The 72089-nt window shown below is 40.6% G+C and overlaps 1 protein-coding gene across 2 annotated transcripts; it reads right to left on the minus strand.

Moving 5' to 3' along the window:
• Positions 1–37149: 37149 nt before the first annotated feature.
• On the minus strand, positions 37150–47630 carry LOC140205521 (uncharacterized). Of its 2 annotated transcripts, XM_072273142.1 has the most exons (3): positions 47553–47592; positions 44153–44252; positions 37150–38324 (listed from the first exon to the last, which is right to left on the minus strand). In XM_072273142.1, exon 3 carries the CDS (start codon positions 38303–38305, stop codon positions 37424–37426), a length of 882 nt encoding a protein of 293 aa, XP_072129243.1. In that variant the 5' UTR covers positions 38306–38324; positions 44153–44252; positions 47553–47592; the 3' UTR covers positions 37150–37423. The 2 variants fall into 2 exon arrangements, with proteins under 2 accessions (XP_072129243.1, XP_072129244.1); XM_072273143.1 differs by lacking the exon at positions 44153–44252 and having other exon boundaries at positions 47553–47630.
• Between the last annotated feature and the right edge of the window lie 24459 nt (positions 47631–72089).

A 72089-nucleotide genomic window follows, 5' to 3' on the forward strand; every position in this document is an offset into this window, starting at 1 on the left:
GGGAATGAATTTTATTTCCCTTGGTCACATTCATCATATATTTTAAAAACTCATCTTAAATTCTCATTGCATTCATTATATAGTTGTCAAATAACATGCTCTGTTTCACAGACATGCTCAATAATTCCACTGTAATTGCCATTTTTGAATATTTCCCTGAGTCATTCACTTCCTCTTATAGTAGTCCAAATCCTTGTGTTTCTTTCTACCTTCCTTAAACTATTTTATATTTTGCTATATTATTTTGCTTTTAGTCAGTGTCACTTTCCACTTCAGCATACCCCTGCAAGGTATTGTGAGATTTTTTTTCTACATTAATAACACCATATAAAGGCACATGGTTTATATGGTCATAGAGATCTTCAGCGGGAAGGAGCATCCTATCCTTGAATGTTTGGCAATTCTCATAACAAGTTGGGGAATGAATTTGTTGAAATTGACGGAGCATGTAAGTGTAACAAGTTGCAACAAATAAAGTTGTTAAAAGTCAGTCTTCTGCATACTGAACTAACTCACAATGTAAAAAATGATTAAGTATAATGTCTTGGAGCTTCAAGGTGTGGGAAAGCAGAGGAGGCGGATGAAATAGTGGTATCAGTGTTGAGGCATGATTTTACCGATGGCTGCTATCAATTATTCTCAGGTCAATTTCTGCACAAGTCATGCTGACAAATTAATCAGCATTATGTTTTGAGAGCATTATCTTGCCTCTATCTATTATATATTAATGCATTTATTTTTAAATTATTGTTTTGTCAAAGAGTAACAAACTACTCCTAATATACAAATGGAGGTTCCTTAACAGACAGTCATGCATTTATTTTCCGTGGTGATTCAATTAGGTTTGAGCCTTCGTGTTGCCGTCCTAGTGCTACATCTTAGTTGTCATTAAGTGGGAGACTCAGGTGCAGCGACGGACTATTCTTGTTCACTACATTTATTAAAGAATGGACATAGCATTGCAAGTCTAAAATTACTTGTTATAGCTGGAGCCTGTACTGAGAAGGCAGTAGTTCATGTCTGAGTTAATGCGAATGTACCAGAAGGATACTTGAAGGAGATGATGTGGTCTATTGGAGCTGACATCTCTTGAATTATTTCAGTGAAAAGACAAATTTAAACTCCCTGATGGAAAACAGCATCGACAAGCCCTGATGAATTCTGAAGTAGTACATATCTATCACTCAACCAAGTGTCTTTAACCTGTTCAGCTTATTCCCCACCCTAGTAAATCCCAGATCTGACAAATCCTGACAGAATCCAAGATGAAACAGAGTATTTTTAATGCACAATTATTTTTCTTTGAGATAGTAAAGATCCCTTGCCTCTGCAGCACAGGAGAGGGTCGAATAGAGCAAGCTGGTATTGACATACTCATGTTCAATTCTGCTTGTTACAAGAGTTGCAAGTGGTCCCTCTTCAAAATGTTATTTTAAGTCCCAGGGTGATGAACTCTGCGAGGGTTTTGGCTGGGTTATGACAAACTGTTCAATGTTTTGCTACTGCCAATCGCCATCCTTTCATCTTCAGGGAATGCAATTGTTAATTTAAAAAAAGGATAGTACAATAAAATGCCTTTAAGGAAAATGAATATACACATTTCAGGCATGTATCCAGATCTCCATCTGCATTGTCAATGGATACTCAAAAGAACCCAGCTAAAAACGAGGCTCACTTATGCAATGTACCCAATGTCCACCAATAATCCTAAATTTTCATTGGAAAATCATAAGAAATCTATAGAAATTACTGTAAAATGCCAATGTATTGCCTGAGTGAAAGGGAAGGTTAACAACAACCACACCTGATGTTGAAGTAAATAATTACACATCAGGATTGAATGAATGCCACTTCTTAGGAAGTCAGTAGACTAAGAAGACTGAATTGTGGCCTCCTGCATATCGGTGAGACCCAACGTAGAATGGAAGACTGTTTCACTGAGCACCTATGCTCCATCCGACAGAAGGAGCTGGATCTCCCAGTGGCCACCAATTTTAATTCCACTTCCCATTCTGATATGTCAATCCATGGCCTCTTCTACCATCACGATGAGGTGACACTCAACTTGGAGGAACAACACCTTATTTTGCATTTGGGTAGCTTCCAACCTGATGGCATGAACATCAATTTCTCAAATTTCCGGTAATGCACCCCCCCCGCCCTTTTCTTCACCTGTCCCATCCCCTTTTCCCTCTCTCACCTGATGTCCTTGCCTGCCCATTGCCTCACTCTGGTGCTCCTCCCCTCTTTTCTTCTTTCCATGGCCTTCTATCCATCAGACTCCCCCTTCTCTAGCCCTGTATCGCCTTCACCAATCAACTTTGCAGCTACTTACTTCATTCCACCCCTTCCCGGTTTCACCAACCACCTTGAGTTTCTTTCTCCCCTCCCCTATCTTTTAAATCTGCTACTCATTTTTTTTGTCTCCTGTCCTGTCAAAGGATATCAACCTGAAATGTTCACTGTAGTATTTTTCCATTGATGCAGCCTGGCCTGCTGAGTTCCTCCAGCATTTTGTGTGCATTTCCTGAATTGGAAATTCATTCTTTTCTCAAACGATTTCAAATTTGGGATCAGGCAAAAGTAGTAGTTGGCAAAAACCAATTAGCTGCACATGCCATATATACCAGACCATATGGAGCATATGCAGCTAAATTAAACCCAAAATTATCACAACTCCACACTCCCCTGCGTGGTTGATTTCTGGTCATGAATTTTCAAAAACATTTCACAAGGGCCATTTGATTTTACATCATCAGATCTTATATTTGCTACAATTTGGCTTCAAGATTTTAGATTCATAAGTCAGAGTGAAACAGCACCCTTGGTGGATTGGGGCTGGCCCCTCACATTGGTGCTGCTCTCCAGTGTGTGCTCAGTGGAAGACAAGCTGGATTACATGCACACATTCGTGCTTGAGTGCATGTGTACATTTGTCTGTGAACTATCGTCAGCTGCACGAGCAGTTCTCAACATCCCATCACCATCAATTTTCAGGACTGTCACTCAGGGACCTGGGATATATCTGCATCTCGGTCCCGAAGGCACGTTATTTCATTTGGCTGTATGGTTGAACAACAATTAAACTTGAAGTTGGTTGCAACATCTTCCCTATTAACGCTTTCTCAGGATCAACTCACTCTTTCACTGGTTTCATGAATGTTGATACATGAAAGCATTTGGTAATCAATGTGTAATGTTTTGTTGTTTCAACCTTCTGATATTTAACCCTCCCGGGCAGATATGAGTGACTTGCTTGCAGATGGCTACCTCATCTTGTTCTCCTTCTATCTCTTCTACTTTTCCCTCTTCTAGAGATGGACAATGAGTCCATCCGTATTTATCTAGTTGCAAGCATTCTTGGCTGCTCCCTCTTTTACACTGTGAGATCTTATATTTGCTACAATCTTCAAACCATAAGACATAAGAGCAGAACTCGACCATTCAGCCCATTGTGTCTGCTTTGCCATTCCATCATGGCTGACTTATTATCCCTCTCAACCCCATTCTCCTGCCTTCCCCCTGTAACCTTTGATGCCCTGATTAATCAAGAACCTATCAATCTCCACCATAAATATACCCAATCACTTGGCCTGAACAGCGGGCTGTGGCAATGAATTACACAGATTTACCACCCTCTGGCCAAAGAAATTTTTCCTCATCTCTGTCCTAAATTGAAGTCCCTCTATTCTGAGACTGTATCCTATTCTGGTCCTGCACTCCCCCACTACAGAAAACTTCCTCTTCATATCCACTTTATCTAGGTTTCAGTGAGATTCCTCCTCATTCTAAACTCCAGAGAGTACAGGCCTAGCACCTTCAATCACTCTTCATTTGTTAACCTTTTCATTCCTGGGAACATTATCCTGAACCTACTCTGGACCCTCTCCAATGCCAGCACATCTTTGTTTTTAGATTAGGGGTCCAAAACTGTTCACAATACTCCAAGTAAGTTCTGACCAAATAAAGTCTCAGCATTACGTCCTTACTTTTGTATTCTAGTCCTCTCGAAATGAATACTAATAGTGTATTTGCCTTCCCTACCGCTGACTCAAACCGTGATAACCTTTAAGGAATCCTGTACGAGGACTCCCAAGTCCCATTGCACCTCTGATTTTCGAATTTTCTCCTCATTTGGAAAATAGTCCACACATTGATTCTTTCCACCAAACTGCATGACCATGCACTTTCCCACACCATATTCCATCTGCCACATATTTGCCCCTTCTCCCAATCTGTTCAAGACCTTCTGCGGATGCCCTGCTTCCCTGAAAAATCTTGAAAATTTTGTTCCCCAAGATTTTACATTCATAAATTCCATTCACTAGTTTACTTTGAAGTACTTTAATTAGTTACTGATCTCATTGCATATTTTCCTGATGATGTGAATTGTGATATGAGACTAATGCAACTCTGTGTTTTTGCCAGTTATTTCCTGTTCCTAGATGTTCTAATATTTGTAATAGTTTCTCATCTAACATTTTATGTACTTAATTTCATGCTTTTAGTTTATTGCCCAGCACAACATGCAGAGGCCTACCTGGAGGTAATATTGACACTTGCAGAACTGTAAATGACATTGACATGTCAACTAAAATCTCTGCCATTTAATAATAAGTGACCCCTGGAGAATAAGAGGGATCAAACATCATGGTGCACTCTCCATGTCCTGTGCTCCCTGACTCGACCATGCTGGTGCATGGTCCAGTTAATCTCTGGACCAGTTATCTCCGGTTAATCTTTACTTTGCCAGCATTATAGTATAGGGGTTTCTAGTTTGTGTGTCTGTTCCCTCTAAGCTGTGCGATGTACAGCCATGCAGTAACTAAAATGCTTTATTGCCACACAGATTGTTGCCAGTAACTAAAATGCTTTATTGCCACACAGATTGAACTTTCTTTTATAGAAAGCTTTATTAAAATGCCACGCAGCTTTCAGGCTTGTAAAATATTCCTGATCAGAGCGATGGTTGTTCCGTGCGGCTGTAAAAAAAAATTGAGGGAATGTTGTTTGTGTGTAGCAATATTCTAAAGCAGGAGTTCTCAACCTTTTTAATGCCATGGACACATACTATTAAGCCAGGGGTCTGGGGGTCCCAGGTTGGGAACCCCTGTTAAAGGGAAAGATTTTATATACTTGATTCAGTGAAAAATTCAACATTAGATTTTCATCAAATAGAATCCATATGGGATTTTTGTAATGTAGACATCTGTAGAGATTCTTGGTTTTCAGAATCATTAATCTTGATAATTTTCTGTATGAGAAAATTATATCTTTAGTGTTAAACACTGAGGGATTTGCCTAGAATTTCCAAACTAGTGTTCTCTGGACCCAAGAGAGTACTCAAAGGTTTAAAACGGGCAAAAACATATGTTCTTTGAAACCAATTTTCAAGGCTATCTAAGTGGAACCACTTTCAGCTTTACATGGGTGTAAAGCATATGATGAAGTCAGCATAAAAATTAGAAAGATGAAGGCAATTAAAGTGATATATTAAAGAGCCAATGCAGATAAGGAATTTGGAGATCTTCAGTGTGGATAGTGCTGTAAAGCAAGTACAACAACCAAAGTTAGTTTTCACTTTTGAGGGCAGTCAAGAAAAGAGGCAAGTCTCTCTCCACTAATGCAAGGGGAAAATCTGCTTGGGTGGGTTTTTCTATGTATGTGTGTGGGTGGGGGGGGGGTGTGAGATAGAGGGTTGCTAGAGGTGAGGATAGTTACCAAACAGTTGCAGAATCTTTTCATCTGGGGATTCATACCTCACCAGTGTAACCAAACAGACATTAGCAGTATGGACAGTTGTAGACACACTGAGTCAGCAGGTACTATCCTTTTTCCATCTCCACTCAGATAAGTAAAAGAATGTTGTGTATTGTGAAGAAGAATTCTAGAAGCAAGTTAGTGGCTTGGAAAATACACAATTATATCAAATAAGTGTTGAGGCAGGAGAATTTCCATAGAATTGCAATGAATATCTCTGAGAATTACAAACAATATCACCCAAGGAGAGAAAGCTTGCCTTAACAGAGCTTCAAGAAAGGATCTGACGTGATTCCATACAAACCATGGATGATACTGTCACTGTGCAGATTTAGATCACTAACTAATACGTTGTTGTAATTTAGCACCAAATAATCTGGCAGGTATTATCCATGACTATAAAGTATTCTGCCAATCTTCACTAAGTAGGTTGGCAGCCAAATTGTGGAAGTTATGTCTGATATTCTGTTCTGTTGCAGAGTGGCTAACTTCTGAGCTCAGTAGGCAATCTTTTGCAATTCCATCTGGGGTCCAAAGCCTAGAAAATAATGGCCAAAATCATCACAGCTCCAAGAGGGATCGATGCAGCCTGCTACTGCCTCTTCTGAAGCCATCTCTAAATCACTCTACTGAATAAAATCAGTAAGAAGCATAAAATAAAGCCATTGCAATTCAAAGATTCGAAGTATATTTATTATCAAAGAAGGTGTACAGTATACAACTCTGAGATTCACCCTCTTGCAGGAAGCCATGACTGTGTGGCTAGGCATAGCTCAAACACCATCTATAAATTTGCTGATGATACAACCATTGTTGGTAGAATCTCAGATGGAGATGAGAGGACGTACAGGAGCTAGATATACCAACTAGTGGAGAGGTGTCACAGCAAACAACATTGCACTCAACATCAGTAAGACAAAAAAGCTGATTGTGGACTTTAGGAAGGGCAAGATGAAGGAACACATACCAATCCTCATAGAGGGATCAGAAGTGGAGAGAGTGAGCAGTTTCAAGTTCCTGGGTGTCAAGATCTCTGAGGACCTAACCTCGTCCCAACATATTGATGCAGCTATAAAGAAGGCAAGACAGTGACTATACTTCATTAGGAGTTTGAAGAGATTTGGTATGTCAATAAAAACACACAAAATTTCTACAGATGTGCTGTGAAAGGCATTCTGACAGGCTGCATCACTGTCTAGTACAGGGTGGGGGGGAGGGCTACTGCACAGGACTGAAAGAAGCTGCAGAGGGTTGTAAATTTAGTCGTCTACAAAGTGCCCAGGACATCTTCAAGCAGCAGTGTCGCAGAAAGGCAGCATCCATTGTTAAGGACCCCCAGAACCCAGGGCATGCCCTTTTCTCATTGTTACGATCAGATAGGAAATACAGAAGTCTGAAGGCACACACTCAGCGATTCAGGAACAGCTTCTTCCCCTCTACTATCTCATTCCCAAATGGATATCGAACCTGTGAATACTGTCTCACTTCTTTGATATATATTATTTCTGTTCTTGCATGATTTTTAATCTGTTCAATGTACATATACTGTAATTGATTTACTTATTTATTTATTCTTCTATATTATGTATTGCATTGAATTACTGCTGCTAAGTTAACTAATTTCGTGACACATGCCGGTGATAATAAACTTGATTCTGATTGGGAATTAAATATCCAAGGATATCAGATAATACGAAAGGATATGCAGGAAGGTAAGGGAGGTGGGGTCATGCTCGTAATTAAGGATGAGATCAGGGTGCTAGTGAGTGATGATAGAAGATCAAAGGAACAAAATGCTGAATCTATCTGGGTAGAGATTAGGAATAGTAAAGGGAAAACATCACTGGTTGGAATTATCTATAGGCCACCGAATAATAACATTACAGTGGCACAGGCAATAAACCGAGCAATTCTGAGGTATGCAAGAATGGAACAGCAGTTATTGTGGGGGACTTTAATTTGCACATAGATTGGGTGAATCAAGTTGGTTGAGGCAATCTTGAGAAAGTAAATGGAATACTGGCGTTCATTGCTAGAAGGATTGAATTTACAAGCAGGGAGGTTATGCTGCGACTGTACAGGGTACTGGTGAGGCCGCATCTGGAGTACTGCATGCAGTTCTGGTCTCCATACTTGAGGAAGGATATACTGGCTTTGGAGGCAGTGCAGAGTAGGTTCACCAGTTTGATTCAAGAGATGATGGGTTAGACTATGAGGAGAGGTTGAGTTGCCTGGGACTATACTCACTGGAATTCAGAAAAGTGGGAGGAGATCTTATAGAAACATATAAAATTACAAAAGGGATAGATGACATAGCCTCAAGATTCAGGAGAGTAAACTTAGGATGGAGATTAGGGGGAACTGCTTTTCCTAAAGAGTGGTGAATCTGTGGAATTCTCTGTCCAATGAAGCAGTGGAGGCTACCTCAGTAAATATATTTAAGACAAGATTGGACAGATTTAGATTAGATTATATTATAGATTATGAGGATACTCAGTCTTCTTTTATTGTCATTTAGTAATGCATGCATTAAGAAATTATACAATGTTTTTCCAGTATGATTCACAGAGACACATGACAAACCAAGACTGAAAAACTGACAAAAACCACATAATTATAACATATAGTTACAACAGTGCAAAGCAATACCGTAATTTGATAAAGAACAGACAATGGGCATGGTAAAATCACAGAGTATCTCAAATGTCCCATCATCTCACGCAGACGGTGCACCTTCAGTGCCTCAAACTTGCCAATGCAGCATCCCAGAAGCATCCGACCACAGTCCGACTCCGAGTCCGTCCGAAAAACTCCGAGCCTTCGACCACCTATTCGACATCGAGCACCGAGCACCATCTCTGCTGAGCGTTTCGACCCCAGCCCCGGCAACAGGCGATACGCAAAGCCGAGGATTTGGGGCCTTCATCTCAGGAGATTCTTGATCGCACAGTATCAGCAGCAGCGAAGCAGGCATTTCAGAAGTTTCTCCATATGTTCCTCCGTGCCTCTTCACATCTGTCCCCATCAAATCAGGATTGTGCACCGCACCCTACTTCACAGATACGATATCAATTCGGAACGGCCGCACACGCTGCATCGCCCCGCCATCTTCTCCTCCCTCCTTTTTGCATAGTAGGGGAATTATGGGGAACAGGCCGTAAGCTGGTGATGAGTTCATGGTCAGATCAGCCATGATTTTATTGAATAGCGGAGCAGGCTGGATGGGCCAGATGGCCTACTCCTGCTCCTATTCTTATGTTCACGAGTTGGTCGCTGGCACCATTTTTTCCCCTTAGATTATACAACTGGACATAAGACAAAATCCCATATTGCTTTCTTATGATGCCACATAAAAGTTATTGAGTAAGATATCTTTCCCATTAATGCTTTCTCAGGATCAGCTCACTCTTTCACTGGTTTCTTGAATGTCGTTACATGAAAGGACATAGTGATGAATGTGCAATGCTTCACTGTTTCCACCTTCATTATACAGTACTTAGCCTTTCGAGGCAGAAGTCCCTTGTCTTCTCATCTTATCTCATTCTCCTTCTATATCTCCTCCATATTTTTCCCCTTTTAGAAATGGAGAATATCCAATTTTATTTCTGCAACTGCAAGCCCTCATGGTTGCTTTCTCTTGTTCTCCTCTTGTTAGAGCAACTGCTCCATATCCCACAGCTCACTGCGGTGGATAGTGCTGACATCCTCATCTCAAGTACTATGAACCATTTTATTACACCTCCCATCCTGATCTTTCCATGGATTTGTCTGAACCTAGACAAGAGCTGCAAAAGGTGTGGTTATATTCAGATAGGGCAGTAACAAGTTTTGGTACTTATCCAAACCAATGCTCACACATGCCTCTCTTTCTTTGGATAACTTTCTAAGTAAACCTACACTGTTCTGGTGAATATAGAAATCAATTGAAATTAATTCCAGAATAACATTATTGTAGTATATTCAATATTTCTGGCAATATTTGAGTAATATTGTAAATATAGTATTTAATTACACATTCTTGTTTCATTACAGATTATATGTAACAAGTATATGAATGGGATATGTCATTATGCTTCCACGTCATATTTCAGCTTCTTCCTAAAAGAGAAACTAAATACACACATTTTCCTGGCTCCATTGTTTTGCTTTCATTTAGTTTCTGGAGTTACAAAACATAACATTTATACTACAGAAAAGACAACTCCTGGTGAAAAAGATAGGAGGACCAGCATCACACGCAAAATGCTAGAGGTATTCAGCAGGCCAAGCAGCATCTATGGAAAACAGTACAGTTGATATTTCAGACGAGACCTTTCAGCAGGGTTCAGAAGGGTCCTGCTGAAGTGTCTTGGCCTGAAGGGACGACTGTACTCTTTTCCTTAGATGCTGCCTGGCCCTCTGAGTTCCTCCAGCATTTTGCGTGGGTTGCTTGGATTTCTAGCATCTGCAGATGTTCTCTTGTTTGTAAAAGGAGGGCCAGCACTGTGAGTACATGAATGGCTGAGACAAGTACGGCTTAATTGGAGGTCATCCACCATTTGTATGCCACACCCCCTGCACTAGCATCAACTGAAAGTGAATTAAGAAAGCTACTAGATGATGCCACAGCAGTATTCAAGGAATGCACTGGAAAACTCAAACATATCAACTGTTAAAAGGTGTTAAATGAAAATAACACACCCAAGGTTTGCAAAGCCCATCCAGTTCCTTATATCATTCATGAAAAAGTAGCTAGTGAGATAAATCGCATGAAGGTTGAAGGATTTCTTTCCAAGGTTGAGTGGAGCCCATGAGCAACACCAGTGGTTTCAGTAGCCAAGAAGAATTGGTCTATTAGGATCTGTGGTGATTTTAAGATCACCATCAACCCAGTACTGAAAGTATATCAATACCTCTACCAGGATAGAGGATATCTTTGCAAACTTCATTGTACTCACACATTATGATCCACATTGTCCAGTGAAGATGAGCTGTGATGCCTCATCTTATGGTATATGTGCAATCATGTCACATGCTACGAGTGATGACATGAAAGTCCCATAGCCTTTGCATCACCTTCCCTTACTACTGCAGAGAAAAAATACACGCAGATTGACAGAGAGACCTTGGGTCTGGTTTGGGGTGTAAAACGTTTCAGCAGTATTTATAATGGCAGAGTTTAGCCTCATTACCGATCAGCAGCCACTGGTGTCCACTTTCAATCCACAGAAGAGTGTTCCACTAACAGCAGCAGCACCAATGAAGAGATGGGCTCTAGTTTTTGGAGGACACAATTACAAGATCGAATTCAAGAGGACATCTAATCATTGATGGATTGTTCTTGAATAAGGACATACCTGAAAAATTTAACAGAAGAAGACACAGCTCTTGAGGTATTTTCACTAATACAAATTGAAAGTTTCCTTATTACAGCAGAGATGATCCAAAGGCAATCAGAAAAGATACCACACTGTCTCAAGTCTAAATGACAACTCAAAATGGCTGGAATGTGCAGCAGAAATTTCAGTTATCCTAGTTTTGCCAGCACTGGGATGAACTTGCCCTCAACAGAGGTTGTCTTATGTGGGGATTGAGAATTGTTGTACCTTCAAAGCTGAGAGCTAAAGTGTTGGAGGAGCTGTATGCTGGTCATCGAGCATGGTCAAAATGAAAATGCTAGCTCAAAGCTTTGTCTGGTGGTCTGGGATAGATCAGTAGATCGAGCAGCTTGCCATGCATTGTTCAGAATACCAACATGTCCAGAAGAAAGATGTCCAGCGCTGTCAGAACCACTTCCTAGATTTAACTCCTACAACCACAACAGAGGTGGCCCCAGAACCTGAGATTGTTTCACAGCCACAAGTCTCGCCTGCCAAGTGACCCCCACCCCCACCCTTATCAGGAAAGATGCTATCTCACAAGAGTAAGGAATCCTACATAGCGATTAAATCACAAACAAGAGAAAATCTGCAGATACTAGAAATTCGATCAACAAACACAAAATGCTGAAGAAACTCAGCAGGCCAGGCAGCATCTAGGAAAAGTGTACAGTTGACATTTTGAGCCAAAATGTTTCATCCTGCCAAAGAGTTTCAGCCCAAAATGTCGACTGTACACTTTTCCTAGATGCTGTATAGTGATTAAATCTTTAGATCTGAATAGGATAATTTAAAATTTACTATGCTGTGAATGTCTATATAGTAGTTGTATTATATGTTATGCTATATGCATGACTAGAGAGCACTATGTTACATATTTGAGATGAGATACATTCTATAGCTAACCAGGAAGGTGTGTAGTGCATACAATATTTCAGTATTACTTGAGTAACATTGTAAATATATTGTTTGATTACGTATTCCTTATTTGTTTACATTATTCATTAAGGGTTACATGCAAGAAGTACATGAATGGCATATACTATTACGCCTCTATGTCATATTTGAGGATCTTACTAAAAGAGAAATGTTTTCCCAGCTCCCCTGTTTTAGTTTCGATTAGTTTCTGGAATTAAACAGCATAACAAATTATTAGCCATGCTAATTCCACCTATAAAGTATGTGCCCAGTATGATTTTAAGCTGTCCAAGTGATTGAGTTGTGTGACTCACAAACAGTGTGAGTGTGTTTATGCTGAGATTGCATCCGAGAGAGCATTTAGTTACATGACACAACCTTTAAAGAGGTCTCTACCTTAAATCAGAACTAACTACTCACAACCATTATTTGGTATTCTGTAACACCTGAAATTACCTACCCACATCCACTTTAGAAATCCTAATATCAATGACGAGGCATTATCCCTCTAGCAATCCCAGAGGTGTACTTGTTAAGCAGAATTGCATTTCAAGCTATATAATTCAAACTCAGTCACAATGCACCCATCTTTGGGTTCAAGTAATGAAGAATAGTGGGAAACTACAATGACAGGTGAAACACCCAAGTTTGTTGTTTCTTTTCCTCTTTCTGAACATCTGAAATGGAACTAATATTTTTGCTCATTCCTTTGCTTGCAATGGTGAGACTAACATGAAAGGAACACTGATGTGAGAGTTGCCGCTCTGGTTAGGCAGCTTCGACTCTGATCTCTGCTCCTGGGCAGTTTCCCAATGAGAATGTATGATCAGTGAATATACAGTCTGTACTATGCAGCTTGCCAAAGGCATGATGAAAAGACTGCTCACATCAATGGCTGTGAATGAAATATCTAGCAGGCCACTATGACCATAAATATTAATAAAACAAGAGTAGTTATTGTGAAATAAATGAAGCTTAGAGAAATTTAGCTTGCAGAAACCATTGTCAAATCATTTGGAGGAAGTTTCAGAAACAGGGTAGAATGTTAAGTTGCTATGTACATGAAGAAGCCTGATAGAAGCAGTTGTGAGATGTTCTGCAAAGTATTTTCTGATGATCATTAACCTAGCTACACCTGTATCTCATTATTTCCAGGTATCATGGCCGGTTAGCTTAAGGCAGAATGATGATAATGGACTTGACTTGGTTTCAGCTCACTGTCTAAGGGCTAGAATTAGACTGTTTCTAAAGTTAGCTGCACAGTATGAAGAAAGCAAGATTCATTGGCCTTGAGCAGGGAGGGTAAGGATAAATTCACCTGTATCTTAACGTGCAAATGACTTCACTCCTCATGCTGTCATCTTATGCCAATTTCAGTGTACCTCTCCAACTCATCTTAGAGGTGCACCTGTCACCTGCCTGTCCATTCCCTTCCCCAAGTCTCCTTTTTCCACCAGAATTAGCCTGATATTTATGCAACCTCACGTCACCACCAAGTTTTCAACCTCAATGTATGCATTTGATGATTATTCAATGTATTTAGTTATTCTTACCTATGCATCCCTTCTGTCCATGTAGGAGAAGAGAGCACTAAACATGGGGAGCTGGGAGGTTGGGGGAGAACTGGAGATGATTCTGCATTACTGTACAAACAGGAGCTGTGGAAAGGTAGGCCTGGAAGTAAGCAACACAACACAAGCTCATGGTGATGGGGTAGGGTGGGGTGGAGAAGAAGAGCTGCTGATTGACTTCCAGGCACATTTCGTAACACTAATGCAGGCTGAAGTCAACATTCAGTGTAAAAAAGTAGTCAGCTACACAATAATCAATCTCAAGTAGTTTATGCATCAACTATAAAAGTAAAACCTGCTATTGTCTTTTGAAAAAGTGAAGAGGAAAGATTTCTCTCTTCAGGTGTGTACATGAGTTGGAGGTATCTTACGCAACACAAGAACATTAATTTTCAATTTTGTACGTTCTCACAATTATTTGACATCACTCTCTGATCTTGGGCATGATTATTTAGTGCCAGAGAAACACTTTTAATGTGTGCGAAACAGTGATATTGAGCAACGCATGCTGGGAAAAGTGTTCTTGCTGTATGCTGGACCATTGGTGGTGAAGGGGGAAAGAAAGTTTGGTTTCCAGATACGAGATATGTGGACTAATAGAGTTTTAATAAACAGTAATAGAGGTGTTACTCCTTTTGCATTCACTACATCATCTTCCTTTCTATCTCTGCTGCTCCAGCTCTCTGCTTTATGCATCCTGTTTGTACAACCTTTCTGACTCTGTAAGGATATACAGTCAGAGCAGAATACCCTATTCAATATGCACTGGCAGCTGTGCATTGAGATGTAGCACCAAACTGGTCAAGTTACTTGTAGCACATTTTGTTAACATGCTAATAACTCATTAAGGGATTTAAAGTTGTGAGTTTCCTTTCATTAATTGGTTTCTCAAAGGTGTCACTGATCATATTATAAAATGGTTTCCCTTATAGATTAGATTAAGAGAACACTCAGTCCTCTTTTATTGTCATTTAGAAATGCATACGTGCGTTAAGAAATGATACAATGTTTCACCGGAGTGATATCACAGAAAATAGGATGAACCAAAGACTAACACTGACAGAACCACATAATTATAACATATAGTTACAACAGTGCAAAGCAATACCATAATTTGATGAAGAGCAAACCATGGGCACGGTAAAAAAAAATCTCAAAAATCCCCGAGTCGATCAACTCCCGAGTCCCCGAGAGCAGGCGGCAAAAGGGAGAAACTCCCTGCCATAAACCTCCAGGTACCGTCAACTTGCTGATGCCTTGGAAGCAGCCGACCACAGCCGACACTGAGTCCATCCATCCAAAAACTTCGAGCCTCTGACCAGCCCTTCCGATACAGCCTCCCGAGCACCATCCTCTGCTGAGCACCTTCGACCTCGCCCTGGCCGCTGAAACAAGCAAAGCCGAGGATTTCGGAGCCTTCTGCTCCGGAGATTCTGGTTACCACACAGTAGCAGCGGCAGCAAAGCAGGCATTTCAGAAGTTTCTCCAGATGTTCCTCCGTACTCTCACGTCTGTCTCCATCAAATCAGAATTGTGCACAGTCCCCTACTTGACAGATTGCAGATATCATTCACCAGAGAGGTCGCATGCGCAGCCGTGGCACCGCCATCCTCTCCTCTTAGTAAGGTCTGCTTGGAGGTGAAAGAGGCCAGACAAGTAAGTCTGACAACATAATGGCTTGGAACTCTTGTACAGATCTACGGGCGTTTGATAGGGAGAAAGTAAAGTCTGAAGTAGCATTATTTCAGTGGATTAAGGTAAATCACAGTGGTATGAGAGAGGAGTTGGCCAAAGTAAATTAGAAGAAGCTGCTGGCAGGGATATCAGCAGAGCAGCAATGGTGTGCATTTCTGGGGAAAATGAGGAATGTACAGGACATATGTATTCCAAAAATGAAGAAATACTCAAATGGTAAAATAGTACAACCATGGCTGACAAGGGAAGTCAAAGTTATTGTAAAAAGCAAAAGAAAGGGAATACAACAAAGCAAAAATTTGTGAGAAGATAGAGGATTGGAAAGCTTTTTAAAACCTACAGAGAGCAACTAAAAATCATTAGAAGGGAAAATATGAAATATGAAAGCAAGCTAACAAATAATTTCAAAGTAGATAGTTACATTTTTTCCAAGTATGTTAAAAATAAGTGAAATGAGAGTGGACATAGGACCGCTAGAAAATGAGGCAGGAGAAGTAATAGCGGGGAACAAGGAAATGGCTGATGAACTAAACGACTATTTTGCATCAGTCTTCACTATGGAATACACCAGCAGTATGCCTGGTGTTGTGTGCTTGATGTAGAAGGAAGAGAAGTGGCTGCAGCTACTGTTACAAGAGAGAAGGTACTCAAAAAGCTGAAAGACCTAAAGGTCCATAAGTCACTGTCCAGGTGAACTGCCCCCTAGGGTTCTGAAAGAGGTAGCGTTAGAGATTGCGGTGGCATTAGAAATTATCTTTCAAAATTCATTGGACTCTGGCATGGTACCAGAGGACTGGAAAATTGCAAATGTCACTCCACTCTTTAAGAAAGGAGGAAGACAGCAGAAAGGAAATTATAGACAGGTTAGCCTGACTTCAGTGGTTGGGAAGATGTTAGAGTTAATTGTTAAGGATGAGGTAATGGAGTACTTAATGACACAGAACAAGATAGTACAAAGTCAGCATGGTTTCCTTCAGGGAAAATCCTGCCTGACGAACCTGTTGGAATTCCTTGAGGAGATTACAAGTGGGATAGATAAAGGGGATGCAGTGGATATTGTATATTTGGACTTCCAGAAGGCCTCTGACAAGGTGCCACACATGAAGCTGCTTACCAAGCTAAGAGCCCATGGTATTCCAGGAAAGTTATTAACATGGTTAGAGCATTGGCTGATTGGTAGGAGGCAGTGAGTGTGAATAAAAGGATCCTTTACAGGTTGACTGCCAGTGACTAGTGGTGATCTGCAGGGGTAGGTGTTTGGACCACTTCTTTTTATTCTGTATATAAATGATTTAGTTGATGGAATAGATGGCTTTGTTGCCAAGTTTGCAGATGATATGAAGATTGGTGGAGGGGCAGGTAGTGTTGAGGAAACAGGTAGGATGCAGAAGGACTTAGACAGATTAGGAGAATGGGCAAGAAGGTGGCAAATGAAATACAATGTTGGAAAATGCATGGTCATGCACTTTGGTAGTAGAAATGAATGTGTGGACTATTTTCTAAATGGGGAGAAAATCCAAAAATCTGGGATGCAAAGGGACTTGGGAGTCTTTGTGCAGAACACCCTAAAGGTTAACTTGCAGGTCGAGTTGGTGGTGAGGAAGGCAAATGCTATGTTAACATTCATTTCAAGAGGTCTAGACTACAAGAGCAAGGACGTGATGCTGAAATTTTATAAGGCCCTGGTAAGGCTTCACCTTGACTATTGTGGACAGATTTGGGCCCCTCATCTTAGAAAAAACTTCTGGCATTGAAGAAGGTTCAGGAGGTTTAGAAGGATGATTCCAGGAATGAAGGAGCTATTATATGAGGAAATTTGATAGCTCTGGGTCTGTACTCACTGGAATTTAGAAGGATGAGGGGAGATCTCATCAAAACCTTTGAAATGTTGAAAAGCTTAGACAGAGTAGATGTGGAAAGGACGTTTCCCATGATGGGGAGTCTAGGACAAGAGGGCACAGCCTCAGGATAGAGGGGTGTCCTTTTTAAACACAGATGCAGAGAAATACCTTTAGACAGGGGGTGATGAATTTGTGGAAATTATTACCACAGGCAGCTGTGGAGGCCAGGTCGCTTGGGATATTTAAGGCAGAGCTTGATAGGTTCTTGATAGGATATGGCATCAAAGATTATGGGGAGAAGTCCGGAGAGTGGGACTGAGGAGGGGAAAAGAGGATCGGCCATGACTGAATGTTGGAGTAGACTTGACAGGCCACATGGCCTAATTCTGCTCCTATGTATTATGATTTTATAGTTTAATAGGAGCAATGAAGAACTACACATAAAGACCGGCAAACTGTGGAAATACAAAGAGAAAGAAGTATTAATACTGATTAATAATACCGAGAACATGATTTGTGGAGTCCTTGAAAATGAGTCTATAGGTTGTGTTCATTGATAAATTCAAAGTTGAGGTGAGTGAAGTTTTCCACGCTGGTTCAGGAGCCTGATGGTTGAAGGATAATAACTGTTTCTGAACCTGCTGATACAGAACCCAAGGTTTCCATACCACCTTCCTGATGGGAGCAGTGAAAAGAGATCATAGCCTGGATGTTGGGTGTCCTTGAAGATGAATGATATTTTCTTATGTCAGCAAACTTTGTACGACTCAATGGTGGGGTGGGCTTTTCCTGTGATGTACTTGGCTTTACTCTGACTATAACTATTACAGGCAGAGTTTATATAGTTACCAAACTTGAGAAGCAATCAATCATCACCTACCTTTGCACTTGACAGTGAACAACTGTGGGATCTGCTCTGTGCTTCTGTTGGGCCCTGGAATGATGCTGAGGCAACTTAACAAAATCACCCTGTCTGCTTCTGGGAAAACAGAACCACTAGACCGTAGGCAGCAACTGTTGTTCCATCTGGCAGTGACTACCAACCACCACCTGATACCACTGCTGCCAAGTGGTGGCCAAGTTCTGACATAGCATAATGTATGAAGGCCAATGAAGAAGTCTCTCCTGTATGCGGCAACTGTGGTCCCTTAAGATATAGGGATCTTTACTGATTCCTGGCCCCTTCCATATCTGCAGATGAATGAGTAGCATCATGTTGATGTTTCTAAGGCTCTAGGTAAAATTCTTTGTGCTTTGTTGGGTCCACAGTATCACACCAAAAGTGGTAGCCAAGCAAAGTGGCCATAGAGAGCCACAAAGTGCCATTCACAATGGTCACCTCCTACGTAAAGACTGGCCCTATTGCCTGTCTGGCTAATCTCCAAAGCTAACAAAATTTACTTCAAAAGTTTCTAAGCAATTCCCCTTCAGCTCCTCCAATCCAACACAACCTGCTGACAAATATCATAAAATGTAGTTGTGGATAGACACATGGATGTAAGGAAGATGGAGGGATATGGACATAGTGTAGGTAGGAGGGATTCGTATTTCCGTGTTTCTGGTTTGCTTTTTCGGCTGATTCAGCTCAACCATATGGGCCAAATGACCTGTTCCAGTTCAGTTTTACCTATCCATCTTCAGCCATTGTCCCATGGTACTGAACCCTCCTTGGTTTCATTGCTTGTGTTCACTTGATCCCTCGCTCCTAATAACCTTGTCTTAGTGAGTAATAAATGTTCTGAAGTTGCTGCCCTGCCTCTCCTGTAGCATTTGACCGTGCAGGTAATTACTGAAGGTTTGTCAGAGCTAATAATTATATCCGGTGTTGTTACAGTCTGTGGAATTGGTGAATAGGATCATTGCTGTCACTAATTTCTCATGGGTTACAAGATAGAACTCTGATGTGCCTTCCCTTTTAGTCCAACCGTTCCGTTCCCAAGCCCACCTGCCACAGGAGTTGAAATACAGTTGCCATATTACTATCTTTCTTCAGCAAGGACGCTGAAAGGGTAAGTTGCTTTCAGTCAGATTTGAAGGTTCAAAGGTTGAGCTGTCAGAGAAATGTATACAATATACATCCTGAAATGCTTTTTCTTTGCAAACATCCATGAAAACAGAGAAGTGCCCCAAAGAATGAATGACAGCTAAATGTGAGAACCTCAAATTTCCCCCCCCCATTCCCCCCACGCGTAAGCAGCAGCAAGCAATGATTCCTGCTCCCCCCACCAGCAAAACAAAAAGTGCACCTGCTACCAAGCATGTTAACCATCAATCCATTTTATTTTAAATGAGCATCGAGTATTTGCTTGGACTGAATCTATTAATAGATTGGTCTGCAGCATGCAGAGCAATTGCAATGCTTTTTGTACCTATTTCTTCTTAAAACTGTCCAGTTTCCAAGATAGATTTGTTTAGAATAAACTTTTGCCTGTTGCCTAGAACTTTCCTTTGAGGCACTGATTATTATTTGAAAAAAAAATACATACACACAACACAGTCATACTGAAGAATAAAACAAACAGCGAGTCTATTTTTGCAGTACTATTGGAAGGATAGAGCACTTTGAATTCAGATCCTTCCCTTCATAGGTACTTGGATTAATTTGCACATTGGACAAATTTGGTAAAATCGCAGAGCTACTACAAAGAGGAATGCAGAACAACTATTCCCCTTCATGTTGAGAGGGCAAAGAAATATTGCAGCCTTTTTCTTTCAAACGTTAAACAGAAAATCACAAAACATGTTAAGAAGTGGCATATTTAAGGAATCTGACAGAGAGCAGTGGGAATTTATTCAGGTTTAATAATTCATGGCTCAAAGTTATGGAGTAAAGAAGTTATCATTTACTTGATGATTCATACAGTAAAGGAGAATGGCTTCTATTTTAAAAATTTAAACAGCTACACTTTAGAAATTGCTATCAATTTTTGCAAAACAGGATGTTCAAAATCAGATAATCAAATCCTGGAAACTCCATTGCAGACAAGAGTAGAAAATGCACCTAAAGAATATTTGAAGGAGAAATTGTAGACGTAGAGCCTTGTTGACTTCAGTTATAAACATCAGGGAATAATACATTGCATAATTCACTGAGAAACCATAAGAACATAAGATCAGAGGAGATAGAAGCAGCATTAGGCCATTCTGCCCCTCGGGACTAGTCTATCAGTCTATCATGGCTGATTTATTACCTCTCTCAGCCCCATTCTCCCGCCTTTCCCCATGACCTTTGACATCCTTATGAATCAAGAACCTATCAGTTTCTGCTTTAAATATATCCAATAACTTAGCTTCCACAGCTGTCTGTGGCAATGAATTCTATAGATTTACCACCCTCTAGCTAAAGAAATTCCTCTTAATCTCCGTTTTAAAGGCATGTACCTCTATTCTGATGCTGTGCCGTCTGGTCCTAGACTCCTTCGCTACAGGAAACATCCTCTCCACATCCACTCTATCTAGGCCTTTCTACGTTTCAATGAGATACACCCTCATTCTTCTAAACTCCAGTTAGTACAGGTTCAGAGCCAAACACTCCTCATATATTAACCCTTTCATTCCCAAAAACATTCTTATAAACCTCTTCTGGACCCTCTCCAATGCCAACACATCTTTTCCAAGACAGGGGACCCAAAACTGCTCACAATACTCCAAGTGTGGTCTGAACAATGCCTTATAAAGAATAATATCCTCAGTATTTTATCCTTGCTTATATATTCTAGTTTTCTCAAAATGAATGCTAACATTGCATTTGTGTTCCTTACTAATGACTCAACTTGCAAATTAGCATTTAAGGAATCCTGCACAAGGACTCCCAAGTACTTCTGCATCTTTGCTTTCAGAATATTTTCCCCATTGATATAATAATCTATGTCTGTATTCCTTCCAGCAAAGTGCATGACCATACACTTCCCTACACTGTATTCCATCTGCCAGTTCTTTGCTCGTTCTCCCAATCTGTCTAAGACCTTCTGCAGACTGCCTCTTCCACCACCTGTCTTCATGTCGTCCACAAACTTAGCCACAAAGTCATCAATTCCGTCATCCAAATCATTGACATATAATGTGAAAAGAAACATAGGAGCGTGTTGGTTAGCGCAACACTTTACAGTACCAGCGACCCAGGTTCAATTCCTCCCACTGTTGGTAAGAAACTTGTACGTGACCACATGGGTTTCCTCCGGGTGTTCCCACAGTTCAAAGATGTATTATTTGATAGGTTAATTGGTCATTGTATATTGTCCCATGATTAGGTTCAGGTTAAATCAGGGATTGCTGAGCAGTGGGGCTCAAAGGGTTGGAAGGGCTTATTCCATAATAAATAAATTAATAAATAAGTGTATGACCATACAGTTCCCAACACTATATTCCATCTGCCCATTCTCCTAATCTGTCTAATTCATTCTGCTGTCTCCCTGTTCCCTCAACACTACCTGCCCTTCCACCTACCTTTATATCATCCACAAACCTGGCCACAAAAATAGCAAAACACAAAATGCTGGAGGAACTCAGCATGCCAGGCAGCATCTATGGAAAAAAGTACAGCTGAAGTTTTGGGCCGGCTGAATTCCTCCAGCATTTTGTGTGTGTAGCTCGGATTTCTAGCATCTGCAGATTTTCTCTTGTTCACAAAGCCATCAATTCTGGCATGCAAATCACAGACATAAAACAGGGTAAAAAGTAGTCCCAACACCAACCCTTCTGGAACACCGCTAGTCACTAACAGCCAACCAGAAAAGATTCCCTTTATTTCTGCTCTTTGCCTCCTGCTGGTCAGCCAAGCTTCTATCCAGGTTAGCACCTTTCCTGTAACTATGGATTCTTAAGTGTGATTAAATACAGCTCCAACACCATACACAGTTTGCTGGCGACACCACTGTTGTGGGCTGTATCAAAGGGGGTGATGAATCAGCATACAGGAGAGAGATTGAAAATCTGGCTAAGAGGTATACTAACAACAACCTCTCACTCAATGTCAATAAGACCAAGGAAATGATGGTAGACTTCAGGAGAGGTAAACCAGATGTCCATGATCTGATAATCATCGGAGGATTAGAGGTAGAAAGGGTTAGTAACTTTAAACTCCTGGGTGTCACTAACTCAGAGGACCTGTCTTAGACCCATCAGATAAATATTATTGCAAAGAAAGCACAACAGCACCTCTGCTTCCTCAGGTTCTGCGGAGTTTCGGCATGTCATCAGAAACCTTGGCAAACTTCTAAAGACATGAGGTGTAAAGTGTACTGACTGGCTGCACTACATAGCCTGATATAGGAACACCAATGCCTTTAAGCAAAAACTCCTACAGAAGGTAGTGGATTTGGTCCAGAACATCACAAGTAAAACCCTCACAACCATTGAGCACAGCTACATGAAACGTTGCCATAGAAAAACAGCATCCATCATCAAAGATCCTTATCACCCAGGCCATGCTCTTTTCTCACTGCTGCCCATCAGGTAGAAGGTACAGGTGCCTCAGGACTCACACCACCGTTCAAGAACAGTTACTACCCCTCAACCATCAGGCTCTTGAACAAAAAGGAATAGCTACACTACTTTCAGGCCCCTGTTATATTGTTAATTTATGTTTGTTGTTTATTTATATCTGCATTTGCAGTTTGCTTACAGTTAACAGTTCCTGATGTTTACAGTTTACAGTTACTGTTCTATAGATTTGCCAAGTGTGCCCGCAGAAAAAGAATCTCAGAGTTGTATGTGCTGACATAAATTTCACTTTGAACTTTGTTGAAAGCCTCATGTGCAGCACCTGGCCAAAAGGCTTCAGAAAATCCAAGTGAACAACATCCACTGACTCTCCTTTGTCTATCCTGCCTGTTATTTCCTCAAAGAACTTCAACAGAATTGTCAGGGAAGATTTCCCCTTGAGGAAATCATGAGTCTGTTTTATCAAGTGCTTTCAAATACCCTGAAACCTCATCCTTAAAAATAGATTCCAATATCTTCCCAATCACTGAAGTCGGGCTAACTGGCCTATAATTGCCATTCTTCTGCCTCCCTTCCTTCTAAAAGAGCAGAGTGACATTTGTAATTATTCAGTCCTCTGGAACCTTTCTAGTATCTAGTGATTCTTAAAAGGTCACTACTAATGCCTCCACAATCACTTCAGCTACCTTTTTCAGAACCCTGGAGTGTAGTCCATCTGGTCTACAAACCCTTTAGCTTGCCAAGCTCTTTCTCTTTAGTAATAGCAGCAACACTCACTCTGCCCCCTGACACTCTTGAAATTCTGGCATACTGCTGGGTTCTTCCACAGTAAAGAATGACACAAAATAATTATTAAGTTCATCCACCATTTCTGTGTCCCCCCATTACTACCTCTCCAGCATCATTTTTAGCAATCTAATATCCTCTCTCATCTCTCTTTTATTCTTTACACATATGTAAAAACTTCTTGTATCCTTTTATATTATTGGTTAGCTCACCTTCATATTTCATCTTTCCCCTCTTACGGCTTTTTAATTGCTTTTGTTGGTTTTTAAAAGCTTCCCGATCCACCCATTTATTATTTCTTTATATGCTCTCACTTTTTTTTATGCTGTCTTTTCCATCCCTTGTTAGCCACATTTGTGTCATCCCCCACCCCCCACCTTTAGAATACTACTTTGGTGTGTGTCTACCCTGCATCTTCTGAATTGCTCTCAGAAACTCCGGCTATTACTGCTCTGCCGTCATCTGTGCCAGTCCCCTCTTCCAATCAAGTTTGGCCAGCTCCTCTCTCGTGTCTCTCTAATTTCCTTTACTCTTCTGCAATATTGATACATCATATTTTACCTTCTTCCTTTTAAACTGCAAGGTAAATTCTATCATATTATGATCACTGGCACCTGAGCATTCCTTTGCCTTAAGCTGTCAAATTAAATTTGGTTCATTACACAACACCCAATCCAGTATTGACTTTTCCCTAGCGGGCTTAACCACAAGCTTCTCCAAAAAGCCATCTTGTAGGTATTTTACAAATTCCCTCTCTTGAGATCCAGCACCAACCTTTTCCCAATCTCTCTGCATATTGAAATCCCCTATTGCAATAGTAGCATTACCTTTTCTACCTCTCATTACAGTGTGTATTTGACATGCTGGCTACTGTTTGCTGGCTTGTATATACATCTTCCATCAGGGTCTTTTTACCTTTGCAGTTTCTTAATACTGCCAACAATAATTCTACAGCTTCCCATCCTACGTCACCTCCTTTTAAGGATTTGATTGCATTTTTTAACCAACAAAGCCACCCCATCTCCTCTGCCTACCTGCTTGTCTTTTCGATACAATGTGTATCCTTGGATGTTAAGCTCCCGACTCTGATCTTCCAACCATGACTCCGTGATGCCCACAATGTCATACCTGCCAATCTCTAACTGCACTACAAGATAATCTACCATATTCCGTATACGGCATGCATCCATATATACACCATCAGTCCTGTATTCATCATCATTCTTGATTTTGGCCTCATGTTACGCTTCAGCTCATTCATCCCACTGACTGAAATTTTTACCTATCATCGCCTGTCCTTCCTCACAGTCTCACTACACACTGCATTGATTTGTATACCAACTGCTCCATCCTCAGCCCTATTACTCTGCTTCCTATTCCCATGCCAAACTACTTTAAACCCTCCCCAAGAGCTCTAGTAAGCCTGCCCATAAGAATATAGTTCCCTCTCAAATTCAGGTGTAACCCATTCTTTTCTGTACAGGTCATTCCTTCCTCAAGAGATATCCCAATGACCCAGGAATCTGAAACCCTGCCCTCTGCACCAATTCATCTGCCAAATCATCCTATTCTTCCCCTCAGTGGCGTGTGGCACAGACAGCAATCTAGAGATTACTACCCTTGATGTCCTGTTTTCTACCTAACTCTCTGTATTCTTTCTTCAAGTCCTATATCATTGGTACCGATATGTACCATGACTTCCAGATGTTCACCCTCCCCTTTAAAATACTGTGGACCTGATCCAAGACATCCCTGATCCTGGCACCTGGGAGGCAACGTTCCATCCTCATGTTCTTTCATGTCCACAGAATCGCCTATGTGCTCCTCTAACTATGGAATTCCCTATCACTCTGCACTCCTCTTCCTCCCTTTCCCTTCTGAGCCATAAAACCAGACTCAGTGCCAGAGACAAGGTCACTGGAGTTTTGTGGTAGATCCTTTCTCCTAGTGGTATCCAAAGTGGTATATCTATTATTGGAGGGAACACCTATGAGGCTACTTTGCATTGGCTGATTATTCCCTTTCCATCTCCTGACAGTCACCCAGCTACCTGCATCCTGTATCTTGGGAGTAACTACCTCCCTAAAGCTCCTATTTATCAACTGCATCATTCTTCAGTATGATCCGATGGTCAGTGAGCTACAGCTCCAATTCCTTAACGGGGTCTCTGAGAAACTGCAGCTTGATTACCCCTTCTTGCCGAAGCCTGTTGAGCCAAAGCCTGACCATTCTAACACTCTCCACTTGAACAATGGCCCCTCCTCTTACACCTTTTTTTGTTTTGTTGCCAAGTGCCTGATAGACTGTTATGTTTGAAGCCCAATAGAATGTTCATAAAGGTCCCAAACTCTCTTCAAACTTCACGCTGCCTCAGCCAAACAAGAGGGTGCTTGCAATGATTGTAGCCCACTGAAACAAGGACAGTCCAGGTACAATATTAGTTTAGTTGACTGCTTCAGCTGAACAGACTCTATCCCTGTCACATGATGTTTATACAATACCTTTTAATTAATTTTGAAAGATTTACAGGGGCACTTGGACAAGTATTAAACTATATGACATCATAGTCATACCCTTCAGTTCAACCCTTCTATGCCATCCAAGCTGCTTATCTACACTATTCCTGTTTTCTACATTTTGTCCATATCCCTCTATTTATTTTGTATGTATGTACAGTAGCTGTCCAAACACCTTTTAAATAATGTGATTGCATGTACCTCTGCATCTCTTTGGACAGCTTGTTCAATGCTGACAGTGATCATGAGGAAAAACTTGACCCTCAGATCCCCTTTAAACACTTTGCCTCTCTCTTTAAACCAATGTCCTCTATTTGTAAACCCTCCTACATTTGGTAAAAGACTCTCTACCCAATCTATGCCCCTCATCATTTTATAAATCTCTGTAAGGTCACACCTCCCCCACCTCCTTCACTTCAGTGAGAACAAATCAAGCTGATTCATTTTCTCTTTATCACTAAAGCCCTCCATTCCAAGCAACATCCTGATGAATCTCTTCTGCAGTCTTTTAGGTGCTACCAAGTCCTTTCTAGCGTGGTGATTGGAATTGCATATAATGTTCCAAGAGTGTCCTAACCAGTGTCTTGTACAGCTACAAAATAATGTCCTAACTCTGATACTCAGTACCCCTTTCAATGAAGGCAAGCAAACATAGTGTGTTTTTCACTACCCTATCCACCTGTATCACCATTTTCAGGAAACTACGAACCTACTCCCCATGGACCTTCTGTTCATTCATGCACTTAAGTTCCTACCATTTACTGTTAATAGTCTACCAATATTAGATGACCCAGAATGACCTCAAACTTGTCTAGATTAAGTTTCATGTGTCACTGCTCTTCCCAGCTTTCCAGCTGATCTCTGTCCCTCTGAGTCCTAAGGTCCTTTTTGTCTCCAACTCCAGCAGCAATTGTCCCATTAGCAAACTTGCGTAAACTTCCACAAATATTTTCATTGAATTTATATGTAGGTACGGCAAGTGACAAAGGTCCCAACACTGAATTCTGCAGTACACTGGTGAGACTTCAAGTTAGGTAAACAACCCTCCATCATTACCCTTAGCCTCGTATAAACAAGACAAATATCGACTCAATTTGCAAGAATGTCTTGGATCTAATGTACCCTAACTTTCCGGAGCAGACTATTGCACAGGACCTCATCAAAGGTCCAACTGAAGTCCATGTATACCATGTCTACCACTTGCTTTCAGGCTTGAGTTGAGCAGTGTATCTGCCTCCATGACAGCTTATATACTGAACAGTAATTCTTGAAGAGAGGTGCTGCTGTTAGCATAATACAGATTTTGCTTGTCACAGAGGTCCAATCTGAATAGACACCATATCTGATACTAATAAGGGCTTACTTTATCTTTTGGCAATTTTGCAAAATAGACAATGAGCTTAGCACCCTGGCTATATTTGCAAGATATATGATGGATGGCTGATTTAATGAAAACAATTTCAAGCCCAGCAAATGTTAACAATACTTCCTCCATGGGGCATTTAAGAGAAATATTTCTCTTTTGTCACCAACATACAGTAAATGCAAAAATCTAAATGCAAAGCACAAGAGTTAACACCAAGGGCAGAGAAGGTGGAAAAGAAACATTGAGTCATGAAATGGCTACTAAATTTAGAGATGAAGCATATTTAGAATCAGTCATTTGGGGCTCTGTAGTTTAATGTGATATCTGGATGAATGAAGTTCTGAAAACATATCAATCCCTGGGGAGAAAAATCAAAAGAACTGCAAATTCTAGAAAGCTGAAAAATTAACAGAGAAGCTGTAAAAGCCCAACAGGTAAGGCAGCATCTGTAGAAATAGAATCACTCAATGCGCAGCAGCAGGAGTCATTTGCCACAGGATAGAGGAATATGTTTCTGAGTCAGTTCCTGATTAGTGAGTTATGGTAAACATCTAGACTATCATGTTGTTGCCGGGGGCCTAAGGACTTTTTTGTCCATTATTTTATTGGTTTGCTTAAAGACATGGGATTTGTAGTTTTTCAAGCATCCTTACATAGTAGTGGACCATTGCCTGCACAGAATTAAAGATAGTGGTTGTACTAAAAAAAACTGTGCATCTTTTTGAACTTGTGAAGTAATGGCACAAGAACAAACACTGAAGTAACCTTATCACTAAACACAAGCATTTAAAACAACTGAAATTATGGAAGAGAAGCAGGCAGAAAAAGGACCGATGTAGAATCCTCAGTTGAAGCGAATAACTGTAATCCTGTTTTTCCTGTCAGCTGTTCTGTTTCTTTTTAAGCTGCTTGCATCAGAGGACCTGTGAGAAAGCAGGATACACAAGCTCCTCTCAAATGACCTGTAAAATGTGCAGTGCAGTAAGGTTGCAATAATGCTTTTTTCATGAATGTGAGAGATATGAACCTCGACTGGCACAGGTGTAACTCAGTTCCCAAGGGCTTTTCGGATGAGTGAGTTGGCATCCAGAATTCTTTGCCTTAACAGTGGGGCTGTTAAGCTCTGGGGATGAATGGGTTGAGCAATCTTAATATAGACTCTGAAGTATTTGTGGAATATTCTGTGGGAGTAACTGTTGACAAACAGGTTATTTAAAGAGACATGGTATAATTGTTGACTTCTTTTAATTTTCACCACAAAACTGCCCTCTGTGACTTGATAATAAGGCTGCCTAGAACAGAACTGAGCCACAGAGCAGAAACATCGATCTCAGTTGTGAGCTAAATCAGCTGTTTTGTTACCCAGTATAGTAGCGGCACCAGAGCTAATTTCAGTACCTCAAATCAGGTTAGAAATACTTGCACCTCTCATTACAATCTAGTCAGCATGAAGAGAGAAGACCAGTATCAAAAGATTTGCTGCCATGCAGCTCCAATGACCCAGGTTCAGTCCTGATTTTCTGTGTGTGTGTGTGTGTGTGTGTGTGTGTGTGTGTGTGTGTGTGTGTGTGTGTGTATATAAAGTTTGAATGTTCCCCCTGCGAGTGTAGGAGTTTCATTTAGATACCTGTGTTCTCCCCCATATCCCAAAGATGTGCAGGTTTGTAAGATAATTGCCTATAATATGGGGAGGCGGGGGGACTCAGGAACTCAGTTAGCTCAGTGCCTGGTTCTGTTCTGTATGAGCGTGTGATGAGAGAACAACTTACTTCCACTGTTGACCATTAAAAATATAATTTATGGATGGCTATTTGGCTGATTTAGTATGATATGGTACCATTTGCTTTTTAATTCCCGGTTGCTTAGCCCTAGAATCTGCTTAATCCGCAGTGACTCGCAGAAGGATTGCTGCTCATCTTCCAAGCAAGAATTCCTCAGAACCATTTTTAATAAGAGTTAATGGCTTTCCTTGGTGGAGATTCAAGAAAGCGTCCGATGCTAGAAAACTGAAAATGCTAGAAAGCAGCATCAGTGGGGACAGAAACTAAGTTAATGCTTCAGGTCCAGGAGTCTTGGTCAGATCTGGAAAAATGAGAATTAATTTTAAATTTAGGTTGCAGACAAGGCAGGGGAGGGTGGAAGGGACAAAGTGAGATCTCTGATCGGGTGAGGTCTGGGTTTCCTGGATGATCCCAATGTTGGGCTTATTAAGATTTTAAGATTCAATATCAAGCACATTCAATAATTATAGGTAATTTTCTTTGCCTATTTAATTCAGAGCTGGTCAGTTCTGCTGTGACATTATCCATCTGTAATATTAACTCAGTATTTCCTTCATCACAAATGTAGCTTAACCTACTGGATATTTTCTGCATTCGCCTTTTGATTTCAGGTTCAGAAACAGCACTGAACAGCATTTCGCAGCTTTTATAAAAACATTTGTTTGTTTCCTCTCTATATATAACTGCCTGATCAACCTATTAACCAGAGGCATCTGTATACATTGGAGTCATCTCAACAATCCTGGCCTAACCATGCTGGAAATATTCACTATTTGAGATACCCTCTAGCCCTTCTCCACCCTCATACAACTTAAAACTAACTTGTTTTCACTTCTTCCTGGTTCCAGTGAAGGATCTTCACCTGAAGCATTAACTCTATTCCCTTTTCCACAGATGTAGATTGACGCACTGATTAATTCCAGAATTTTCTGTTTCTTTTTCAACTTTCTTGAGTAGTCCTCATTCCTTTCTCCATGTGGAAATTTGCAGGTCACTGACATTAATTCCATAACATAGCAGTTGCTAAAATATGACTCTCCACTTCTGAAATCCACATGGATTGGTTTCTGTGGGGCTAGGTTTCAGAAATGGTGCACAACAATTGCCGCTGTGCCATTAATGCTGCTTACTAAGGATGCCCCAATATTTGGCACGCGCTTGCTTCCCAGCAATGGTGCAATCCATCCAGGACATTCAGGAGAGTAGGGAAGTGAACCTGCGTGCCAGGACATGTTGAATACAACAGATATTTCTTCATTCCATTACCAGTTCGAAACAGCTTATAACAAATGGAAATGTTACACTACGCCAAAAGTTTTCAAGTGTGCTCTTCCTGTTTGAGTAGTGCAACAATGGGGTTCCTGTGGTTGCCTTAAAGACCATAAGACCATTAGACATAGGAACCAAATTAGGCCATTCGGCCCATTGAGTCTGCTACATCATTCCATCATGGCTGATTTATTATCCCTCTCAATTCTATTCTCCTGCCATCTCCCCGTACCCTCGACGCCTTTACTAATCAAGAACCTATCAACCTCCATTTTAAATATACCCAATGACTTGGCCTCCACAGCCATCCACCGCAACAAATTCCACAGATTCACCACCCTCTGGCTGAAGAAATTCCTCTTCATCTCTATTCTAAAGGGACGTCCTTCTATTCTGAGGCTGTCCCTTCTGGTCCTAAACTCTACCCTCTACAGGAAACATCCTCTCCATGTCCACTTTTTCTGGGCCATTCAACAGGTTTCAATGAGAAAACTTCCATCTCATTCTTCTAAACTTCAGCAATTACAGGCCCAGAACCAGCAAATGCACCCATACATTAACCTTTTCACTCTTGGGATCATTATCATGAATCTCCTCTGTACCCTCTCCGATGTCATCATATCCTTTTTTCCTTAAGGGGCCCAAAACTGTTCATCATATTTTTTAGTGTGGTCTTAGAAAGCCTCAGCATTACATCCTTACTGTTGTATTTTGGTGCTCTTGAAGTGAATGTTAATAAGTTGATGAGTTTGTATAATGGAAACCATCTGCCAAATTCACCATGCTAATAATTTGTCATGTTGGAAATCTATAAAATTTTAATTCAGAAACTCGGCTTTAGGAATTTCAGGAACAAAACCATACTGGATGAGTAAGCTGTAAAATGATGTTACCTTAATGTTGTGGTGTATACAATGTGATTATCATTATGTTCATATTCAGGGGCAGGCTTGTAGCCCTCCCCAACCATCCATTCTGTGTTGATACAAGTCAGCACTCAGTATAATCTCTTAAACATATTTTTCTCATTGGATAGTTTCACTGCCCCTCATTATTTCAGAAAAAGTTACAACAATGGTGCCTAAGCATCCATTTTGCATGATTATACACAGCTGTTTAATCCTATGTGACTGTGGTTTTAGATCTGTCTGATCTACCCAACCAATTGTTGTATTTATTTTAGACTCCAAGGCGGTGTGGAATAAGAAGTATAATGCACAATTATGCCAACATTTTTCATAGCTCCAGTAAAACAATACAATAAATTAATTGAACAGTTTCATTGCCTGAAAAAATGCCACCAGTGGGAACTGGATGGATCATTTAATAATTTAATATGGCCTATCTTATAAATATTTATAGATATTGGATCATTTCCATGTTTCCACTAAGGGGTGTCAACATACTAAGGTAGATATTGAGTCCTGACCTAGCACAGGCTCAGTGCACACACATCAAAGTTGCTGGTGAACACAGCAGGCCAGGCAGCATCTCTAGGAAGAGGTACAGTCGATTTTTTGGGCCAAGACCCTTCGTCAGGACTAACTGAAAGAACAGCTAGTAAGAGATTTGAAAGAGTGGGGGGAGATCCAAAATGATAGGAGAAGACAGGAGGGGGAGGGATGGAGCCAAGAGCTGGACAGGTGATTGGCAAAAGGGATATGAGAGAATCAAGGGACGGGAGGCCTAGGAAGAAAGAAGGGGGGGTGGTAAAGCCCAGAGGATGGGCAAGGAGTATAGTGAGGGGGACAGAGGGAGAAAAAGAATGTGTGTGTGTGTGTGTGTGTGTGTGTGTGTGTGCGTGTGTGTGTGTGTGTGTGTGTGTATATAAATAAATAACAGAGGGGCAGGAGGGGCATTAACGGAAGTTAGAGAAGTCAATGTTCATGCCATCAGGTTGGAGGCTACCCAGACAGAATATCAGGTGCTGTTCCTCCAACCTGAGTGTGGCTTCATCTTGACAGTAGAGGAGGCCGTGGATAGGCATATCAGAATGGGAATGGGACACGGAATTAAAATGTGTGGCCACTGGGAGATCCTGCCAGTCTGCACCGTGTCTCGCCAATATATGGAAGGTCGCAGCAGGAGCACCGGACGCAGTATATCACCCCAGCCAACTCATAGGTGAAGTGTCGCCTCACCTGGAAGGACTGAATGGTAGTGAGGGAGGAAGTGTAAGGGCACGTGTAGCACTTGTTCCGTTTACAAGGATAAGTGCCGGGAGGGAGATCAGTGGGGAGGGATGGGGGGGACGAATGGACAAGGGAGTCGCTTAGGGAGCAATCCCTGCGGAAAGTGGGGGGGAGGAGTGAAAGCTTAGTGGTGGGATCCCATTGGAGGTGGCGGAAGTTATGAAAAATGCTATGTTTGACCCGGAGGCCGGTGGGGTGGTAGGTGAGGACAAGGGGAACCCTATCCCTAGTGGGGTGGCGGGAGGATGGGGTGAGAGCAGATGTGCGTGAAATGGGAGAGATGCATTTGAGAGCAGAGTCAACGCTGGAGGAAGGGAAGCCCCTTTCTTTAAAAAAGGAGGACATCTCCTTCGTCCTGGAATGAAAAGCCTCATCCTGAGAGCGGATGCGGCGGAGACAGAGGAATTGCGAGAAGGGGATGGCATTTTTGCAAGAGACAGGGTAAGAAGGGGAATAGTCCAGATAGCTGTGAGAGTCCATAGGCTTATAATAGACATCAGTAGATCAGATGTCTCCAGAGATAGAGACAGAAAGATCTAGAAAGGGGAGGGAGGTGTCGGAAATGGACCATGTAAACTTGAGGGCAGGATGAAAGTTGGAGGCAAAGTTAATGAAGCCAACGAGCTCAGCATGTGTGCAGGAAGCAGCGCCAATGCAGTTATTGATATAACGAGGGAAAAGTGGGGGACAGATACCAGTATAGGTTTGGAACATAGATTGTTCCACAACGCCAACAAAAAGCACCAACCGGTCTGTTTTTGCACTGTAGTCTTACCATCATTCCATGAATTTACAACATTTAAACTGCACGTTTCTCTGAGATCCCAGCTATGTGATTCGTTTGCCATTTCCCAAGTCTGTCCAATGGCACAGTGGATGAACACAGAGCTGTCTGTAAAACAAGTTCATAAAGAAAAATACAATTCCAGTTTGTCCTGAGAGAGCAGCTTTCTTTTAGTAAATAACAGCAGAAATGCAACTATTTATTGGTAGCTTCCTGGTCTTGGGGGCGGCGAAAATCAGCAGGAGTTCCCATTTCCAGTGATCAGCCTAATTTGTGTTTCAGTCATTCTAGTAAGGCCCGGTTTACTTCCTGCAATTTCCCTTCAAAGGTGTTGTCAATATAGTAACCATGATGAAAAGAAGATTATATGGTCAGATCATGTGTTTTAGAGTGAACCTCAAATTGAAAATGTACATGTTTATAATCATACAAGATTAGGGTTATATGTTATCATAATGAAGCTGTCAATGTTTGTATTCCCCACATTAGAAGACTGACAGAAAACTTGACAGAAATATATCAACATCTGTAAGAGTGGAATAGAAAACTGAGTAGAAAATGCAAAATCTGCACCAACTAACCAAAGTCCCAAAATATTGCTGACAGTGATTCCATAATCACCATTATATGAACAGTGAAGTGCTACCCTATCCTATCCAGTGCTCAACATAGAAACCTCATTAAAACTCTTACAAGTGATTGTATTATCTCCCGTCTGTATCCAGTTTTTATCCAAAGTTTTGCATCGTGAATATTTTATTCCTTGCCTCTTACTAATACATTCATCATTATCACCAGCCAAATTATCAAATTGTTCCATCATTTTGTAACATTGCAGGATATTTTCACCGTCATTATTTAAAACAGTTTATAGTTTATTAATAGTGAAGGATAAAATCAAAGCTCCAATTGGGGAATGATGTTAGGCCATGATTCGCAGACACACTGATTGAAAATGCTTTTACTCACTGCATTAACCTGTTTAACATAATGTAACTGAAAACCACAATTACAGAACATTAATCTCGACTTCTAAACTATTATGTGCATTTTTGCTTCTTTCTTTCATATAGTATTTTAATATTAGTCATTTGCAATTGTATTTCAATGTGCATATAATTTTGGAACTATTTAGCTTACACAGACATGAATGTATCAGTTGGATAGTTTGCCTACAAAATCTAGGATCTTCTATTAACTTCTAAGTACATAATGCAGCTTTCTACAAAGTTCCAATGGCCATCCCTCACTCTTGATTTATTTATTCACCATGAATTTCCTGAACAGGACTATAAGAGACTTGAGATTTTAGGCAGCACGTGTGTACGGTGTGTAGAGCTGCCAGCTTCACAGTGCCAAATAACTTGGTTCAGTTCTAACCGTGGGTACTGTGTGTGCAGAGTTTTGCATTCTTCCTTTGACTATGTGTATTTCACCGGATACTAAAAAGTTCCTCCCACCTCTCAATATGTGTGGATTAGTGGATGAATAGATCACTATGTCTGGGGTGTCCAGGGAGAGGTAGCATTCTGGTGAAGCAGCTCACTCACCTTTGTTCCCCACTGGACACTCAGATCTCACCTGTAGCTCCAAGTAGATGTTTGCCAGCGATAGTGGCCACTCCCCAGTACACCACTTCGACAGGCTGGCTAAATCAGGTAAGGGTAGCCGGCGACCTCATAACCCGATGAGGTAAGCACATGCCTACCTTAGCGTGCGAAGTCAGCTAGCTCTGAGAGATAAGGCGGATGACATCTACAGTGAGATTCAATGGCCGGGAAGGCAGTACTAGAACGCTTCCTGGAGAGAGAGGGGGGCATGACAAGGCACAGAAGGCGTCATGGTCTTCTACTGCAACCAAAGAGGACCACAGTATGTGACGCTTGTTCATACCACTGGACCCGGACTTCTGAGATCGAGAGACTGGATCTGCCCCAGTGCGACGGCTTTTCCACTTTAAAAAACTCTCCCTCGCTGTTTTCCTGTCATTGCCGTCACTACGGACCACCACTACAGACCATTGTATATTACCTCAGGTGGTTGGGTGACTGTTAGAATATTGTGGCACATGGATTTGATTTGGACAATTAGGCACAGGATGGTGCAAAATTCAGGATTACAGATTTCTAGAGTAAACCAGAATATTTTACACTCATCCCACGTCGAACTCTTCGGACACCTCAGAGCTCAAATGGAAGTCAACTTGGAATCCAGATGGATTCAGGACCCTAGTTAGGAAGTCAGGGAAATATCCATGTGCAATCTCTTAAATTTTTAATGTTTTTTATGAACTGTGTTCCTCCTTAGACCCGCACTTTGTTCGTTCAAAGTGACTTCAGTAAACCTGAGCTTTTTACAACTTCAATCTTCACACACACTCAGATGGACTGAGCAAGTAGACTGCCTTTCCCAAAAGGATTCTTCCTGTTCTACATAATAATAGGAAAAGAATAGGATCAGCAGCGTAAAGCAGTATTGAGAATGATGCTTTCGTCTTCCGGCATTGTTTACAACACTGAAACCCCTGTTGGTGACACAGTATTTGTTGCTTACTGTATTTCATATCAGTTTCTATGCCAGAGAAGGGCAAACATGCTCCAATAAGAAATGTCATTGGGATTTTCGTTGAAAAGAGCTACAATAAGATGTTGTGAATCGTGGTATAATTTTTGAGTAATTGAGATGTTGGGTATTTCAACAAGGAAGCAAGTTTTCATCTTCTTTATTTGTAAGGATATTATGTGGGATGGAACTTAATCCTATATCTGAGCTACAATCTTAGTCTATAACTGGCCATTACAGGCCAACATCTTAAGGAAACCTCAAGTATTTTTTTTGCCCCAATAATCCAATCATGTTTTATGGAAAATATGCATTTGATATTGGGAAGTAAAAGCAGGGAAGCCTAACTTGTAGATAAACCTTTTTACTTGGGTCTCCTACAAGGAATGGAATTTGAGCGAACCTGGCAACTTATCACTTTCACTCTAGAGAGACAGTACCTTGAGAAAGAAAAGAAATAGAATTTCAAGTACCATTAGTAAAAAATCGGCAGATCTGATTTAATTATAGCATCCATCTATTAGTGCTCTACAGATGACATTTTATATTGGATTTCTCCAGTGATTGACATCAGATACACTATAATTTTCAGTTATTGTTGTATATCATTCTCCCTCATTTTCTGTTCACAATTTTGCAACAACGCACATCTTTTTCCCTAAACAGAAGTAGAAGGAGTAGATCTGTGAACCTAACTAAGCTGCATTCCTGTACAGTCATTTCCAGTGAAAATCTCTCCCTTGCCATTTAAGGAAATAAAATCAATACAGACTTGCATGCAAATACTATATATGTATGTTTTTTTAATTCTCACTCTCCCACCATTACTCTTAATACCTACCCCTCATCTCCTCCATCTGCCCATAATAAATAAAATGTGGTGATATTTTAACTCCTCCTGAAGTATTTTAATGCAAATACAGCCTATTTTCAAGATAATGAATGGCACTTAATGATGTTGCTGAATATGACCCCTTTCCAGAATAATCACATTCTAGTGACACATTATTTTGTTGTACACATTACAAATTTATTAGTAAGAACAACTTATTAATAAATATGTAACTGTTTTTCCAAATCTTATTGCAATATTGAAACAACCTCTTCTTTATTAGTGTGGTAACTTTAACGCTATTATTGGTATCATTTGAAAACAATCCATTGAGAGGCATTTCCTCCTGTGACCTTGCCATTGTATTGTAGGGTCACGGACATTCTTCGGTTAATCTGGTGATAGAGATACAAGGTCCTATATTGTATATTCACCACACTATTACACCATCAGCTGGTAAAACTGTCACAGTACAATCTATCATTAGAAAAACCCTCATTGTTTGAAAAGACCTTATCCTGTAATGTAACAGAAGTCATATAACAAAATGTTATATAAAGAAGTAACCAACTTTCCTTTTTATTTTGATGTGTTCTACATTAGTGCACCCAGTGCTGATTCCTTAGGCCTTTTAACTCTAGCTGACTGCCACATTGCCTTCCTGGTCCAGGACGTATTGAACTCAATCTCACAAGACCATCACTAGGTGCCTGAACATGAGGTATTCCATGGCTGGTACCTGCAGCCTGTTTCATGTCCCCTCTTGTGAGCAATCTAAGGCTGTGAAACTGCCCTCTGTTTCCAGTCCTGTAGAGCCATTTTTGAGGATGCTATGCAGAGGCTCCTGATTTTCCTCATTTTCGTCACTTTCTTGAGCTCTGATGGCCAATAATTCTGCTGCCCCTTCACCCACCAATGTCACCCCAACTGCCACACTTGGTGGATACTTGGCAGGATTGTGGTCATAGGAAAACAGTTTGAGTCTTGAAAGGTGCTCCATATTGGGAAACTCTGTAATTTTATTCTTGTCCATGTCAAGGATTTCAAGAAATTCCATTTTCAGTAATACCTTTGGGAAGTCCTCAAATCTGTTGCCATATATCCAAAGTCCACGAAGGTTAATGAATTTAACCAGATCCTCTGGTAAACTCTTCATTTTGTTGTCCCCCATCTGCAGCGATTTCAGGCTGGGCATGTCAATTAACTGTTTGGGAAATTTTCTGAAATAGTTGCTTTCTATCCATAGACACCTGAGGTTTTCTAGATTCCTAAACTCTGGAGGAATTGTCATTAATCTATTGCTACCAAGGTAGAGTCTTGTCAGGTTCTGCATATTGCATACAACTTTAGGCACATCTTCAAATTTGTTAAAATCCAGTGCTAGAATCTTTAAGTTGACCAACTGTTGAAACTCATCAGGAAGCTCTCTTAGCTTATTGTTGCTGATGTACAACTTCTCCACATATGTAAAGGAGCATATTGGAACTGGGAGTCTCTTTATCTTTTTGTGACAAGCATCCAGCATTCTGTCAGCCATTATTTCATTCATGTCGTTCGAAACGCAACTCAGTTCATCATCAGAGTTGCAAGATAAAACAGAAGCAACCTTCTGAAACGCACTCCCCATTTTCATTCTTGGAGGTCTCCCCTCCCTACACAAGATAAAAAGAATCAGAATGGAAGATTTATAACATTATCAAAAGCCATAACCCACCACGAGAGATACAAGGTAACTGTTGGGTGGAGATTTTTAGATAATATGAACCGCACAATCAGAAAATCAGATCATTGTAAACTGAAACCTCTTTTGGTTAATTTTAGTCCATAATGGCCCCAAGTTCCCTCACAATGGCATCCAGTTAATTCCTATGCCGTTCAAAGAGTTCTGTTCCATGAATTGATCGGCGCTGTTGAGGAACTTCTTAACATCATCCCTATAATTTCCTTTGTTAGTTTAAACTTGAACTTTGAACAGTATCCCAATGTTATAATTTAGTTTAAAATATTTTTTGCAATGTAAGCTTTTTATTCTGTTTTTTTTGATAAGTTATTTATTTATGCTATGTTACCTATGTTATATATTACACAAAGGTCAACCCTCTGGATATTCTATTAAGGCTGAAAATACTTTTACATAGTTTCATAATAATTTCTATCTCCAACAGTAGTGATTAATTCACTTCTCGGGACTTCCCCCAGCTATTCAATATTTTTGTGTCACTAATTAAAAAAATTAAACTCTGATGACGAACTTAGCTAAATGTGCAATTTGATTGGAGCACTTACTGCACAATTTAATCATAACCTGACTTGTCAGCTACTGATTTTGCTGTGTTATACAGTGCATCATAAACTACACATGCTGCCTATTTTCTTGGTATCTGCAAAGCTTTAAAATTGTTCACATTAACTTGTACAATGAAATATTATTTCAATTAATTTTATAATTTTTGAACTCCCTCTTCCATTAACTTTTTTTTGTATCATTTGTAATCTTAGTAAGCAATTTCTGAATTACTGAATGCAAGATTTTCTGTGCTATTTTGAAGGAGTAATTGTATCAATACTGGTCTGCCAACACACCATTCATGTGTCTCCTCCAACTTATGCCAGTTAATACAGATCTTAACAAAATTCCTTATTCATTACAGATTTACTTTGAGTCCTCAAAATTTTTAACCTAATTATCTTGTAGTACTACTTTTATCATGTACCTTACAGAAGATTAGCTCTAACTTGAATGGAGACTTCCTCAGGATCATCCACTGAATATACATTATTACCTTTTGCTATTGTTTACCACTTTATCACTGTAATTGAAAATTTCTTGTTGATAATTTATTCCATGTTTCCACACTGGCCTGAGGGAAAACTGGTGAACCTTTACTTAGCCTTTTCGAATTTGGATCTGTTTGATTTGTACTAGCCTATCTAATGCAATGGTGCCTTGTAATGATTCTTACTATCTTGCAGTCTCTGCTACATTCCTTTGATACTTACTTATTTAATAATTAAAACTGACTAAATAAGTATACAAGATCGACAAACTTAAAGCACAAATAACGAGCAGCAGAAATGGAATTCCAGAGATCTTGTGCATTAGTCAAAAAAAAATTGCAGCACAAGTTGAGCACAACTCCAAAACTGGCTATGTCCCAAGATCAAATTAATCAATATTACGGCTTTCTGCTAACTGAACACCTTTGTAGTCTTTGGATAGGATTCTGAAAATTGGCATTTAAATAAAATCATTAAATATTTTTATTTGAAATGACCAGTTAATTTATGCCAATAGAAACATTGCAGCTAATAAGTAGTTGTTGATTGTTATTTAAACTAGAGCCACTTTTAGATAATAGACTGAACAATCTGATTAAGAATGTGTTTTTCTTAATACATGCATTTTCTGCTGTATTATTAAAACCGCACCAGGTTTCTTCTCCACATACTCCACATAGTGCTGGGAGAGGTTGTGAGTAAAAAATTCTATGCTATACTTAAAATAAAAACAGTAAGTTCTGGAACATGATCCATGATCTATAGATATGGTGATATGCAAAGTGGGTAGGATATGTGTGTGGTAGTAAAGAACACTTCAATTTTTCCAGCTTGTGGTGGTTGATGTAGTTATATATGAATTTTCAGCATCATAAGAATTTAAGAATTTAAGATTTTGAAGATATTTTTGGCATTAACATCGATGTTTAAGGGGTCACCAGTGAGAAGAAAGCAGGAGACCATGGGAATCGCACACAGCTTAAACAAAAGCAATCTGCACTGGTACAACTACTTGCATATACAGTACAACAACATCCTTATATGTTTCCCAAGTTTAATAAGTCAGTAACTAACAGCAAGCCAAAGGAAATACTGGACGATGTTCCAAAAAACTTGATTAAAGTGAGATAGAAATGGAACACTGAAGGGAGATGGCAAGGAGTTTTGAAAAACAGTTAAAATATAGTCACCAACGATGATACAGAGGTTCATAGTTAAGGAACTTCTTTTTGAGTATTTTTATGGTTAGTGAAATAGAATAGGGTGATTCCATGGATCAATTTGAACCAGAAACGAAAATTCAAAAAAAATTTAAACTCCAAATGGAGACCAAAATTTTAATCATTTGCTGCCTCATTGAAGATTCCAAAATGACGCAATGTAAAATGGTAATCAATTACCTCCACAACAATTCTAGTCTCTGTTGTGCCAATTTACTCTGCATTAGCTAACAATGCTGGATGTGTGTTTTGTACAGATGGAATAATAATCACTATTACTGAGACTGTAATGGCAGAAAATGCAATATACCCTTCCACAATATCATTACCAGCACATTTAAGAAGCTCCATCTGTATTGGGGAGGGATCTTCCAGTACTTGGAGGAAATGACATTGAACAGTCACATGGCCTCAGGAGCAGGGTAGGAGAGGGAGATGGAGGTTGATTAGTAACAAGAAACCTGTCCACATTTTAAATTCTCTCAACGAACACTGCCCCAAAAATGAGGCTGTGATTAGCCAGACTCTTGGTTTGGTCAAGTAGCATAGTTACAGTTAAAGCTTCTCATCATAGTTTTAAAAAAATGTGCCTCATTAAAACGGCCACTTTTGCAGCAATGTGATATTTTACGATTTACTATGTCTTTGTATCCTCCAAGGGAAAGAGCAAGAAAGTATCTAAGTAGAGATAGTTCTGTACTCCAAAGCTAAAGATTGCAGGAACTGGATAAAATTAGCCATGCCAGATTTGAAAATTAAAAAATTGCAACAAAAATTTTTGTGAATAAACCCTGTAATTAGGCCGAGGCTGCTGTGAATGAATTATATGTTTTCTTAAATTCTAAGTTGGATCAAGATAAAAAAAATCAAAGAAACTCTTTGTTGACCCTAAATGAGCTTTGTGATTTCAACAAGAAAATCAATTGCTCTACCAAATTGACACTTTATGAAATGGAAATGTCATAGTAATGCCAGGAGAGATGGTTTTCGCAAGGTGGTGCTAGGCCTAGTTTCAAACAGGAATTCGGAAGGGTCTTGTTTCTCCCCTACTCTAATATTACATACAATAAAAGAATACAATAAGATATTTTACTTCTAGGGCGCCAATTAAGGTGACTCAAAGCGGTGCAACTTGATGGAAATAATCAAGTATTCCCGTTTCAGCCTACTACCCTTGAGAACCACAACTGCATCTAAGCTCTGTACAGTCAGTAACAATGTCTTAATGCAATTAAACAATCTTATTGCTGCTTAAAACCAATGGAAATAGATTGGACTGTAACCGGCTGACCATCCCTTAAGATGGTGGTGGAAACAAGGTAATCGCAGTGGGCTAATGGTGCATTTAAAAAACAGAGGTTTTTGACCACCAATACCGACTATCTTGCTGGCAAACGTACAGTCTCTGGAAAATAAAATTGAAGATCTCAGAGCTGGGGTACTGCATCAGTGGGACATTAGGACCACTTGTGTCTTTTGTTTTATGGAATCCTTTAACTCCTTCCATTCTGGATTCAATGATTCAGATTGACAGGTCCGGAATACACTGCCATGACAGGACTGCTGAGTCTTTTAAAGCCAAAGGTGATGGGGGTGGGGGAGGGTGGTTTGTTTCATGGTCAATTCCTTATGGTGTAAAAACGTGGCAGTGCTGTCACACTCCTATTCACCAGATCTGGAACACCTCACGTTTAAGTGCCGGTGAAATCACCTGTCACGGGAGATTTCAGCAATCATTTTGATAGTGGTGTACAGCCCACCAAAGGCCAATGTCAAACAGGCTATAGACAAATCAACAGGCATGAAATAGCACATCCTGGGGGATTTTAACCAAGTCAGCTTGAAAAAGTCACTAATTAATTATTATCAACAAATCGCTTGTAGTACCAGAGGAAACAACATACTGGACCACAGTTACACCACCATTAAGAGCGCTTTTCTATGCCCACATTTTGGATGAACTTCTACTCCCTGAGTATAGGCAGAGATTGGATGAACCAGAAAAGTTTCCTTGTGTTTGATACTAGGCCTGTGCTGTCATTTGCTTTCGTAAAATTCTGTGGCTGTAGCTGGATATATCTTTTGTTCTTCATGAAATCTAGAAGTTCATAAGACACATACTTCACCCCATTTAATGGTGACTTCTTAATTTTATATGACTTCAAATTTAATGATATTCTATACTTCATTTCAATAACAATGATCCTTACTCCTGTTTTATGCTTGGCTAAAGAAAAGCTAATTAACAAAAGAAATTGGATCCAAATTCATTGTCTACAGTGAAGCCTGTGATGTAGGTGGAAAACAATGAGCATAATGAGTGTTCTATGTTCTAAGTGTTTCCCATAATGTAAAATCAAGGCCATAAAATCTTCTCCATGATTAACCGACTATCTCTGAGACTTTGACCCATGATTGACAACTTTTTGGATAGATAAAAATCATGTCCCAGATCTTTACCATATCTGACATCTATGGCTAGTTAGGTCTCTTGAACTGAATAAATCACTATCACAATAAAACCAGAAATTGGGGTTGTAGGGTCAAGGTTTCTCAACTGACATTTCCTATGAGTATCCCCTAAAAATAATCATCACTTGGTGTCAGTATTGGCCCAGTCATGGCACAGTTAGTTCTGAGTCAGGAGGTGAAATCAAATTTCATATCAGAAATTTAAGTATATTGGTATAGGTTGAAACTCCAGTCCAACACTGTAGCTATAGATGAAACACAAAACTAAGATGCTACCCATCGGAAGTTAAGTATCCAATTGCACTAATTGGAGAGGCATGTGCCATCTTCCTGGCCATGATTCATTCTTTGATGAATATCACTGCAATAGAATTTCTTTTCATTTCTTATTATGGGATCTATCTATCCCCTTTGCAATATCTTGAAGTTATGAAAGACATATATAAATGGAATTATTTCCTTTTTATATCTATAGTGTTTAATTATATGTTCAAAAACACTGCAAGGATGCTTTGCATACAATGACAAATGAAATACAGATGCTTGTCTAAAATCAGATGAAAAGTCAATGTTCTGCATTTTTATGGTGCTCTTCATATCCCTTTTAAGTTGCCTGAAGACCTTTGTAGTCAATATTCCTGAGGTGTAGCCTCATGTAACCAATCTTCATTCAGGATGCTTTCAAAAAGAGAGTGTGATGATAACCAAATAATTCAGGTTAAACCAGGCAACTTGATGAGCACCCCATCCACCACACCATTCTTTCCACCACCAGTATTCTGTGGTTGCAATTTTTACCATTCACAAAATGCACTACTGCTACAACACCTCTGAAACCTACAACCTCATTCTTTAAGAACAATGAGGATCATGGGTGCATGGGAACACTAGCACCTATAGTTTTCCTTCCAAGATGTACGCCAAATGAGATGGTAATAAATTGTTAGTCTTTCACTGTCACAGGGAATCCTGTAACAGCCTACCCTACAATGTTATGGGAGTACACTCACCGGAATTTCTGCAGCAGTTCATAATCTGGTTCGCCACTTAGTTCTTAAGGTCGATTAGCGATGGGTAAAGTATGCTAGTCTGGACATTGATATCTACATACTAAAAATTTTATAAAAGGAAGTAATTATTTTTGTGATGACCATTAAGTGATAAATATTGGACAGAAAATTGATGGCTTTTCTAAAATCTGAGAAAAGATAGTTTTACATTTATATGGAGTCATTCGTATATTTTTTGGAATCTCTCAGAGTCAAAGATTCCAAAATATGCCTTTGTTTTCTTTAATACAATGTTAGGCCAAGGGATTGCTGAAGCCCACTAGAGTGGATGGATAGGTCTTGGTTTAATCAAAAATAAGCCACCCCAGATCTTTCACACTCAGTAATGAACTGATGAATAAGCAGCTCAAGTCTCCATAGCAGAAATTTTGAACACAACCTTCTGACTCAAAACTTCAACTTCCTAATCATTTATGTTCCAGTGCAATACTGATTGAATACTCCCTTTTGCACAAGAGAATAAACTGAGGATGATCTTCCTTTTTATCAGATGTACAAGATCCCTCAGAGGGTCCATGTCTTTAAAAACATTTGCTCAAAGTATATGAGAACCAGAATCATTAAGTATTATTAAAGCAGAGTTAGATTGAATCCAAATCAGCAATGGAAATGATGGTTATTGGGGTAGGTGGGAATGCAGTTAAAGTAACAGTCAGATCAATCGTGATGTTATTAAATGTTGGAACAGGTTCTAAGGAACTAATTGTAAACTGAAACATTTTGTAATCAGGGATGAATGCACTAAAAATTGTTTAATCATACCAGGTTTTATTCTTTCCAAGAATTTCTGTTGCTTGAAAAGCAAGATTGCAATCTTACAGACCTCAGTATATTTCATTATCAATAAACTGAGACTAAAAGGCAGCCAATGTTGTTATTTGATGACCATTATATAAAGGACAAAGCCACAATGAACAATGTGGTATACAATTGTATATTTTATGATATCAGATGAAGGAAGAATGTGAGTTAGGAAAATGTTTTGTTCTTTCTTCATCTAAGGCCATAGGATCTATGATTTTTTTTCTCATCAGAATGTGTAAGTAAGGTAATAAAAATGGCTTTAAATGCCTTGTTTCAGAGATCTAGACCTTAGCTTATATATTTTACTTAATATACGTCTTGATTGGACTCATCAATTGTTTTTCACTCCCAAACATACTTGCTCTGATGTGCCAATAATAAGTTTAAAGATGATTTATTGAATTGAAGTGAAAAACCTTCCTCCCTGACTCTATATGTTGTCCAGATAAATCTTTATTCTTCCAGTTTATGGTGGACTTTGCAAAAGTGAGATAGCCCACAACGCTCAAAAGGTAATCAGAAAAAAAGGGATATCTTCATTCTTCTGACTAGTTGTTAGCTTTGCCTTAGTGGTGGCCTGCTTATCTCTGAGCCAGTTAGCTGTGGCATTAAACCCACTCCTGGAGATGATAACACGTACTTGAGGCTGATACTTCTATCCAGTGTTGAGGGAGAAGTGCAGTGCCATCTTTTTACCCTAGCAGGTGAACAGAAATAATTGTATCACACTAATCAAAGAAGATCTGCAGAGTTCACTTCAGTGACTGGCCCAATGGTTATCCTATAAAGTATATTAATGGGAGTAGATATATTTTGTTATTATGTCATCTTGTGGGGGTATGCTGTATAAATTTGGTATCACATTCCTCGCATTATATTGGTAATTACATAACAAAATTATTTGGAGGTTGTAGATCACTTTGGAATAGCCAACTGTGAATGACCAACATAGATACAAATTTAAAGTGATAAAGTATCTGTTCTTTCAACTATGCTATTGTTAATCCGAATCCTTCATTTTTCTTTCATTGTTTAGGAAGGAGCAAACCCTTTCCAGCTCAGAATCCTAATTATACACAAATTTTCTCTTGTCAGCCTTGTCAATGGTCTCCTTTCTGGTGTGGTACTGGTTGATGGTAGTCTAAGTATACGAATCATTTTCAGCAGGGTGGGACATTAGTATATTCCATTATAAACCACATTCTCTTGTTAATAAAGCAACATATTTGAATATTTAGAAAAGAGAAGAGGCAGTGTGAAGAAAATGGGATTGGAATAAGAAATGCTATGTCATTTGTGGGGGCAGATGTCAGGTGGGGAGATGGATGATATATTGCCCGGATTGAACAAGTCGTTCGGCCCGACAGGTCCCTCCCATTGTTTATGTTCCATAAGAGTTTAAAATCAATGGTTAGCAGAAGAAATACAATTGCCAATCCGTTCAAAGGGGTGTGTTATTTTTTTAAAGTTCAAGCAATTCCATATCAGCTTCAAAGCACAGCTCACATGTTCGTGTTTCCACATGCAAAATCTTATCCCGAACCCCGAAGCAGTTTGCGGGACTCACAGAGCCACGCAAAAGCTGTAAAGTGTGCACTGACATTGCCTCTATGTTTCCCTCAGGGGCTGGGGTAGCGGTGGGTGAATGGATGTGGGTGGTGGATGTAACTCATCAACGGTACTTTTTTAACGCACAGGTGAACTGGGCGGATAGGACACAGGTTATTGTTGTCAGGAGGAAGATAAAAGAGAAAGCTTTCATTTCTGGTTATTACAAAGTTGCCCTAGTGAATAGTGCTTCGATCTCTTTTTTTCGTAATAGGTAACAGATACTTGTGCAAAATCAGCAAACCTGTTAAATAAGTGACCTTTCTCTGAAACGGAGGGTGGGGAGACAGTGCAAAAACAATTATTCGACCCAACAGGTAGGTCTCTGTCGATTTGTAGGAATAATATATTAAATATATATGAGAGAGAGAGAGAGAGAGAGAGAACGAGAGAGAGAGAGAGAGAGAGAGAGAGAGAGACTGAACCATGGGTGCCAACGGAAGCACTGAATAGTGCCCCCCACAAGGATAGGACAAGGTTGGGACTGACATCTGTGGGTACACATAGGTTAATATGTGTCGCTTTTTCTTAAACAGTAGCAGTCGTTCCTCCAATGCTGATTAGTGACCCGGGATTAACCAAGTGACCTTAACAATCCGATCCAACTCCACACGGCAGTTATCCTGATCCTATCCTGGCATATGGCTTCAGTTGTCCTGGCTCTCCTGCCGTTCGCTGATTCCACATAGTGAGTGGCGAAGAAACACAGGAGGCTTAGCGTCACAGGAATGGACGAGAGTGGGAAATTATAAGGAAGGCATCTCCACAAAATGGCAGGAGTTATTGTTAAGGTGAGAAGTAAACTGACACGAAAAGTTGCTTGTGCTAGCTTTTTCGGAATTTGGAGAAACTGTGTGTGCTCTTTCAGCGACCAGAGAGTAAAATAAGCCTTACCCTCCGCTCCCCTCCCTTTCTCCGAATGTCCTACCTTGTCTATTGTGTGATGGAGACTGTCCAAACCAACAGCAACATCCAGGAGCGAAAGAAGGTGACATGTTAACAAAGATCAGGCTTCCTTTCTCCTCCCAGACCCCGTTGATCCGCAGACGTCACTTAGCTGAATCCTTGCACAATGCAAATTACAGCAAGCGAAGGGAAGAAAAAAAAGCTCGTCCCCGCCTCCCTCTCTCTCTCCCTGCGCGTCCTCGCCATCACCATGGAGACAAGTACAGAGATAGCATTGAGGAAAAAGAATCATTGAGCGACTCCAGCACGCAAAAGCTGCACCAAGTCTAACTGCAAGGATCCTGGGCTCCCTCTCCCCCTGCCCTTTGCTTTCCCTGGGGTACCCAGCTCTCTGGTGCATGGGTGTTGATCCTTATCACGGACAACTGTCAGCGTAAAGAAAGCAAGAGATGCTCTGTTGCTAGGCTGCACTACGCCAAACCCCGGGCACCTTGGCAACCAGGCTTCATTGCAATTATCTTCAACCATTCTTTTTTTTTGTTTAAATCGTTTGCTTGAACGTGATTTTTCCTCACGAAAAGAGATCCAGTCAACGCGATGCTGAACTTCAACGAAAGGATTGCTTTTTCTTTAGGTCGAACTGCCTGTAAAAAAATGTGAATTATAAATTATGCATCAGTGGATATGTTTCAAGAACGCGTGGTCGACAAGAGTCCTTCAACTGGAGCTGGATCCGCTCGATATGCAGGTTGTATTAATGACTAAAATTATTGAAGAATCCGTGCAGTAGACCGGCACTTCATTACATAACTGGGAAGCTACTGCTGTCCTTCAGATAATTGCTTAAACCCGGAGCCAGTACAGGTAGTTTACGTAAATATTATACATTCCAAGGAGTAGACTATAACCCAGTCCCGGAGTTGACTCTCCCATCTCCAAGAACGATCTGTAAAAACTTAATACAAGTCTGCTGGTGGGATCTTGCTGTACACAACATGGCAATCTCAGTTGCCCAGAAATTATTGGCAACTACTGTATAATTACTTCATTGCAGGCATAAAATATCAACTCTTGTTTTTTGTTAAATGATTGCATATTCATTATCTGATCCCAATTCACATGTTTGCTGTCTTATTTCTTCCTTCACTTTATGGAAGTTCCCATTCAAACGATTGACTTCTACTGGAAGATAATTCCTAAGGAATGTGGCCTTTAATGTGGCTGCTCTTCATTTGCAAATAGTAAAATTAATCTGGCAGACTGACAATTAAGGCCATCTAAGCCAAGCACAGAAATATCCCTGTCCAAAATCCATGCAACAACATTGCCAGTGTGAGTCATTGGAAAGCAGTAAACTGAAAATGCTTGGTGCATCAGCCCAGGAACACTGGGATCAATCATTTTAGAATCATAGAGTCATAGAACAATACAGTATGAATACAGGCCCTTCGGCCCAATGAATCTATGCTGACTACAGTGCCTGACTGGTCCTAATTTGCAGCACTTGGCTGCCCCACCCTAACCAAGTGCTTCTTAAATGATGTAAACACGAGGAATTCTGCAGATGCTGGAAATTCAAGCAACACACATCTAAGTTGCTGGTGAACACAGCGGGCCAGGCAGCATCTCTAGGAAGAGATATAGTCGACGTTTCGGGCTGAGGCCCTTCGTCAGGACTAACTGAAGGAAGAGCTAGAAAGAGATTTGAAAGTGGGAGGGGGAGGGGGAGGCGGAAATCCAAAATGATCGGTGAAGACAGGAGGGGGAGGGATGGAGCCAAGAGCTGGACAGGTGATTGGCAAAAGGGATATGACAGGATCATGGGACAGGAGGCCCAGGGAGAAGGAAAAGGGGGAGGGGAGAAAAACCCAGAGGATGGGCAAGGGGTATAGTCAGAGGGACAGAGGGAGAAAAAGGAGAGAGAGAGAAAGAATGTGTGTATATGAATAAATAATGGATGGGGTACGGGGGGAGGTGGGGCATTAGCGGAAGTTAGAGAAGTCAATGTTCATGCCATCAGGTTGGAGGCTACCTAGACAGAATATAAGGTGTTGTTCCTCTAACCTGAGTGTGGCTTCATCTTTACAGTAGAGGAGGCCGTGGATAGACATATCAAAATTGGAATAGGACGTGGAATTAAAATGTGTGGCCACCGGGAGATCCTGCTTTCTCTGTCACGCACATCTGCTCTCACTCCATCCCCCCATTCTCCCGTCACCCCACTAGGAATAGGGTCCCCCTGGTCCTTACCTACCACCCCACCAGCCTCTGGGTCCAACATATTATTCTCCGTAACTTCCGCCACCTCCAACGGGATCCCATCTCTAAGCACATCTTTCCGTTCCCCCCCCCCCGCTTTCTGCAGGGATCGCTCCCTACGCGACTCCCTTGTCCATTCGTCCCCCCCATCCCTCCCCGGTGATCCCCCACCTGGCACTTATCCTTGTAAGCAGAACAAGTGCTACACATGCCCTTACACTTCCTCCCTTACCACCATTCAAGGCCCCAGACAGTCCCTCCAGGTGAGACGACACTTCACCTGTGAGTCGGCTGGGGTGATATACTGCGTCCGGTGCTCCCGATGTGGCCTTCTATATATTGGCGAGACCTGACGCAGACTGGGAGATCGTTTTGCTGAACACCTACGCTCTGTCCGCCAGAGAAAGTAGGATCTCCCAGTGGCCACACATTTTAATTCCACATCCCATTCCCATTCTGATATGTCTATCCACGGCCTCCTCTACTGTAAAGATGAAGCCACACTCAGGTTAGAGGAACAACACCTTATATTCTGTCTAGGTAGCCTCCAACCTGATGGCATGAACATTGACTTCTCTAACTTCCGCTAATGCCCCACCTCCCCCTCATACCCCATCCGTTATATATTTATATACACACATTCTTTCTCTCTCTCTCCTTTTTCTCCCTCTGTCCCTCTGACTATACCCCTTGCCCATCCTCTGGGTTTTTCCCCCCCTCCCCCTTTTCCTTCTCCCTGGGCCTCCTGTCCCATGATCCTGTCATATCCCTTTTGCCAATCACCTGTCCAGCTCTTGGCTCCATCCCTCCCCCTCCTGTCTTCTCCAATCATTTTGGATCTCCTCCCCTCCCCCTCCCACTTTCAAATCTCTTTCTAGCTCTTCCTTCAGTTAGTCCTGACGAAGGGTCTCGGCCCGAAACGTCGACTGTACCTCTTCCTAGAGATGCTGCCTGGCCTGCTGTGTTCACCAGCAACTTTGATGTGTCTTGCTTCTTAAATGACATTATTGTACCTGCCACAACCATTTCCTCCGGCAGTTCATTCCATATACTCACTACCCTCTGCGTAAATAAGTTGCCCCACAGGTCCCTTTTAAATCTTTTCTCTCTCACCATAAATATATTTTGTCTGAATTGCTGACCCAACCAAAATAATTTAACACAGCAAAGTCTCGTGTTGAACCTGAGAATTTTTTTCTTGAGGTGAAAAATGCTGAATAGCAACTTGGTAGTCTATAGTTTAAAAAAAACATATAAGAGCTTACATGGCTGTTGAAAGAGCATGCAACTTTGAAGTTAAGCTATTATTCATATTTTCAATCAAAATTACCACTACTTTAAAGCATACAAGTTTAACAACTTGACTTCTGAAGAGTTAACAGTCTAATTTTCTGTTTATACCTTACAAGCCAACATCAGAAAATGCATCTGTGTAAATTATTTCAGTATTCCTTGATCCCTGGCTTTGTAATGAGATGTTCCAGTCGTTTGGATTGTTCTTGCAGTCTATTCAGTAGCAGTATGAGATTTTGCTATGTGCAAAGCAGAGAATCCGCACCTGACATTATTTGTTTCCATGGAGTATGGGTAATTTGTCTTTAAGTGATGTGGTTTTCTACTTTAAGGTTATGCCTCCACTCTCTGAGACAAACAACTTTACAAGCTGGAACAAGACAGCTGAGAAAGTTACGGTCACAAAACAGATGGTTTATTTTATCTACCAGCTCCAGTAGGGAGCTTACATTGAAAGCAACCTCTGACCCCACAGCATGCAAATATGAGTATCCAGCCTGCTCCATACTTCTTCAGACAATTAACCCAGTAAAGCACAAATGCTGGACATACTTCAAGTACCTATTCCCCTCAATGAGAAGTATGCACACTGCTTTGGATAATGATATGGGATGGGGTGGGGTGTGGAGGGGAGGGGAATGAGGAATGACCCACCAGGGGAAAACAACAGCGACTAGGTCTCCGGCACTGAATCTAAGTCTGTGGCTCAGAAGAGAAGGGGGAGAAGAAGAGTACAGTAGTGATTAGGGATTCCATAGTTAGGGGAGCGGACAGGAGATTCTGCTCACGTGAAAGAGGCAGCTGGATGGAATGTTGCCCAGATAGTATATTCCCCGGTAGTACATAGCCAGAGTAAGAATCATCTCAGATCAGGTCGACAGTTTTCTAAAGGGGGAAGGTGAGCAACCAGAAGTCATGGTGCATATTGGTAGGAAAAGAGATGAGGTCCTGAAGAGTTAGGTGGAAAACGGAAAAACAGAACTTCAGTAGTAATCCCTGGATTTCTGCTGGTTGCTACATACCAGTGAGGGTAAGAATAGAATGATGTGGCAAATAAATGCATTGCAGACGAATTCGGGCAGGGTTCCATATTTCAGGATCATTGGGATCTCTTCTGGGGAAGGTATGGCCTGTACAAAAAGAATGGATTACACCTAAACCAGATGGGCACAAATATCCTTGTGGGCAGGGTTGCTTGAACTGTTGGGGAGGGTTTAAAATAATTTGGCAGGAAGGTGGGAACTGGAGTAATAGGGGAGAGGATGGGCCAGTTGGGATACAATTAGATGAAGTGTGTAGTTCAGAAAGGGATAAGAATTTAACTTCCGATAACATGGATGCAAAATTGAAAATGGTGATGAATACAGGACAGAAGGTGTTATATATGAATGCATGCTATATATGGAATAAGTTGAATGATCTTCCAGCGCAGTTAGAGATTGGCAGGTACAATGTTTGGGCATCTTTGAGTCATAGTTGGGAGCTCAACATCCAAGGATACATATTGCACCGATAGGACAGGCAGGTAGGCAGATGCAGTAGGGTGGCTCTGTGGGTAAAAAATGAGATCAAAATCTTAGATAAAGATGACATAGGATCAAAAGATGAAGAATCCTTGTGATTAGAGCTAAGAAACTGCAATAACAAAAATACACTGATGGGAGTTATATACAGGATTCTGATCAGCAGCCAAGATGGTGGGGGGGTGGTGTGGTTACAAAATACAACGGCAGATAGAAATGGCATGTAAAATTGTCAACGGTATGATGGTGATGGGGGATTTCAATATGCAGGTAGATTGGGAATTCAGGTTGGTGCTCGTTCCAGAGAGAATTTGTGGCATGTCTATGTGATGGATTTTTAGAGCAGCTTGTGGTTGAGCCCATTAGGGAAAAAGCAATTCTCAATTGGGTATTGTGTAATGAACTAGATTTGATAAGGGAGCTTAAGGTAAAATAACCCTTTGGAGGCAGTGATCATAGTATTATGGAATTATCCCTGCAGCTTGAGAGGGAGAAGCTAAAATCAGATTTATCCATTCGCACTATAGTGGAGTAAAATGAACTATGAAGACACGAGAGAGCATCTGGACAAAGTTGCTTGCAGGGGGACCCTAGCAGGAACGATTGCAGAACAACAATGGATTGAAATTCTAGGAGCAATCAGAGGTGCAGGAAGAAGAAAAAGTATTCTAAAGAGAGGAGGAGGCAACCATGGCTGACAAGGGAAGTCAATGACAGCATAAAAGCAAAACAGAGAGGTATAATATTGCAAAAAATAATGAGAAGCTTGAGGACTAAGAAACTTTTAAAGACCAACAGAAAGCAATAAAAAAAACCATAAGAACAGAAAAATGAAACATGAAGGTAAGCAAGCCAATAATATAAAAGAGAACATCAAAAGTTTTTTTTTCCCAGATATATAAAGGGTAAAAGAAAGATGAGATTAGAAATCATACCGCTGAAAAAGGACACTAGAGAGGTCGTAATGGGGATCAAAGAAATGGCGGATGAACTTTGCGCCTGCCTTCATTGTGCTATTCCAGAATTTTAAGAATATCAGGGGGCAGAAATGAGTATAGCTGCTATTACTAAAGAGAAAGTGCTTGGCAATCTGAAAGGTCTGAAGTTAGATAAGTCACCGGACCAAATGGATTACATCCTAGGGTTATGAAAGTGGTAGCTGAAGAGATTGTGGAAGCATTAATATTGATCTTTCAAGAATCACTAGATCTGGAGTAATTCTGGAGGTCAGAGAGTTGTGGATCTGTGGAATGCTCTGCCTCAGAAGTCAGTGGAGGCCAATTGTCTGGAAGTTTTCAAGAACTAGTTAGATAGAGCTCTTAAAGATAGTGGAGTCAAGGGATATGGGGAGAAGGCAGGAACGGGGTATTGATTGTGGATGATCATCCATGATCACAGTGAATGGCGGTGCCGGCTTGAAGGGCCAAATGACCTACTCCTGCACCTATTGTCTATTGTCTGAAAAAATCGTAAGTGTTACTCTAATCTTTAAGAAAGGTGAGAGCTAAAAGACAGGAAATTATCAGGCAGTTAGCCTGACTCCAGTGGTTGGGAAGATGTTGGAGTTGATTATTAGAAGTTTTGGGGCACTTGGAGGCACATGATAAAATAAGCCAAAGTCAGCATGATTTCCTTAAGGAAATATCTTGCCAGACAAATCTGTTGAAATTCTTTGGGGAAATAAGAGGCAAGAAAATTCAGTGGATGTTGCTTATGTCACAACCACAGATTCGGCAGCACAGTAGATACAGCAATTGTGCTCGTGAATATGCACGTGTCAGCTAATTATTATTTCATTGTGATAGTATTATTTAACTCCATTCATTCGGTTGTAATATTGGTCAAGACTTAGACATAGCTATGTTTTGTTATCTCCATTCCGCCTTGCCTGGGAAATTGGACTGTCGAGTCAACTGACTGTAAGGACTAGTGGTATTCGTTTTATTCTTTTGTTCTTTTCAGCAACAGTGTACGCTTTGTTTTCCGTGTTGAGTGTTTTAATGGCCCTGTTTGGCCTAGCGTTTATTGTTTTGTTTTCCCTTTAACACTGTTCATAGTAAAGTCTGTGAACTATCAACCCGCTTCAGTGTCTCTCATTCCGCACTTGGGCCACATCCGAACCTGGTGACAGCAAGTCTCGACCACACAAAGATGGACCCAGCAGAGAGAGAGAGAGCAGCCGACCTTGGCCATGAGATTCACTGGTCAGTGATTCATCAAGGCAACAATGTTCCACTGAATTTATATGGATGAATTCTTGTTTCTGTCTCCAGCGTGACAGAAGGATCTTGCCAAGTAATGGACCCAGCAAAGTTTGAACAGTGATGTTTAGACATTGGTGGCTTGAGGAGAGGCTGCCTTTATTTTGAGTGCATGTCCTGACTCCGCATTTCAAGAGTCCCGAGTCTACATTCCGAGCTTCTCTAGTCTTCATTGAGTTTCTCTGGTATCCATTCCAAGCTTTTCAAGTCACAAGTACTCAGGTTCCCAGCTTTGTGGTCCCGTGACTCAGGTCTGCATGACAAATGAGCACTTCAAGCAAGCTTATCAATTGATTCAACAAATCATTATTCAAGTCAATAGTGTAAATTCTGGAAGAGTCCTTCTCCAAAAGCTGATTTCTGGCTGGTGTGTGTAAATACACAATCAAAGTAGCCCTATCATGAGTATTTTTAACCCCTTGATAAAAGTCATGGTACAGACTGGGAAAATTGAACTTCCGTGTAGCGAAATAGACAGATCTACAGAGAACCAGCTAGCTTAGCAATGAAAGAAGTCTCTCAATGCTGTCTTGATTTGTAAAATTGAGAGTATATCTCAATTGCCTTTGGAAAAAATTGTGAAAGGTGAAACACTGAGCAAGATTTGATAAGGTTCCTTCTCTAGGTTTCAAGTTTCATATTTTCAAGGTTTCCCAAAGATTTTTCTCTATGTTCCCAAGGTTTTTATTTTTCTGATTGTTTCCAAGGCTTATTCAGGGTTTCTCAATGTCCTCCCCATCTTGAGGACACCCAAGCCTCCCTCTTGGCCCCACCTGAGGTTTCTTGATCTCAATCTGTTGGGGTTCTCGGGTCTCTCAGTCTCTCTGGATCTCCGAGTCCCCCTGCCTCTCGAGTTCCCCATGTCTCCTTCTCAAGTTCCCCCGTTGTCTCAAATCATTCATGGCTCTCGTGTTCTCAGGTCTTCCTGGGCCATCACGTGCCAGCTATAAGGAGGGGGCTCCTGTAGTGACTTCTTCAGGCCTGTGCAGGGCATCAGAGAACATTGGGCTCTGAAGTTTTTAGAGCACCTGAATTTTTTCACTGTTGCTTAACAACAATTATAAATTGTTTAAGAGTTCCTTGCATTTTTCTCAAGCAACTTGCTCTTTGAAATGCGGTTTTCTGGTACTTAATGTTTAAGTTCCTTTTGATAGACTCAGGGATTCTGTGTTGGTTTTACTGTTGAAGCAGATGCCCAATTAGCTCCAATTGGAGGGTCCTCATTTTGAGAATGATCCCTGTCACGATGTCACTTGGTCGAGCTACCTCTGTAAATGCTCTTGTTTCTGTCTCTACATGGAAGTCTTTGGCTCTGATATTGGCAGTGCACATCATGGCACTTATCTACCAGCATCACTGAAGGACTTCTTGGATAAGTCCCTCATCCGGGACTTCCAGCAGACACAAGCCTGTGGTGCCTCAGGGGTTGCGCCTAAAGAGAGGGGGGCCCTGTCACAACCACGGATTTGGCAGCACAGTAGATATGGCAACTGCACTGTTGAATATGCATGTCAGCTCATTATTATTTCATTGTGATAGTATTTAACTCCATTCATTCCGTCGTAGTATTGGTCGAGACTTGGACATAGCTAAGCTTCGTTATCTCCATTCCACCTTGCCTGAGAAATTGGACTGTCAAGTCAACTGACTGTGAAGACCAGCGGTATTTGTTTTATTCTTTGTTGTTCTTTTCAGCAGCAGTGTAGGCTTCATTTTCCACGTTGAGTGTTTTTGTTAATGGCCCCGTTTGCCTAGCATTTATTGTTTTGTTTTCCCTTTAACACTGTTTGCATTAAAGTCTGTGAACTATCGGCCCGCTTCAGTGTCCCTCACTCTGCATTTGGGCCATATCCACACCTGGTGACAGTTTACTCGGTCTTTCAGGAGGTCTTTGACAAGGTGCCACACATGAGGACCTAAACAGGATAGGAGCCCATGGTATTAAGAAAAGATACTAGCATGGATAGAAGATTGGCTGACTGGCAGGAGGCAAAGAGTGGGAATAAAGGGGACTTTTCTGGTTGGCTGATGGTGACGAGTGGTGTTCTGCAGGTGTTGGTGTTGGAACCACTTCCTTTCATGTTATATGTCAATAATTTGGATAACGGAATTGATGGCTTTGTGGCCAGGTTTGTGAATAATAAGTATATAGCTGCAGGGTCAGGTAGTGTCAAGGAAGCAAGGAGTCTGCAGAATGACTTAGATAGAAGAACTGGCAGATGAAATATACAGTCATGTAGGGAAATGTATGGCCATGCATTTTGGTGGAAGGAATAAAGGTGTAGGGGAGACATTTCAGAAATCAGAGGTGCAAAGGGAATTGGGAGTCATCATGCAGGCTCCCCTGAAGGTTAACTTGCAGGTTCAGTCAATGGTAAAGAAAGCAAATCCAATGTTAGCATTTATTTTGAAGGGCTAGAATATAAAAACAAGTTATGTAATGCTGAAGCATAATAAGCATTGGTCAGACCACACGGAGTATTGTGACCAATTTTTGGCCCCTTAACTAAGAAAGGATGTGCTAGCATTGGAGAGAATCCAAAGGAAATTCACGAGAACGATCATGGGAATGAAAGGGTTAATGTATGAGGAGCCTGTGATGTCTGTGGGCCTGTAATCACTGGAGTTTAGGTGAATGAAGGGGGATCTCATTGAAACCTATCAAATATTCAAAGGCTGAGATAGAGTGAATGTAGGGTGGATGTTTCCTATAGTGGGGGAGTCTAGGCACAGCCTCAAAATAGAAGGAATGCACACAAAATGCTGGAGAAACTCAGCAGGCTAGGCAGCATCTATGGAAAAAAGTATAGTCGATGTTTCGGGCCAAGACCCTTATTTGTCTTTTTTCAAAATAGAAGGGCATCCCTTTAGAACAGAGATGAGCAGGAATCTCCTCAGCTAGATGGTGACGAATCTGTGGAATTCATTTCCACAGATGCCTATGAAGGCCAAGTCATTGAGTATATTTAAAGCAGAGGTTGATAGGTTCTTGATTAATCAGGGTGTCGAATGTCATGGGAAGAAGACAGCATAATGGGGTCGAGAGGAATCATAAATCAGCCATGATTGAGTGGTGTGCAGACTCAATGGGTCAAGTAACCTAATTCTGCTCCTGTGACTTATGGTCTAATCTCCGGAATTTCAGATTTTTGTTTCCTTTTGTGTAACTGGTCTTCTGCTACATATCTAACTCATTGTTTAAATGGCTCTTTGGAATTTGGTACAACGATTGGCGAATACAGAGTCCACTCACTCGCTTCATGCCAAGCGCCCTATTTATCTAATGCCTAGTGCTCCTAAGTCTATGGGTTGGTTGTTTTTAAACCAGCTAAGGCTATGCAACTTACCAGCAAAAGCAGCAAGGGTCTTCCAATTACCGCTGACTGCACACATTGCTTTGTATGTCCCAGCTGTCAATTCTGCTGCAGACCGAAGCTGAAAGGGCAACGTATCATTCAGGTCAGTGCTCAATGTCCTGGCAGCAGTCACAATGCTCTCATTTACCTGCTGTCTACTGAACCATTTGTATTTCGGCCTCATAACAAATCAAAAGGTGGTTACTGGCTGTCAAGGCTATCTGTTAATATCAGTTTATTATTCTGGTGTGAAACTCCTGCATATGTGCACAGCACAGTGTGAGAATCAGTACACTAATCATTCTGGGATATATCCCCTTTCTGGGGACCAGTTTTAGGAAAACACCTTTATTAGGTGCATTTAACTATTTCCCTTTGTTCCAAATTAAAAAGTGCTTTAGAAACCTGTTTATCCCATTGAAAATGTATAGTGTTTTGGCTTCCATTGATTGCTTCAAGTTTAGTAAAATATTAACAAACATACAACTCCAAACATGAACTAGATTTGAAAAATTAATATCAACTTCTTCTAAGCCTCCCAGTATGTTGTGCAAGTTTCACTCCAGTGTTTTATTCAGATTCTTCTTAAAATAACCAATGGGAATATACAATGAAAGGCATGCTTCCACACAAAATGTTTTGGAGCAGATCATTAGTGTACATCTTCTAGAGGAGTTAGCAGACTGTCAAGATTTGCGATGGTGTGGTACATGCTGCATAATGTTGCCATCATGACCGCAGGTGAGGGACAAGCAGGTGCAGAAGGACAACAAGGGGAGGAGACAATAGAGGCCTTTTCTCTATGGTTCCTTTCTGCTCGGGCGGTTCACAAAAGGCTAATTTGAGTGAAATGCCTGGAACCATTTTCCCATCTGTTGTGTTCTTTATATTTATACGTACCGTGGGTTACTAATGAATCATATTCTGGAAGACATAGAACTTTTATTTTCAGCAACAACCATGTGTCTTACAGCGCCATGCTTCCAGATCTTTCTATCATTTCTGCGCATGCTCAGAACTCTCCCCAATCATGTTCTGACACGTCATATCACCACATCTTCCTTTCCTTAAAAAGAAAAACAATTAGCAACATTGACCAGAGCAAATGCATAACTTAACATGTCTCTATCAGTCTCTCTGGGGGTTTACGAACACAAGTAGACCTTCTAAGTGGTTCACACAGTTCTTGTGTTTCATTGTTATTTCCATGTTTTGTCTGGTCTGCATCAGTTAATGGAAATTCTGAAGTTGGCTCTTTCTTGAGATCTTTGTGATCTCTTATTTAGACTGCTCCTTCTTCTGTTTGGACCATGTATGACCTGGGTTGTACTTCTTCAAGTACTGTATCTTTCTGAGTCTATTTGTTCATTTTGTCTTGTATCCTTACTTCATCTCCTTGATGCAGTTCAGTTAATGGATGAGAACATCTGTCAAAGTATGTTTTCTGCTTTGCTTTGTGTTCATCTTTCCATCTTTTCACCTGTTCACCTTCCTCTGCTCTCAGAAGGCTCTCATCTATTGGCAGATTGGATCTCAAACGATGTCCCATCAAGAGCTGAGCAGGTGAAAATCCACATTCAAGTGGAGTATTGCGATAGACTAACAAAACTTTATAAAAATCATCTCCACTATCTTTTGCTTTGTGCATCAGTTTCTTGATAATCCCTAGTGACTTCTCAACTAATCCTTTGGACTGAGGGAAAATGGACTAGATGTTGTATGAACAAAGCCCCATTCATGAGCAATATGTCTCATGCATTCACCATTGAATTGTGGACCATTGTCTGTGAAAACTTCATTAGGTACACCATGTCTGGAAAAAACTGATTTCATGCATGTAATTACATTCTCTGCAGTTGTTCTGCTCAGACCACACACTTCAGGATATAATGAGTAGTAATCTGTTATTAATAAATAATCTTTGTTGTCAGTTACAAAAAGATCAATGCCTACCTTCTGATAAGGTCTCTGAGGACTAGGATGTGGATGCAGTGGCTCCTTAGGGTTGCTAGTTTGGTATTTAAGGCATATTTGACAAAAAGACACTAATTCTGCAATTTCTTGATTCATCCTGGGCCAAAATATCACTTCCCGCACCCTTCTCTTACATTTTTCAATACCTAGGTGGCCTTCATGAATTTTCCCAAGTATTTCTTTTCAGAGACTTTTAGGAATTACAATTCTGCTACCTTTGTACAATATCCCATCCACGACAGAAAGTTCTGATCTGGGTTCCAATATTCTGTACTTCTGAGGTACAGTCATGCTTATTATCTGGTCATCCATACATCACCACTTGTATTACCTGAGTGAGAGTTTTGTCCTCCTCTGTCTCAAGACACAACAGTTTCAACTTTTCAGGAGCAACAGGTACGGTCTTTATGATCATATCAACAAATGCCTGAACATCAACAGCATCCCTGTGAATGTCTTTTGTTGTTGGATCCACAGCTCTGAAAAGTGTGTCAGCCGTGTACATGAATTTTCCAGGTGTGTATGACATATTCAGTGCATATCTTTGCAATGTGATCATCATTCACTGAATTCGCAAAGGACAGTCACTTAAAGGTTTGTGAAACAATGCAATCAGAGGCTTATGATCAATTTCATCAACAATAGATTGCCCTGACACAAACTGATGAAATCTCTCGCAAGCAAATGCAATGCTGAGCAATTCTTTTTCAATTTGGGTATATCTTGTTTCTGGATCAGATAATGAACGAGACGCATATGCCACTGGTAGCCATTCCTTCTTTTCTTTCTTTATTAAAACCTTTTTATTGATTTAAAAGGAGCATAAATACAAACACTTCATTATACAAAAAAAGGTGGGGGGGGAGGGACTGGGCAGTCCATTCTGAGGATACAACCCAAAAAAAAAGACTTTCTGATCAAATCTAAGACTTCAAAAAAAAATTGGAAGAGTATTAAATCAAATCAAATGAAAATACTGAATATAAGGTCGCCAGATTTGCTCAAATTTAAAGGATGTTTCAAATGTCTGACTTCTTATTTTCTCTAAACTTAAACAGGACATAATGGAGGAAAGCCAATAAAAGACAGTAGGTGGATTAGAATCCTTCCACTTCAGTAAAATGGCTCTCCTAGCCAATAAAGTTGAAAAGGCTATCATACGTTAAGCGGAAACAAGAATATTTCCTGGTTTCGATGGGATAATCCCAAATATTGCTGTAAGTAAATTAGATTGTAGGTCCAGATCCAAGACTTCTGATAACATTTTAAAAACATTTCTGCAAAAATTGTCCAGCTTTATACAAGACCAAAACATATAAGTTAAAGTGGCCACAAATATTACATTTGTCACAAATAGGATTGATATTAGAAAAGATGTGCTAGTTTAAAGGCATCCGTTAGTCTTGCGAGACCATGGACCTGCGCCTGGAAAGTCTTCACTCTCCAGGGCGCAGGCCTGGGCAAGGTTGTATGGAAGACCAGCAGTTGCCCAGGCTGCAAGTCTCTCCTCTCCACGACACCGATGTTGTCCAAGGGAAGGGCATTAGGACCCATACAGCTTGGCACCAGTGTCGCAGCAGAGCACTGTGTGATTAAGTGCCTTGCTCATGGACACAACACACTGCCTCGGCTGGAGCTTGAACTCATGACCTTCAGATCACTAGTCGACTGCCTTAACCACTTGGCCTCATACCCACTGACATATGGGCCTGATGCACTACCTTGAACTGTATCAAAGAATGACGGGCACAAATAGATGAGTTATTAACAAAATGAAAAATTTTACTCCATTGATTATCTGAGAATGGCTCTTGAACTTCCAATTCCCAAGCCCGTTTAATTTTATCATTAGATATCACTCGTAAATTCAATAGCTATTTATAAATTATAGCTATCAACCCTTTTTGAAGTGGTTTAAGCTGAAAGGGAGCATCTGTCATATTAGGTGGATAAGCAGAAGGGTAATTTGGCAGCAAACCATGTAAAAAATTCCTAATTTGTAAATATCTAAAAAATAGATAAACCATATTTATCCACTAACTGAGAAGACATTAAACAATCCCCTAAAAACAGATCTGAAAGATGGCAGCCATTCCTTATTAGAGGCGTGTGTTCGAATCCCAATTCGATACCATGTTGTGTTCTTTATATTTATACATACTGTGGGTTACTAATAAAGAATCATATTGTGGAAGACATAAAAATTTATTTACAGCAACTACCACACATGTCTTACAGCTCCATGCTTCCAGATCTTTCTATCATTTCTGCGCATGCTCAGAACTCTCCCCAGTCACTTTCTGACATGTCATATCACCACACCATTCATAAACTGTCCCTCAACTCCACATTTTACTAGTACACAGTCTGCCTGTCTTCAATGGATAAATAAAATCCATAAGAAAATAAAGATTTATTTTATGCCAGATTACTAATAACCATTTGCAAATCAATGTTCAGTTAGTGCCCTTCTTCTGTGTGGCAGTTGTATACAATGCTTCTACAATGATTATGGGAGGCCACCGAACCTCAGTGCAAGAGACTATGAACAGAACAGATAGGGCAACAGAGTCATAGAGCTATACAGTATGGCTACAAGCCCTTCAGCCAACAAATCCATGTTGATCACAGTGCCCACCCAACTATTTTCAATTTACTGCATTTGGCCCATATCCTTCCAAGCCCCACCTGTTTCTCTGCCTATCCAAATACTTCTTAAACATGCTATTGTATCTACCCCAAATATTTCTGGCAAGCTTGTTTCATATACTTAACACCATCTGCATGAAAAAGTTGCCCTTGGGTGCCTTCTAAATCTTCCCCTCTCACCCTAAGTATAATGTCCATTGTTTTAGATTCCCCAAACCAGGGGAAAAAATGTTATCATGCACCTCATCTCTGCCTCTCAATATTGTAAATATTGCTATAATGTCACTCCTCACTCTCCAAAGAATATAGACCCAGTCTGACCAACCTCGCACTATAGTTCAGGCCCTGTAGTCCCAACAGCATCATTTAAAAGCCTTTCTGCATGTATTTCCTTAAGCAAGGTGATCAAATCTTGGGGAGGTTGGATAGGGAGATCAAAACTCTGCATCTGTGGCATACCTAGTTGTGAAAGGTGTTGGATGCTAAACTGTGAATGGGGCAGGAGGCTCCAAAAATGGCTGCATCCTCAACTAGGGCAGAACCCAGCACGTCAGATGTAAAGGCAAGGTTGACATATTTGCAACCATATTCAGCTGCAGGTGTTGAGTGAATGACCTCACTTTACTTCCTCATGATATCCTGACAACCACCTTCCATATCAGATGAAGGAACAACCCAGAGCAGTGAATGCAGCAAAGGTTATGGGATGAGATAACCATGCCAGTGAAGATACTAAAGGCTTACAGTCCAGAACCAGCTGTACCTCTAGCAATACTTTTCCAGTACAGTTTAAACACTAGTATATCCATCAATGTGGAATATTGCCCAGGTGCTGTACACATCCAGTTGATCAATTAGCATACAGGTAATCTATTCACCCTTGTTAAAAGAGTGGTGGTTGGCAGATGAGAATAACCAATAATTATTCACTAATAATCTAGTCACCAATATGAGTTTTGTCAGGGCCACTTGGTTCCAGATTTCATATAGGGCTTGTCTAAACATGAAATAAAGAGTTGAATTACAAAACTGGGATATGAACCACAAGTGCTGAGTGAATTATCCTAATTTACTTCCTCCTATAATCTTGATATCAAGCCAGCATGTGACTCAATGTGGCATCAAAGTGTCCTGATAAAAATGAAGTAAGTAGGGTTCAAAGGGAAAACTAAGATTGGAATCATTGCTTACACAAAGGGATTTGGATGTGGTTGCTGGGGAGCAAGAATCCGTCCCCCAGAACATCACAGCCCAACTGTCTTTGGCTAGTTTATCAATATCCTCCCTTCCATCATTACATCAGTGGTGGGAATGTTTACTAATGACCAAAAGTTCAATTCCATTTGTAGCCCTTCAGCAAGTGAAGCAGCCCCTGCATTAACACCTACTCAGTAAGACCAAGGTAAAAAAAGGAATGAGTTCCTGCAATCAGAGTTTGGGATGCAAGAATGAGATTAAAGAGTGTAATTCCATCTCCAGATTGGCATTGGTGTCTTGTGTTGGTAAATACAGATATAGGAAGATAGGGTAGGTAAATGTGTAGCTGGAGAGATGGTGTAGGAACAAACACAAAGCACTGGAGCAAGTCAGCAGCATCTATGGAGGAAAATGAACATCCAACATTTTGGTTTAGGCTCTTCATGTGGAATCATCCTGTGGGCTAAGACTCCACAGAGGATTATCAAGGCACTGTCTGCTATTACTAACATTATCACATCCACAGATCACCACTCCACAGCTCCCAACCTCGTTGTTCCTATTGACTCTATCATGTCTCCCCGATCCATTCCCTTCCCATCCACATCTGTGACACCTCACATTCTCTCCACCACTTCAACAGCTTTGAGTTCAGTGGCCCCAGTCTCCTCATTTTCACAATGGATGTCCCCTCCAGGACCTTGTACATATGTCGCTCCAGTTTACAGCATTTACAATCTCTTGAGTCTCCATCGTGCAGGAGAAACTTAGATTCCTGAAAAATTATGACACTTTCTGAGAGAGGCAAGACCTCTACAAATTAGATGGCTTTTACCTCAACAGCAACATAAGCACTATATTTTACAGTAGGAGCGGGACTTTTCTAGTTCTGTTGGGAATGCCTTAAACCATCACTGCGGGGGGTTAGGAAACCAGGGGTAGAAATATAAAGAAAAAAAAAGACTAGGCTGGAAGTAGAAAACTGGAATCATTGTTCAGGTGAAGGAATATTTAAGAAAGCAAAGGGAAAGAAAAAAGCAATAATGCAGGATGCCAAGGGTAATATTAACCAATGATGATGCAAGCATGCACACAAATGCACTGGCAAATAGAATCAGCGTATGAAAAAGTATTAAGGGAATATTAAAGGATTATTAACTGCAGACATGCAACATAAATAAACTGAAGGTACAAGTAGTGGTAAATAGGTGTGATGTGATAGCTATCACAGAGATATGGTTGCAAAGTGATCAAGTTAGATATTAAACGTTCAGGGATATTTTGACATTTTGGAAGGATAAGAAGATAGGGTAGACATATTTTTATTATTTTATTTAGAGATGCTGTGTAGAATAGGCCCTTCTGACCTTTGAGCCATGCTGCCAGCAATCCTATAATCCCTGATTTAACCTTAGCATATTCATGGGACAATTTACAATGTCCAATTAACCTACGAACCGATATGTCTTTTGCAGTTACTGCATTGAAATTATATTGGTTCTGAAGTTCAAAGTATGAAATCAGTTTTCATAGAGGCAGTAAAGGCAGAAGTCATTGGTGGAATTGTAATTAGTATTTCCCTCCCCCCCTCCCCATGGTAGATAGACTGAAGGACAGGTTATAAATGAAGAAATAAGATGGCCTTGTAGGCCTTGTAGAAAATGTACTTCAATACTCGTGGATGATTTTATTCATAATCTATGCAGATATCAAATTCAAAAGGGTGGTCTTGATGAAGAATTCATAGGATATATTTTGGGTAGTTTCTTAGAACAATACTTTGAGGAACTTGAGGGGAGCAGGCTGTTTTAGACTAGGATTGCAATGAGGCAGGCTTAATTAATGATCTCAAAGTAAAGGATTCTCCAGCAAAAAGTGATATGGTAATAGTAAAGTAAGAAACATCAGTTTAGAATTAATATCTTAAATTAAGGAAAGGCAATTACAATGTATGAGACCAGAGTTGGCTAAAGTGGGTTGGGAAAATGGATTAAACTATGAGAGATAGGTCAACAGTAGCAGACTTATTAAGGAGATATTTCAGAAATTTCAGTAAAATTATATTCCAATAAGAAAAAAGGCTTTATGAGTGAGATAAATTATCCATGGCTAAATAATAGTTATGGATATTATCAAATTGAAAGAAAATCAAATAACTTTGCATAGATAACCAAAGGATAAGGTCAGAGAATTTGGAAAAATATTTTAAAATCTAAGAATGACAAAAAATTTACAACAGGAGAGAAGGTAAGGTATGAAAATAAAATACTACACAATCTAAAAAATTATCTTATATGAGTTGTTACACATATATAAAATAAAGGAAGATAAAACAGCTGAAGTAAGTGTTGACCTCATAGAGCAGGAGTTCTCAAAGAGGGATCCATGGATCCCTTGGCTACTGGCAGGGATCCATGGCATAAAAAGTTTGGGAACCCTTACCTTAGAGGATGAGTCTGGGAGATGAACAATAAGAAATTGGGAAATGGCATAAATTTTGATCCTGTGTTCGCAGCAGAAGATACTCAAACATTCTGAGAACAAAAGGTAATCAATTGATTATAGGAAAGGAGAATCAAGGGATCTTTCTCACTCGAGAAAAAGTACTAGGCAAATGAACGAGGCTAAAGGCAGGCAAGTTCCCTGGAATAATTTGCCTGCATCCTTGGATCTTCCAGGAAGTAGTTGCATAAATAGTGAATGCATTGATTGCAATATATATCCAAATTCCTGAGTTTCTGGAGAGTTCCCCGAGGATTGGGAAACCAAAAATGTAGCCCTATCATTCAAGAAAGAAAGGACACAGAAAGTGGAAAGACACAGAAGGCAAAGGGTGGTTGTGGATGGTTCATATTCTGCATGGAGGTCGGTGACCAGTGGTGTTTCGCAGGGATCTGTTCTGGGACCCTTCCTCTTTGTGATTTTTATAAATGACCTGGATGAGGAAGTAGAAGGGTGGGTTAGTAAGTTTGCTGATGAAACAAAAGTTGGGGGTGTTGTGGATAGTATGGAGTGTTGTCAAAGGTTACGGTGCGACAATGATGGGATGCAGAACTGGGCTGAGAAGTGGTAGATGGAGTTCAACCCAGATCAGTGTGAAGTGGTTCATTTCAGCAGGTCAAATTTGAAGACAGAATATCATATTAATGGTAAGACTCCTGGCAGCATGGAGGATCAGCAAGATCTTGGAGTCCATGTCCATAGCACACTCAAAGCTGCTGCGTAGGTTGACAGTGTTGTTAAGAAGGCATATGGTGTGTTGGCCTCCATCAACTGTAGGATTGAGTTCTAGAGCCATGAGGTAATGTTACAGCTATATAAGACTAGTTAGACCCTACTTGGAGTACTGTGTTCAGTTCTGGACACCTCATTACAGGAAGGATATGGATACTATAGAGAGAGTGCAGACGAGATTTACAAGGATGTTGCCTGGATTGGAGAGCATGCCTTATGAGAATAGGTTGAGTGAACTTGGCCTTTTCTCCTTGGAGCAACAGAGGGTGAGAGGTGAACTGACAGAGGTGCATATGGTGACGGGAGGCTTTGATCATTTGGATAGCCAGAAGTTTTCCCAGGGCTGAAATGGCTAACACGAGGGAGGATAGTTTTAAAGTGCTTGGAAGTAGGTACAAGGGGGACGTTGGAAGGTAAGTTTTTCACACAGAGAGTGATGGGTGTGTGGAATCCACTACCAGCGAAGGTGGTAGAGATGGATACAATAGGAGACTTTTAAGAGACTCTTGGATAGGTACGTGGAGCTTAGAAAAATAGAGGGCTATGCGGTAGGGAAATTCTAGGCAGTTTCTAGATTAGGTTACATGGTCAGCACAACATTGTGGGCCGAAGTGCCTGTAATGTGGTGTAGATGTCTATGTTTCTACGTTTCTATGAAACTATGGGTCAGTTAGTCGAATAATGGTGATTGAGAAAATGCTAGAATCCATTACCAAGGAGTTAACCAGTATGACATTTGGAAAATCATAGGCCAATATGTGTGTTAAGAAGAGAAATTGAATTTATCAAATTTACTTGAGTTCTTTGAGGGCTTACTAAACAAGTGTAACCAACAGGTAAAATGTACTTCAATTTCTGAAAGGTATTTGATACGATGCTACTTAAAGATTACTACATAGGTAAGTGCATATAAGGTTAGGGGTGATAAACTGGCATAGATAGACCATTGGCTAATTAGGAAAATACAGAGAATTAGGATAAGTAGGTCATGTTTTGGTTTGCAATCGATAACTAGTGGGTGCTGCAGGAATAAATGTTGGAACTTCAGCTACTTATTATCTTTATTAAGGACTTAGGTGAGGGGATGGGGTGCGCCATAATAAATATTGTTAACGATACAGATGTAGCTAGGCTCAGAAGTTGTGTGGAGGATACAAAGAGCTTGTAAATATAATAGGTTGGGCAAGCAGTTGGTAGACAAATGTAATGTGGGAAAAATAGGATGATCCACTGTAGAGGGAAAAGTGAAAAATCAACTTAAATTTTAAATGAAATGAGATAAATTGTGCTACCAAGTGATCTGGGTGTCTAGTGAATGAAACACACATGGTTGACCTGTAGATGTAGCTTGTTATTAGATAGACTAAAAACTATTTTCCTTTATTACATGATGTATGGAATAAGCAAGGATCAGGCAGAACCACATCTGGAGACAAAAGATTTGTTCTCTATATTGAAAGAAAGATATAATTGTATTGGAGATAGTAGAGAAATGGTTTACTAGATTTTTTCTGGCATTAAGTTATGGTGACTGAAGTTCAACTGAACCATAGAGCAGTAACAAGAATTCAGTTTAATGGGGGTCAGATGGTAGCACATCCGGTCTTTCATCCCAAAAGCTGTGAGTTTCAATCCCACTGCAGAGACATAGCACAAAAATATAGTCACCCCACTGTAGCATTGTAGTGCTGTAGAACTGAATGAGAATGGTATCATAGAAATGCTGTGTATTTGAGATATTAAACTGAGCCATTGTCTGCTCCCTCAGATCTTACAGAATTAGTTTTGAAGAATTATTTCTGGTGCTATGACAAGTACGTATTTCTAATCTAGATCACACTGCTTGTGATGAGAGACCGAGGTGAGGATGATTGGGACCCAAGGGCTGGAGTATCCGAAACTAGAATTGAGACATAATAACAGACTCAAACGAAGAGCAGTATTCTAAACTAGATGCTGGTCGAGACTCTGAAGTGGAGCTAGCGATTGAGAACCGAACCTCAGTTCGGGTGCTCTTTAAATATTAAAATCTTGGCGCCAATCAGCTGGGCAAACCTGAATCCTTAAAGGAGCTGTGCCAGCTGTCCATTTTCTGGTGAGTTAGTACATCTATACCTGCAGGCTGGTGTGGTCGGGTGTGTATAGTGACAGGGCACCCTCCCCTACGGCTGACTCCTGACGGCCCTGGCTCCTCTAAGAGACAATGATGGTAGTCGTGGATCAGAGCCGGATCCAAAATGTCCCTTTCAGGAACCCAGCACCATTCCTTGGGTCCGAATCCTTCCCAGCCCATGAGGGACTGCTGAACACCCCAAATAGTTTGTGAATCCAGAATTCTTTTACAGTGAAGATCTGTTCCCCATCGACAGACCTGGGTGGTAGCAGGACTGATGGTGGTGGGGCTAAAGGACTGGTGTTTACATCTTTTAATTTGGAAATGTGGAAAGTGCGATCAATCTTGAGGGTCTTGGGGAGCTGCAAGGTGTAAGCCACCTGTTTTACTTTCTTGAGAAACTTGAAGGGTCCAATGAACTTGGGCGCCAACTTCCTAGGCTCCACCCAGAGAGGCAAATCCCAAGTAGATAGTCAGTCCTGTTACCCAGGCTGCAAAACTGGTCCCTGTCTTCTCTTGCGGTTAGCCTTTATTCCAGTTTTCTGGATATGGGCCAACAAAATCTCTCTTGCCCTAGTCCTTTTCTCCTTGCAATGTTGGAGAAGATCTCCGGCTGCAAGAACCCCAACCTCGACTTCCTGCTCAGGGAAGAGTGGTGGAGAATGCTGTAAAGTATTGTGGGTGACTTCTGCCCGCCTCAAATGGTTACACCACTTGTCTGTTTTTTCTGAGGCCTGGCATCTTAGGATGCATTCCATATCCTGTTTCACCTACTCTGTCTGGCTGTTGGATTGCTGGTGTAACCCAGTGGTAAGACTTACTGGTGCCCCTATCAGCATACAGAATGCCCTCCAAAAACGCGACACGATTTGCGGACGGTGATTTGACACAATGTCTACCAGAAGTCCTTGGATCTTGAAAACCTGATGCAGGACAATTTTGGCCGATTCCACTGTAGATGGTAGTTTGTCCAAGGCAATGAATTTGCAGGCTTCAAAAAGCAATCTACGATTATTGTGCTGACAGCCTTTCCCTTGGAAGGTGGAAGATCCATTACAAAGTCCATGGAGCTGTGTACCCATTGTCTGTCTGAAACAAGTAGACGGTAAAGGAGTCCTTGTTCCAGGCACACACCTTGTATGCCTGCACAGATTTTCGGACCTCTCTCACCATTCCAGGCCATAATTAACTTCTCTTAATGAACTTGATGGTCCTGGCAATCTCTAGATGAGCTGTTATTCTTGATGCGTGTCCCCATTAACTTACCTGTAAATGCAAGCTTTCCTTTGAAACAGGAGGAAGCAGGAGAAAGCTTTCTTTGCTGATTTAACTATTCAGGAATTACATGTACGGGGTCTTTCTTTTTGTTAAATTTAAAATAGCTTCTCTTGTTATGTTATACTGACGAATGCTGAGACAGTCTCTAACTAGACAGTTGCTTGGGTTATTATAGATAGCAGGGTGCTATTAGCCAATGGGTGGTCATGTATCATTTTGTTTTCGGATATAATGCTGTATCATATGGCTGTGGACGGAGTTTTTGGCGGGGAGTCGAAGGAGAGACGAGGATGACTGTGGATGGGGTTTTTGGCGGGGAGTCGGAGGATAGACGGGGAGGACGGTGGACATGCGGAAAGGCTTCGGTCGATCACTTCGGGTGGTCCCGGGCCGTGAGTCGACAGGATTCAGGTGGTTGTCCGGATTCGATTGAGCTCCAACGGTAGCGCGCGAAGAACTTGGACTTTGATAAGTGTTGGCGCCTTTTTTTTCATTACTTTCCTCTTTGTATCAAATTTATATTAATGTCATAGAATTAGTAATATCTATAAAGAGTACACGTTAAAATTTACTGGGTGTGCTGGCTGATGATTGATGTTTGGGATTGATTCGGGCGGTGACCGACCCTGTGGGGAGTGTTGAGGCGGGTGCTGGGTGGGATTTCCTCTAGACATATACGAGCCAACATAATGGAAAGTTACATACAGTTAAGTTAAGGACCTACCTCTAATTTAATATTTCCATTGGCTTTATGAGTCAAAGAGGAACACATATGATATGCTGGTTTCACAAAGTCTGGCATATGATGGTATGGTGGACATTATGGATTGCATTATTCACACCTATAGGTATGTGTAGAAGTTGTTATGGAACAAATGCTGCAGTGGTAATGCAATATCAATGATACGGTAAAATGCATTGTGTTTAATACAGGTCAATACTATAGACATTAACTTAGACACAATAGTACCCACTGTACATGCTTTTATAATTATTGAGTTTGATATTGAGTACATTACTATAGTGCCCATGCTATATTGACTACCATGTAAGATAATAAGAAAGTAATTATAATTTAATTAAAGCTATCATAATATTGAAGGAAATATGTCATGTTGAATCAGAAAATCTGTTCAAATACCAGAGGACTTAAATCTCAAATTAGGAAGATTGAGTAAAAAGAGAAATAACAGAAGGTTTATGCAGTTGTGAGTTGTTACCATGGAAGCCAAAGTCAGCATGACATATTGGTACTAGTGAGAAACATACAGAGAGGGAGTGAAGGGAGTAAGGTCTTCCTCAATGATTCACTTTGTAACGTGGTAAGTAGTTAAAAACCATGAAGTGTCATTGTCTCAATCTCATTCTCCAGTACACAACATAAGCTCACGCTTTGTGCTTCATATTGAGAAGACTACAGTT

The sequence above is a fragment of the Mobula birostris genome, chromosome 11 (assembly GCF_030028105.1).
Source record: "Mobula birostris isolate sMobBir1 chromosome 11, sMobBir1.hap1, whole genome shotgun sequence".
NCBI classification, from domain to species: domain Eukaryota; kingdom Metazoa; phylum Chordata; class Chondrichthyes; order Myliobatiformes; family Myliobatidae; genus Mobula; species Mobula birostris.

Coding starts and splice junctions, on each gene's coding strand:
- LOC140205521 (XM_072273143.1), bottom strand. CDS start 38,305: ATGAAAATGGGGAGTGCGTTTCAGAAGGTTGCTTCTGTTTTATCTTGC.